This window comes from Quercus suber, unplaced genomic scaffold (assembly GCF_002906115.3).
Source record: "Quercus suber isolate HL8 unplaced genomic scaffold, Cork oak 2.0 scaffold_891, whole genome shotgun sequence".
Lineage (NCBI taxonomy): Eukaryota > Viridiplantae > Streptophyta > Magnoliopsida > Fagales > Fagaceae > Quercus > Quercus suber.
In genome coordinates this window covers 1-53,731 of record NW_027070317.1, presented here as the reverse complement: position 1 = coordinate 53,731, position 53,731 = coordinate 1, and the positions used below count along the sequence as shown (strand labels likewise).

Here is a 53,731-nt window from a genome sequence, read left to right as displayed (position 1 = left end):
GGCTCACTCACTCTCTTAGGGTAATGAAAAAGGGTTCCTCAAACTTTTATTTAATTCGTTTGTTCGCTATTGTAATTAAAAAAAATTTTGGGTTTGTGAAAAATATTATTCAATTTGTTTGAACAATTTGGCTTGGGGTGAGGAGGGTAGGGTGTTAAATAATCATTAGACATAATGAAATTTTCGCTTAATTATTATCATAAATCAGATCGGAGTATAGAGGTTTTGCCCCTTTTAGATATTTTTCAATCCAACATAAATTTCAAGCGTTAAGAAATCTCTAAAGTCTAATCTAACTAAACTCATGGTAGCTCTAAAAAACAATCCAACTTGATCAGTAAGAAACATGATGGGTTGGGTCAGGTCATTGGGTTGAAACAATTTTGCTAGGCCTAAGTAAAAAAATTCATTTTCATAATTTCATTTTACAATTTAAGACCATTTTTCAATAAAGAATTACAATTTCATCTAAACTAAGTCTCCAAATGCTAAAATAAATCAAACTAACAAATTTAACTAAGATACAAAATTCAAATAAATTAAAATAATAAATTTAAACTACATATAAACTATCAAGTAAGAGCATGGATTGGATTTACTTGGACTGAAATTTTTGCCAACTCAAAGCTGATCCAACCCAACCCTTCAACCCATAAAAAACCAACCCTATGAGTTGGTTGGGTTGTATCAGGTACACTGAGTTCGTGAATTTAATCTAAACGTCAAAGAAAAATGAAAAGAAGAACTACAAAACTCACTAGAACAATAGAAAACAATTGATAGGGATGTTAATAGTTTGCACAAGCTAAATTATATACAACACAGAGAAGAGGAGCAATTCCACCATTGAACCAATAACAATCTTCCAACAACTTGCCGCTAAGGCATCTTGGAGTTCAAACTATTAAATTTGTAACAAAGAATTTAGAAAGAAAGTCTTGAGTATTAATTTATTGAACAATAAACAGAATATCCAAACGATACTTAGAATTGAAGCTCCAAACAAAATAGGATCCTTTTGAAGCAAACAAGGCAAACTCATAATCTTCAACATGATTCTGCCACTAGTTAAACAAAAAAAACAAAGATAGGGTAAATTTTGTCAAGGTTCTACTCATAAAAATTTAAGCTATTATAAAGTGGACTGACAATGAATATATCTAGCATTCCAAACACACACACACACATATATGGTGGGCATTACCCACATACTGATACTGAACATGCCTACAAACACACATCCAAACATGCATACACACCAAAATATATATAAAACACAGTATTTTGAGATAGGACCAAAAGCTAGTTCTTTCTATTTCCAGAAACTTGATGTGTTTATGCCAAGATAGTAACTAAATCAAACTCCAAGCAATCAAGCAATAGCAAGCATTGTTGGGCATGCTTACTTATTTATCATTTCATAAACTATTAGTTGCAAAAACTTAAGCTATTACAAAGTGGATAAATAATATAAGTAGAAAATGTTACGTACATAAATTTGTTAGTGAAATAACTTGAATCAAGAAAAGTGTTTTTTTTTTTCTTTTTTTGGGGGGGTAGTCCGTCCCTCGCCTCCCTCCCTCGCCTCACTCCCTCATTTCAGCTCAGTCACGCCTCCGGCCTCATTTTAGCTCAGTCCGTCCCTCGCCTCAGTCCCTCACTCCGACGCTCCGACGCTCCCTCATTTCAGCTCAGCCACGCCTCCGGCCTCATTTCAGAGAAGTGCTTTCCTCCCTCGCTTCAGCGATTTCATATTTTTGGTTGTCCTATGCTAAAACAAAACTGCGAGAAAGACAAAGGGATAATGTGGTCAAAGATTGCCAACATCCCTTTGGTTAGAATTAATGGCGTGAAGCAGCAGAAATAATTTTGCAAAATAGAGAGATCTTCCTTCCAGGTACAACATTATTTCGTTTCATAATATTTCAGTTCAAGAATTTTTACAATTATACAATAAAATCCCCTCTGTTTGTGTATTTAAACAATATGATTTTAAAAATTCAAACCCTAACCCAAGCTAATTCTTACAGTGTTGCAGTAAAGGCTAGCTTCAAAACTTGGAGGCGGTATGTTAAATTTTGGCTCATATATGTTCAATTTTTTTTTCTTCTTTTAACAATTGAATTTCTGGCACCTCGAATTTTCGCTCATCTCTTATGCTTGTAAGTTATTTAAATTATATGAACCCTTTATTCCTAGTGGCATATAGTTGTTCGATGAAATGCCTAAAATAGATATTGTATTGTGGAATTTGAGAACCTTTAAGATAGTACTAATAATACCAAGGATCCCATTTGCACATAATGTCAGGATAATTATTATACCATGTACTGTGATGTTTCCCGGTTATATATCATGTTGAGGAACAATGATCAATGGAGATATGCACATAATGGCTTTTTATCAATATGATGCCTGAGCAGCTATTAAAGATCAAATCATTCTCACCTGTTCCTGTAGATGGCAGGTATTTCTACATTATCCAAAACTAACCTAAATGAACAAACTAGAGGACATTATGTGGCTGTTTTCAAGAGTGACTCCCACAGTATATGATATTTTTGGAATTAGTTTTTTGGGTTGAAATGGGTAGTTATTTTATTGCTTGCATTCAATATCTGCCATTGGTTTCATATTCTTATTATGTTGCTTGCTAGTTAAAGCAGTCTATATAGCAAAATGGGCACTGTAGTGGTACTAAGAAGTGTTTGCACTACTTAAAACTTGAAAATAGGTAGTGAATTTGTTGATCGAATTTTTTGTGCCCAAACACCCAAAATGGAGGAAATGATATTCTCACACTTCCGCTTGATTGGTTAATCCAAGTATTTGCGTATAATTTGATTAATCAAACTTCTCCTTTGTCCTGAAGAGTTGACATGTATAAATGCNTTTTTTTTTCTTTTTTTGGGGGGGGGGGGGGTGTTAGATGGAAGATAAAAATGAAGGCCATAACCATTCATGGAAAAAGATAAAAAGAAGAAGAAAAACAGAGAGAATTGAGAAGCTACCTTCACGAAACATTTCCAAATTACTACCAGATGTAGATCTTTAGGATGCATTGCAACACTAAATAACAAAGAGCAACTTATGAGTTATGACTAAGAGTATGATAACAAATTCAAATAGAAATTGCTAACTTAAGTAACACAAAATTTCAAGTTGCAGTTCCAATCACATAAAAGAAGATAGAAATTCAACATGTATTAGTTGGAAATTATGACTTGGATTTACTCATTTCTCTTCATGAGCTTAAGACACCCTAACAATTAGGAATGTAGTAAAACAACAGTTTAAAGCAAGAGATTTGCTACCCAAAAGAAGAATTGGAAAAGCAGAGAAAAATTGGAAATCTCATTAAGAATTTATATGTAAGTCAAGGATTTTTAGCTAGAGTCAAGAACCATAGGTTAATGGCCAAGATGCATCAATAAAGGGGAAATAATTAAATTGGGATTATAATTATCAGAAAGTAAATAATCCTTAATCACATCTCATTCATATAGGAATTGTGAACTAAAGAGCACAAGGTCTAAAGCGGAAACTGGTAACTTTTTTCTTAATTTGATACAACCACTTTTTCATGCATGATGCATGGGTATAGATATGGAGAGAGAGTGTGTCTTCTAGCTATTTGTTTGTGAATCTCTTGGGTACTATGGTTAAGAGTTGGTGCAAAAAGAACTTACGACCTAACTCCTAAGAGCAACTTCCTAGAAACAAGGCATTGGTCCCCCTCCCCTACATGATCTCTTCAAAACAATAATATCTTGGCCTAAATGAGAGGGAACACCTACATAAAGTCAAGAAAATATGATGCTTCTCAAATGGATAGCAGTATGTACATACAAGTATAGGGGCATCAATGAAAAGACTTAGGGAGCATGTGCCAAGCCAAAAAACAATTATAGAAGACATCCTATCTTAAATTATACTATAAATCTATGACCTCAATGTGGCAAACTAACAATGTGAGCAATTAAGAGTTAAAACATCCTATTATCAATGGCAAAATAATAATGATAATAATAATAATAAAATAATAAAAAGAAGAAGCTATTATTAATCAATGTATTTCATGAGGACTAGCTCTCAAATTATATAAGAAGCAAAGTATGCACTTAAAAGTTTGCAACACAAAGATTTATATATAAATAGATCACAGGCTAACGTGTGCTCACTAAAACGGACGTCCAATATGTGGTCCAAACCACAAATAAGACATCACAACCAAACCACATCTAAGAAACCTCTATGCATAGAATCAAAAATTACATGCAAGCTTAGGATAATCAACACCCATGAAAGACACATAATGAAAAATTTAGCAAAAGTCGTGGGTTACATAAGTCAACATCTTGTATCTTCTAATCACACAACATCCACAGAGGAATTTCCTCAAACATATGGTGGGCTTGACATTACCCACAAACAGAATACACCCATATACATTTATATAAACAGTATTTTGAGTCAGGCCCAGAAACTAGTTTTATCTATTGCGAGGAATTTTTTTTTTTTTTCTATGCCAAGATGGTAGATAAAACAACCTCCAAGCAATTAAGCAATAGCAAGCATGATTTTGATGTGGGTAAAAAAAAAGTAATTTTTATATCACTTGTAATGTTTCTCTCCATTTCACTATTTTCGTCATTATGTTGTGCAGATGTTTTGTCACATTATTATGCATCTAGTTAATGATTCATTCAGCTGAACTGTGTTATCACTTAATGCTCTCTTACTGGAAATTTCTATTAGACAATTATGTCTTTCTTTGCCTAATTTGTGCCACTGCCAATATATGTGGTTTGAGTCCCACCTGAGCCTTTCCTAGTCCCATTATTATGCCTAATTTGTGCTAAATGTGTTTGTTGGATATTTATAAAAATGTTTCATAAAAATTATATGTTGGATATTTATATATTTGCTAGTTACAATTTGATGAAGTTTATTCCATTTTTTAATTCATTGTTGTTGTAGGTTCTTCAACTATATCTGGAGATAGTACATTTCAATCAATTCTTGATGATGGGGAGCCAAATGAAGATGATGGGAGTTGTGCCACAATTGATGGGAGTTGTATCACAATTGATGAAGATTAAACATTTTGTAATAATTTAGTAGTTTTTTTAATTTCTTAGACTTGTTAGATTAATTTGTTGGTTTGTAATTATTCTAAACTTGTGGGATATATTTTGTAGCTTTTTAATTTTTTGGACTCGTTGGACTTTTGATACTTATTTCTTGGATTTGTAGGATTTATTTTATTTTTATGTTTAGATGGTGATTTTAGGTATGATTTTGTTGATTAATGATTAAATGGTTATCTTAGCTTGGTAATTTATTGATTTAAAATCTTAGTTACAATTTATTGAATTATGATTATGATATTAGTTATGATTTATTGATTTATAGATTTGTAATTAACAGGTGATTTATTGATTTATGATTAGTAGTTTCTGATTGATTTGGACTGATTTGGCAATTGGGCCATGTAGGCTTAATGTAGGCAATATGCAGGCAAAAATAAATTTGGACTGATTTCAGTGATTTGGCTAATAAATTATAGGCTTAATGAATTGGACTGAATGCAGGCTTAGTTTAGGCAAAAAAAATATGGGCTTAATATTTTTTTTTTAGGTGGGCCACGAATTGGGCCCAATCTTAAACGGGTATGGAAAAACCCGGCCCGAACCCGACCCGTTGCCATTCCTAGTTCCATTGAGACAGATTGCAAATACAGTTCTTGGAGATTTTCAAGGTATTCAATGCCCATGGGCACTGTCTTTAACTCCTTGCAGCTGTCAAAATATAGGTATTTCATATTGGGCATAACCCCCTTTTCTATTATTATCTCATTCAATTGAGGGAAATTAAAAATACCCAAACTTGTAAGCTTAAGAAAGCCTGTACTGAAACATAGCTGTTTTCCAACATAGGCATTATTAAGTACAAGTTGTCGCAGATAGGGTAAATCAGCGATGTGTGGGAGTAGATCTTCTCCTAGTCTCGGCCAATGCAATCGCAAATATGTGAGGCTTTGAAGTGAACAAAACCACTGTGGCACCTTCTCTAGTTTTCCGGCCAAATAAAGCTTTTGAAGTCTGAGAGGAAGAGATGAGAGTGCGTTCATTCGAAGAGATTCCTCTTCATTAGTTACCATGATTGACAAGCTCCTAAGAAGTCTCATGTTTTGAATTGAGATACATAAGTCCGTCTCGTCTACTTCTTTCACATTTGTAATACCGAATGTGGTTAGTTGGGTCAAGCTCCGACTCTGTCGTATCAAGTCATGGTTTGCTTCAATAGAAGTCACAATTTGCAAATTCTTTAACCCAGCGATTGATGGTGTTTGTAATTGCATCCCTGTTAAATATCTGAAGTCATTCCAATTTCCAGTATAGCGAAACATTCTTAAACTCTGCAAGTTTTGCAACTTTCCTATTCCACGAGGAAGGGCCTCTATTTGTGTGTCCACAATGTCCAAGGTTTGAAGATTGAGGAGCTGCCCTATGGAATTTGGGAGCTTCTTAAGTAAAGTTCCCTTTAAATTCAAATATCTTAAGTTGAATAATTTGAATACTTCCGCAGGCAATTCTTTAATGGGGGCATCCTCCAAATCTAGAGCCCTTAACAATTTACTTCCTAAAGGCAATGTTTTCAATGTCTTGTCAAAAACAAGAAAGCAACGAAGCTGTGACATAATTGTACATGATTTGAGTTCTATATTGGTTTTGTGAATTGAAATGCGGCGTGCTTTGCATTCTTTCATTTCTTCTCTTCCATCATGTACAACACCAAACTTCTCTCTCCCTGATATTGATAGAGCAAGCTCCCGCAAAAGATCATGCATTTTAAATCTCTTTGGCCTTCCAAATTCGTTACTCTCTACAACTTGAAGCATGTTTCGAAAAATGAGTTCTGATAGATAGCTCTCTGCTACTTCTTGTGGCATGGACCTTTTATCTTGTTCTACAAATCCTTCTGCCATCCATAGCTTTATGAGCCTCTTTTTTCGAATCTCATGACCTTCTGGGAAAAGTGAGCAATATAAGAAACAGTGCTTCAACTGATACGGTAAATCATTGAAACTAAACATCAAAATCCTCTCCACTGCTTCTAGCTTAGGATTTTTACATAGACTCCAATTCAAGTTGTTGTAAAATTCGCTCCATTGAGACATATTCTTGGAATACATAAGACGGCCTAAAGCCGCAATTGCAAGAGGTAGGCCTTCACATTTTCCTACAAGTTCCTGAGCAAAAGATTTAAGCTCCGGTGAACAACTTTCATTAGGATTGCTTGAGAATGCTTTCTTGCAAAAGAGTTCCCAGGCCTCTTCATTTTGCAACAATTGAATATGATGAATATGATGTTTACCTCCCAAAGGATAGCAAGCTACATCTTCTTTTCGTGTTGTAAGGATGATTCTGCTCCCTAGACAACTATCTTGAAGTGATACCTTTATTTCATCCAAGAGATTTGTGTCCCACACATCGTCCAAGACAAGTAGATACCTTTTCTCCTTTAAAAAGTCCACCAGCATTTCTACTAACTCTATGTGATTCATGGCACTCAAGTTTGCAGGATCCACTTCCTTAATTGACTTGTAAAATCTCTTGATCATGCTCTTCAATAAGTCTTCTATGTCATGTGCTTGGGAAATTGTGATCCATGCACAACAGTAGTTGAAATGTTTCTTTACATCATCATTGTTGTAGGTGTTGGCAGCTAGTGTGGTCTTGCCTGAACCCCCCATCCCAACTATCGAAATGACAGTTTGGTGTTGTTCTCCATCCATCAAATATCCCATTAACAAATTCCTTTTCTTTTCAATCCCCACAAGTTCGTCTTCTCTTAAAAAAAGAGATGATTCAGCATGACGCACCCGTTTCTGATTATCTTTAGAACTAGTTCCCTCTATATGATCTGTAACATATCTTTGCTTCCTCTCTGGAATGGCGCCCTTGATTTTCCCATTAATTTTTTGTATCTTGGTGGCTGTTTGATGCCTCACCCAGAGATTTTTTGGAAAGTAAATGGTGTGGTGAAGGATCCAGGATGATCGACCCCTGATTTGTAGGCGATTCATGTGATACATGAACTTATCAATAATGTCTTCAACATCATACGCCATGTCTCTCACTTTTGCCACCCAAGTCTTCTCTCCTTCACTCCCTAATCCCTTTCTATCAGCATCTACTAAGAATGATTGCATGCTTATCAACTCATCTTTGATATCTTCAATTGCGTCACGAGTCCCCCACAACAACGATGCTTTAGTTGAAAGAATTGAAATGATATTGTCAGTCAAGAGTTTCACTACAGCCTGATCCATTTTTAACTTCACAGTTCAAACTCCCTTCTAGCTTTGATCACCAAGTTTTATGCTCCCTTTCTTCCAATTATATTGCATCCAAAGAGAAAGAGAACGCCATGCTTTGACTTGTTGCTTGCCGGTCCTAGGAGACCTGCACAAAAAAAAAAAAAGAACAAGAATAGAGGTGAGAAACATAATGCATGAAAGTATTCTAATTCTCAAAAAGTGTACCAGTACGTCAGTTAAGTTGAAGAATGATTTTTTTTTGGGGGCGATAAGTGGTGTAGATACGGTGGTTTTTTGTATTTATTTAAACTAGTCGCGAACCCGCGCAACTGATAATTATTTTTATAGTGATTTTATTAAATTTTTTTTACAATTTCAACTAATCTAATAATGAGTAATGTATTTCGTAATTATATTTTTATTTATTATAGGAACAATCATAAATATAATATAGGAACAATCCAAAACACCCAAAAAACATAAACTAAAAAAAAATGAATAAAACTTAACAATGATTAATTTAACCAATATTAGGATAAAATTTTGTTTTTGATAATCTATTAAATAATTTCAGCCACCCAAAACATATTATCAAATAAACAATTATTAGCAAAATCTAAGAATTAAATTTCTATACATGCATTGTTATAAAATAATAATAATTAAAATAAAATTGCAAAAGTTAAAATTTGTCACCTATTCGATTATTTTCGTTTGGCTAACATTTGCTTTTCTTTAAATAAATGGCATTATAGAAGTTCTAATACAACTATTAAGAGTACTTTGTCCACCAAAAAATTTAGAGAGAGAGAGAGAGAGGGAACCTTTTTTTTTTTTTTTTTTGTTAGGGAAAACTATACATAGAATAGAAGAGATAGTGACAAATTTATAGTAAGAAGGTGTGAATAAGAAGAGATAAAAATAAAGGAAGATGAAGGGAAAGAGGAAGAATGATATTAATGTAAAGGGTAGTGGGGGGATGAAAAGGTAAGGGAGTGAGAAAGATTGAAGAAGTAGTGGGGAGATGAAATGGTAAGGGAGAGAGAAAGGTTGGAGAAGTGTAAATATTAAAAAAATAAATGTTAAAAACAATTATAGGAAAATTGAAAAAAAAAAAAAAAAAAAAAAAAAAAAAAAAAAAAAAAAACCCTAAAGCTTGAAAGGCTTCAACGTTTTTTTCTTTTTCTTTTTCTTTTTCGTTAAGCTGAAAAGGCTCACACAAAACCTTAAAACTAAACTAAAAAGGTTTTGGACTGGGCTTAATAGTGAAACTAAATAAATAAGAAGTGAATTGGATTAATTATACAAATTTATTATAGGGTGATAGTGGAAGTAAATAAATAAGTAGTGGGCTGCATTTATAGGGTTGAAAATTGTAAAAACCATTTTAAAATTGTAGGACAAATTATATTTAAAAAAAAAAAAGAAAAAAAAAAGAATAACGTGGCAGCTGATATGGAGCAACGTGAGAGCAGTAGTATTAAACTCTACACTTCAGATTTTAGTAATATATAGATTAAACAATGATTGTTGTACTTGTCTAAATTAAACAGTGAGAAATATTTCTATTTGTCGTGGCAACATTTTTTTTAAAGAAACCTGCAATAGATATTTTTTTAAACAGAACATTTCAATAATTAAAATATCATCATTTCCACATAATTTGTATTTATGACACTAGATGTTGTCTAATATGTGATTTGTTCATTAAACAGAACACAAGAAGGATGTGATTTGTGAACTTTCAAAAAAAAAAAAAAAAAAGGAGGATGATGTGTACATTAATCATTGTGGGAGAACTTTCGTCTCAGCCCTCAATCAAGTATTGTTCACTTTGGGATGGGTAAGGATCGACCTACGTCCCACTCGCTCGAATTTGCTCAATCCCACATCAAGGAGAGACACCTCCCACCCTTGCCTTATAAGCCTTTGGCCTAAGAAAGGGTGTACCGTAGTGTGTGTGATAACTTTCGTCTCAGCCCCCAATTAGGTATTGTTCGCTTTGGGATGGGCAAGGATCGACCTACATCCCACCTACACGAATTTGCTCAATCCCACATGGGAGAAAGACGCCTCCCACCCTTACCTTATAAGCCTTTGGACTGAGGAAGGTGTGTACCGTAGTGTGTGTGAATACCTGATTGGACGCCGAGATGAAAGTCCTCCCACAATCATTATATTAGATTTTTTTGGGATAATTACAATAAACACACCTGTGGTATAGCCCATTTTCACTTTGCCTACCCGTGGTTTAAAATTTTACACTTTGCCCACTTGAACTTCAATCTATTACCCACCTCACCCTCAAACGTTAGAAAACACCCTTCTATAAAAAATCAGACATAACACAGATCAAAAATACGAACCATTGAATCTTTTCCTCACGAACACAAGAACACAACATTTGTAAATATAGTTCAAAATTTTCAGTTACACATCCAAAACCAATGAAATCCTCTGAATCCAAACCAAAAATCCTTCTCATTTTTCAAACCACTAGCAAGCCAAAATCAAATAAAAGCCACAACCAAAAAGCAAAAAATAAAAAAATAAAAATTGAAACCCACGAAGCATTCCACCCACTTCACCACCACCACTATCAAAACCCACAACTCAACACCACCACCACCTCGCCAACAATTCACAACCACCACAAGCCACAACCCATAACCCCACCATAATCAGATCATTATCAAACCCACAACCCAAAAGCAAAAAAAAAAAAAAAAAAAAAAAAAAAAAGAAAACCATGAAGCAAAGATAGTGGTCAATCCAAGATCGAGCTCCATTTGGCCGAGACGGAGGCCAAGATTGAGCTCTATTCTCTCTAAACCACCATCGGCCCTCTTCCTGGATCTACTCCAAACTGCTAAGATGGAGGTTGAGACCGAGACGGATGCGAGAACAAAGGAAATCAGATGAACCCACAACCAAAACCACAAAAAAAAAAATGAAATCCATGAAGCAAGAACGAAGGAAAATGAAACCCATCGCTGTGGTGGCCAATGTCCTCCTTAACTCCACCATCGAAGAAAGAAAGAGACTAATATGGAAATTCTAGGCATATGTTTGTTTTGAACCTCGAGTAAATATTAGTTAACACTTTACCTGTGGTTAGGTTTGATTTTTCAAGGCATATTAGTTAACACTTGACTTATATCATTCACTCCCTTTGTCGTTAACTAAATATTTATTTAAACTTAACACTTTACCTGTGGTCAGGTTTGATTTTTCTGGGCATATGTTCTCGTAGAAGTTCTTAAGCAATCAAAAACCCTAACTTTTTTATTTTTGTTATGTTTGTTTTTCCCTAAAAATATGTTTTTCTAATGTCTGAGGGTGAGGTGGGTAACAAATTGAAGTTCAAGTAGGCAAAGTTTAAATTTTTGAACCACGGGTAGGCAAAGTGAAAACAGGTCATACCATAGGTAGGTTTACTGTAATTATCCCTATTTTTTTTATTGCATAATAATGGTAAGGAAAGGCGAGTACCAATAAATGTTTATAAAGATTTAGGCCTTATTTGGTTGCTGAGTGACAGTTAACTCATCACTCAAATCTCATCACTCATCACCCTATCACTCATTTCTCATAACTTAAAAATCCCCAAACACTCCCACCCTTGTTTGGCAACTAAACCCACTTCTGTTTTTTGCCTAAAAACTCACCTTTTTGTGGGACCCATTAGTTAGTACATGCTAAAATAGAGCTAACAACACCATGGTGTACAGACCATAAAGGGAACAAATTAAATTAGCATAAACAAAAGGCAAATGCATTACAATGCTTTAGCAATACAAGTCTGTCTCTTACTAAGACAAATCATCCCCTGAGTCAGCAGGACCAACTCGATACCCATGCCCAAACCTTGCATACCTATGAACTCCCCTTGCTCCGCAATAACCTTTGGAGACGACGGAACCAGTTCACAACTTGCCTCTTGCGGAAATCCTTCCCAGTATGAGAGTTGAGAGTTTGGGTGATCACATCCCACACCAGGTCATGAGGTAGACCTTGCGCAAAATTACCAAGCAAGAATTCCCCAAACACAATATCACATAGCTCATCAACACAATCATCATCCCACGTTCTTAAATCCCCAGCCATCTTACACCAATCCAAGACCATGTAAGCAACATTTCATATATGGGTTCCTATTTGAGTATGTGCAAATCATGCTTTGTACCCCCAAATTCCAGTAAGTGCAAAGGAACCATTTCAGTGGCAATATTTAGTATAATGCAACTCTCACCAACCACCACAAACAATTATCCGAAAAGCACACAACATTATCAAACACTATATAAAGAACCACAAAACTCAAAAAATGGTAAAATGCAAAAAATTTGAAGTAACTAGCATCCCACAGATCTAAGTAGTAGCAGGAAAATAATGTTCTTAAACATGTACAAATTATTTTGTTAAGCATGTGAAAAATATTTTGTTAAAAATGGATCAAATAATTTTGTTAAACAGTCTACGATCCTACGAACTATATTTTAACATTTTATACAACAAATGAGGGGGTTGTAAACCCCATTCCAACAATACCCACGGATCCGGCCAAACTTCACAGCAGAGAACATTCAAATCCCAAAACAAAATTCACAAAAGGTAAATGAAACCGAGTAGAGGGAGTTCTAAACCCCCCCCCCCCCTCCCAAAAAAAAGCAATACCCACAGATCTGGCCAAACATTCACATCTATAAGAAATAGAAACTTGCAACGGAATATAAGTAATCGATTTTTTGACATACCTCTCTTGGCCTAAACCAATGATCACACAGGAGTTTTGAGATTGTTCTACGCTGTCTAGAGCTAGCCTCCACGCAGACTAGCTATTCAAACACGTTCTAAATTCCAGTTTGTATAATCCACAAACCAAAAACGTTTCTCTGACGGTGTTGCACGCTACTAGAGTGATGCAAACATAACCCACAATCTAAGAGCCTTACAACACTCTGTAAACACTATGAGAAATGCAGAATTCATTCACTGTTCAATAGGTACCACTCTTGGTGTTTATATACACACCACTCCATTAATATTGAGTGGGATAGTGGACTTAGTGGGGTAGAGTAACGGTCCAAATCATTACTTCGTAACTCCTAGATGTTACAATCATTATGAGGAAAATAGAGAGACATGCTCACTTTGGGTGTCTGTCCATATTCTTTTCAGTTTCTAACAACATCACAGAGCATTGAAAATGGAAAACAAAATAAACAAAACATAAAGGAAACGGCGAAGAGAAGCTGAAGGGGAAGGATCATGGGTACCTCTTGACAGAAAAGGGTTGGTCTTGAGGCTCTAGAGGAGAAAGGGTCGGTCTTGAGGTCTTGGCGTGGCGAAGCTTGAAGCAGCGAAACTGATGCTATTCAGAGGTCGGCGCTGGAGCTTCAAAGGTCAAGAAGACGTCGAAGCTTGGTCTGCCATGAGGACACGCCGTGGGTTTAGGAGAGGAGAAGAGAGTATTGGTTTTTGAGAGGTAGTGCTCTGATGAGAGTGATGAGAGAGTGAAGAGGCTTGAGAGTGATGAGAGAGTAAAGGCATGTGACCGTTGGGAGAGCATGTGGGAATTCACTTCTAATGGGACAAGACTATGCCGTGGGCTCCACAGGTTACCAGGTATTTAGGGTGTGTTTGGATACTACTTATTTTGCTGAAACTGAAAAATTATTACCGAAAGTACTGTAGATAAATGTAAAATTTAATTAAAATAGTATAGTATGGCCCATAAATAGTACCAAAAAATGCAGTGGGGTCATGAATAGTAGCAAAAATAAGCTGAATAGTAAAATAATTTTCATTTATAATCTCAATCCAANAAAAGGACAAACTAATTGATTAAAAGCAGAACAAGTAAAAATTCAAACTCCCATAAAAAAAAAAAAAAAAAAAAAAATTTCAAACTAACCCAACCTTAACCTCAACCTCATGCAAGGGTGTCCATGCAAACTGGAGACCCAACAAAACCGACCAACCCGACCAGAACCGACCCGTCACGGCTAGATTTGACACCTCTGATAGTCAGTGACGGTTTTCAACCCTTAGAAACCAACTTTGGTGAGTCGAATGGCTGGTTTCATCCTCAAAAACCCAAGCCACCCAACTCGCTCGACAAAAACTCAAAGAAGGCCGAAAATTACCTAGATCCGACTACAATCTAGCACTCCTTAGCTCCGATCTGGCCACATTTGGCCTTCCTTTACTCAGATTTGCTCAAATCCGGCCAAAATCTACTCTTTTCCTCACTCAGATATGCTTAAATCCGGCGATATTTGGTTGGATCTAGCTCATATCTAGTCAAATTCAGCCAAAACTCCGGTAAGCCCGACTCTGACTCTGTCGATATTCTTAAATCTTAGCCAGATTTCCATAGATTTGAAGGAATATAAGCCAAATTTTGTTAGATCCGGCCAGATCTGATGAGATCTGGCCAGATTTTGGCCAAAATCTGGCAATATCGAAAAAATCGAAACCCACCGATTCACACCCAAAAACCGATATGACTCAACCTGGATGATCTGAAACTTCATTCGGGTTGGTAGCGGGTTGAAATCTTCCCCACTTGATAATGTCAAGTCGAGTCTGGGTTGGGCACAAACCCAACTCGGCTCGACTTGTGAACAGTCTTAACCTCATGAAGTGTGGTCTCAATAATTAATAAAGAACTAGTTGCGGACTTGTGCGTTGTGCGTGATAATATTTTTAGGATAGTCGCATTAAATTTATTTTTTGCAATTTGGACTAATTTAATAAATAGTAATGTATTTTATAATCATATTTTCATTTATTTTAGGAACAATCACAAATGTAATATATAAAAGTTTTGTCGTAACAAAATGAAAACAATACAATTTTTCTCAAGAATTCAAAAGGTAGCAAAAATATTAATTTTTTTAATAAAAATTATTTATAACTTTTTTTTTGTATCATTAGAAATATATAAAATTTGAATTTATTTATTTATTTTTAAACAAACTTTTTCAAATCCAATTGTATCTAACGTACAATCTAAAACACCAAAAAACGTATTAAAAAAAATCAATAAAAACTACAATTCAAAAAAAGAAAAGGAAAAATAAAAATTGCATCAAAGTCAAACTTCTTCTTCTGAATATGTAAAAAATTTTAAATGTGATGTGATCAAGCCTAATATCCAATGCATAATCAAATTCAAAATTTTTAATAAGGTTTTGAAGTGATGCAATAGAAATATGTCAATATTCCTAAGGAAAATGTGTTGATTATAACTTTATATATAATGATTCTAACCAAGAGTACAAAGGGGAAAAATTTAGAGATTTAAAAAAAAGAAAAGAAAAAGAAGTATTGTGTTATTATTATTATTATAATCTAATCTAACATTTAATCCAACATATGAAAAATGAATAGATAAATAAATAATTTTAAACACAAAATTAAATTTTCTTTCTTAAAAATCTCAAATAATACACAAATGAGATAAGGAAACGTGCAATACAAAATATTCATAAATGCTTAAAACAATTACTCAAGTATCTAAAAATATCATATAATAAAGACATAATAATTTGCTGCTAATTTGTTATACAAAATATTTGCAAAAAGTGAAAGGAAATTGCACAAATACCATTTTCTTCAATTGCATTAACTGTTCTTCATCGTATTGTCCAGATTATCTTGTTGTTTTCCAAATAAACTAAAACCTGACAACAACACAAAACATTGACATATTATAATATGATTTTTCTCTAAATTTGGTCAACAACATTAAGACTATTTTGTGTTGTAAATTAAATGATAAAAAAATGGGAGGACAAACTTCATAAAAAAGTCCAACAAAAAATGTGTGTGAGAGAGAGAGAGCAAGAAATAACATTTTTGTGTAGGAAAAATGTGCATAAAATGGGAGAGAGTGACAAATTTATAATAAAAGAATGAGAATAAGAAGAACCAAAATAAAGGAAGATAAAGGGGCAAAATTATATATGTGGGGTCCGTGGGCCTGATAGCCTCGGCCCATCATATAGCAGGCCCAAGGCCCATGCCGAGGATCGCAAGCTATTCCTGAAGAGAAGGGGGGGAAGCTTATTCTCCTGGATCCACGCCGAGGACACCTTGTCCTCGGCCTGACAAAGGTGATTTTGGGGAGAGGTTAACCCCCAAAGTAAGCTGTCACTATCGCATTGAATGCACTCAACCAACCCCCCTGGCCGCATTAATGGGGAGGTAACCCCTTGGCAGGATAACGTTGGTTAGAGTGAGCCACTTGAGTGCGGATAACGCCTCTGATGGGACGGACAACCAGAAGAAAAGCAAATAGACGATCAACAGATGGAAGCAGGAGATAGGAAGATGAAAGCTATAAAAGGAGAGCTAGTAAAGCCAGAAGAGGAGGGGAAAAACTGGAAGGCCTCCTCGGCCTATGGCCGAGGAGCATTCCCCTATTTGTAAGGAAACACTTAGCCTTTTTTATAAGAAAAAGTTTGAATGTGGTGATCGACGGCCAGCACCTAAGCCTGTCAACCCACTCTCTATAAATTTATTGTTAGGGCTTATTGGGCTGAAACCCAACACTCAAATCAAATTGGGTCCCTACAATATATAAAGTTAAAACTGTCTAAGAGGAATATGTATAGACAATACTTAGTTATAACATCAAAATTAAAGTTGGTGAATATAAATGTTAAAACCGCCTAAAATGAATTTGTAAAGTCAATGAAATTATATATTTAATATTGTCAAAAAAAATTAAGGTAAAAAATAAATATGGAAAACAATAATGGCGTAGTAATGACGTGCAGGATGAGGTGGCTTAACAGGAGCGTAGCAATAATAAATGCTACGTTTTAGGTTTTAGATATAATAATAATAATAATAATAATAATATATATATATATATGAATATATTAAAAAAAAAAAAAGAAAAAGAAAAAGAAAAAAGTCCACTACTTGAAATTAATACCCAAGATTTACACCATCTGATATTCAACTTGAAGATAGATGTAGGAACCTAGGAGATCCAAAAGAACAAATCATCAAATATAGAAACAAATGCTAATAGAATAAACTCACTTGAATATTTAAAATATGCAAATACAGTGGTGAAAAATGAGAAATATTTAAACAATAAACTTGCTTGAATATTTTCTTCAGAAGAATTGTATACTTCGAGAGCTTACAAGGGGAGTTTACAATTGAAGGTGATAAAGAATAACAAATAGGGAGAATTGCAAATGAGAAATAATATCAAGATGGGTTTTCTCCACCCTGTTTTTCACTGGAGAATGAGTGGCCTTTTTTTTTCTTCTCAGCAAACAGAGAATGAGTAACCTTTGACAGACCTGAAGTAGCCTTTTGTTGACCACTTTCTTCTTCTTTTGTTTTCACTCGGCTTTTTTCCTCTTGTAATTTTATTTCCCAAATAGATTTTCATGGACTGAAGAATCTTCACTTCATGATTTTTGCTTCGCTTTATGACTTTTGCTTCAACTACGTGTGTGCCTTTTGAATTATTGTTGTCACACAGCTTCTTTTATATTATTTTTACATTTATTTAGGAAAAAGATAACAGCCCACTTGCTTTACCATTTGAAAAAGAGTCTTCAATAGTCATCATATTATAATGTTGAGAAAGTTTGTCACCATGTTCACACTTTTTTTTTTTTTCAGAGAATGACCATGTTCACACTTAAACGTGGACAACTGTCCCCTATATTCTTTTTCGTACGAGACTTCTGAAATAATTGTGATTGGGTCTTTGGCTCCTTCGATGAAGTTTTGGTATTGAATTATTGATCACTTGGACTAAACAATTGACTTTGAATCTGCATTATTAGATCAGCGAATATGAGGCAATGTTTGGAATCTCCAACAAAAATAACTTTCGATGCTTTCAACTGGTATCACAACAAGTTCAGAAGTTCTTATATTCGAATGGAAATATCTTATTTTCAGTAATTTTTTTTTTTTAATATTTAGCAAAAGATATAATTTTTAGTAATTTTTATGTTAAATGTGTTACAAAAAATTAAATATTTTATTTCAAAAAATCTAAAAGTTAGAATATTTGAAAAAAAAATGAGACAAAAAGCAAAAAACAAAACTTTTCTCAACAATTTCCAAAGGCAAAACTAAGGTTATGTTTGGTAACAGTTTTTATTTTCTATTTTTAAAAACTTGTTTTTAGGAATATAAAGAAAAAAAAATTTCTTGTATTTTTGAAATCAAAAACATGTTTGGTTAGTTGAAATTAAAAAAAATAATAATAGTTTGTTGAAGAAAAAAAATAAAAAATACTAAAATATGTTGTTATTAGGATTTGAATTCTAATGCTAACTCATTAAACGAGACATATTCATTAAATTAAATGCGTGTTTTCTTTGATTTTTGAAAATTAGACACTGAAAACAGCATTTTGCATGTTTTTAGTTTTCTTCACAAATTGAGTTTTGAGAACAGTTTTTATTTTCTGTCCATTTTGAATTGCCAAACAAGTTTTTTAGTTTCAAAAATAGAAAATTATTTTTAAAAACAATAACATACCTTAATATTTCCAACATAAACTTTAAGGGTTTAAATCCTCTTTTTTTTTTTTTTAATTTTTTTTAATTTTATTTTATTATAATTGGTTAAAGAGTAAAGAAAAACATGCATGAAGCCTTCATTATTGAACTCATTTTTCAAAACTGAGCAGTTCTCAGTTGATAAATGCGTATCATAAGGATTTCTTTTTTTCTTTTTTTTGGGAGAAATAAACACACACGCATACAAGGGAGAGGAAAAGATATTCTAATACAAAGGCATACCACAACTCCACTCAAAAGTCATAGTAACTTTTAAGGGAGAGTGGAGCAAGTTATACTATACACAACACACTCTTTTAAGTAATGTGAGACAATTACCTATTCTTTTTTTTGAGAAACAAACACAAACACACACATACACACACACACACAAGGGAAAGGAAAAGAGATTCTAACACAAAGGCATACTACAACTCCACTCAAAAGCCATGATAACTTTTAAGGAATGATATGACAAGTTATACTACACACAATACACTTTTTTAAGTAATGTGTGACAATAACTCATTATTATTATTATTATTTTTTAGAAACAAACACACACGCACCACAATACCATATCTTTGGTTTCTCTCTGGTATGGTGCCCTTGATTTTCCCATTAATTTTTTGTATCTTGGTGGTGGTTTGACACCTCACCCAAATATTTTTTGGAATACATCAGCGTAGATTTCGTTCATCAGCGTTGACTTTACTTAATTAGCAAATGTCATAATTATTAGAATTCCATAAATACAATGATCTTTGTATTTATCTAAATTAAACAATGATTTTTTTTCTTTTTTTTTTCTCAAAAAAATAGTTTTTTTTTTTTTTTGAGGAAAAAAATAATTAAACAATGAGAAATATTATTGTTTCTATTTGTTGCTGACGACATTTCCAATAATTAAAATATCATCTTCTCCATATAGTTTGTATTTATGGGTTATGACACCAACTCGCGCGTTGTCTAATTTGTCTGGTCAACACTGGATGGATGGGTGCATGTCTTTTACATTAGGCTTCTTCTTTTTATTTTTTTTTTATTATTGCATAATAATGGTAAGGGAAGGCAAGGGTTCCAATAAATGTTTATAAAGATTTAAGGAAAAAAATGAATTAACCGATATTTAATAAAAAGAATTGTTAAAAATTATATAGTTTATGATCCAAAATTTTGACATTTTTTATTAATTTGACATGTTTAAGTCTTTAAGAGATTCTTTACAATTTACATTTTAATTTTCCATGAGGTTTACATCTAATTTTTTCTATATTAAAAAAACCATAGTCATGTTTCCCGTGAGAGACCAATTTGTTTCGAGTGTTCCACAATATTCCTCTGTATCATTAATTGATCAAAGAGTTTGGCCTTTTTTCTTTTCAAACAATATGTTTCTTTGATAATAAAACTATAAAAGCATTGCAATTTTTAATTACAACCAATACAGTCATATAGGTGACCAACAGATAGAATATAAAATGGTAATACATAAAATCAAGTGATTCCCCCCAGTGAAAAAAAATAGAAAACCGTTATTTATTCCTCATGAAATACTCACACACTTATAAAATCAAAATAATTGATAAAATTTCAGTGTGTTCACAATAATTAATAGAGAATAAACATATGATATAGATAAGTAGAATTGAGCAACAATTTACATTCTTCAAATTAATGAAATAAAAAAAAAAAAAAAAAAATCAAATCCAACTTCCAGCCTCCACTGCTTGAAATTGATACCCAAGACTTTTCTTTCTTCTCAGCAAAACAGAAAATGAGTAGACTCGAAGTAGCCCTTGTCGAACACTCTCTTCTTCTTTTGTTTTCACTTGGCTTTTTCCTCTCGCTTTCCTCTTATTCTTTTAAATTTTAATTTCCCAAATGGATTGTCTGCCTTTTGATTTATAGTTGTCACGCAGCTTCTTTTATATTAAATTTTAGATTAGTGCTTCACATTTTACTTTTACATTTATTTTGGAAAAAGATAATAGGTCCACTTGCCTTTTACCATTTGAGATAGTCTTCAATAGTCATCATATTATAATTTTGAGAAACATGTCACCATGTTCTCACTAAGTAGACAATTATCTCCTATATTACTTTGGGTCCGGTATTAAACCATCCACTTTTGGAAACATTTTCTCGAGAATTAAAAAAGCTGTCAATACTTTTTCAATTTCCGAAAATTTTTTTTCCAAAAATGAAAATTATTGTGTGCCCTTAGGACACACATTAGTAAAATCCTATTACTTTTCGTACGAGACTTTTAAAATAATTGTGATTGGATCTTGGCTTTTTTGACGAAGGTTTGGTATTGATTACTTGGACTGAACAATTGATTTTGAATCTGCATTATCAGATCAGCCAACAAGAGGCAATGTTTGGTATTTCAAACAAAAAAAACTTTTACAGCTTCCAACTTGTATCCCAACAAGTTTAGAAGTTTTGATGTCCATCTTAGAATAGCTTATTTTCGTAATTTATTTGTGTTGTTTAATAAAAAATATAATTTTTGATAACTTTTATCAATTTATGTTAAATGTGTTAAAAAAAAAGCTAAAAATAGTTTATTTCGAAAAAAAGCTAAGTTAGAATATTTGCAAAAAAAAAAAGAATACAAAAAGCAAAAAACAAAACTTTTCTCAACAATTTCCAAAGGCAAAACTCACATTTCCAACAGAAACTTTTAAGGGTTCAAATCCTCCTCTTTTTTTATTTTTGATAATTTTAGAAAGTGAAGAAAAAATGCATGAAGCCTTCATTATTGAACTAATTTTTCAAAATAGAGCAATTCTTAGTTGATACGTTAGGTTAATCAAGCTTTTGTTTTTTATTTTTGCTCAGTCTCTTCGGGGCTTCAATTCTCACGGATTGAGCCCAGCCTCTAATTTCCACATATTGAAGATAAATAAAATAAAATAAATACACTCTTAACTTACGTTGAAAAGGCTGAATCCGTATCATAAGGATATCATACGCGGAATCCATCTTTATTTCTATGGAATTGATCGTATTCACTACGTACATGTTTTAAAACATGGCAAATGTTCATCATATCATAAACAACACAACGGATAAGAGTTGGACATCTAAGCCTGAAAGTAAGCATCCGTTTAAGATGTTGAACAAGCAATTATTGGCAAGATTTACCATTTCCAAAACAGTAAACCATATGATAAATAACTTAAGAATAAGATTCATCTATATATGCTGCCCTTGAAGAGGATGGAATAATCAATAGTTGGGAAATTTTGCAACTTTTAAAGCAGTAGACCATGTCTTAATTTACTAATTCTAAGAATTTGGGACCGAGATATCCTTTTCATCAAATAATCATTTAATTACTGAATAAAACAAATTTCAGCTACAAAACAGAATAAGAATTAAATAAATGTCTTTGTTCAAGGTTTAGGATTTATGTTTTCAGAGACACAAACATTTAACAACGACAACCCAATAGTATCAGGGCTCTTGAGCTGATCCAAATGCTTCTTACCACAGCGAAGAAAGTATATAGAGGAAAATTTTCCAATCTACCTGCTTAGAATTACTGCAGAACTCAGCTGACACAATGGAAGCAATCTTATGTCGATCTTCAGCAGATTTGGAATAAACTACTCACAAAAGCCCTCTATATAGAAGTGCTTGCTTCTGCATTCCGGAAAGCCTTGGACCCTTAGAGGTTCTCATGGAATCTTCTCATTAAGTTCGCAATTGAAGATGCTTTCTGAGCAGCAAGTAAAGAAATCTATGAACTTTCTTCTCTCACACTGCAGAGCAACATTAAATAGTACTTATTTGTAAAACTTGAACAAAAATAACCGTAACTACATTTTGAGGAAAACAAAAATGCAAGCATGTTCGTAAGCAACAAAAAAAGATTTCTTGCTACTTACTTTCAAAATGATAAAAAGATAAAAAGAGATGCATATGATAAAGGAGAAAAACTACATAAAGTGCTATTGTATAAGTATATGGACATGCAATAGTGAATAACAAAAGAGTAACTTATGAGTCATGACTATATGAGTACAATCCCAAATTCAAATAGATATTGCTAACTTAAGTAACACAAATTATCAAGTTGCGTTCCCAATAACATAAAAGAAGACAGACACAAAATTGTTCAACAGGTTGTACTTGGATATTATGACTTTGAGCACTAATTTCTCTTCATGAGCTTGAGACAACCAAACATGAGGAATGCAGTGAAAATACAGTTTAAAGCAAGAACTTTCTACCCAAAAGAATAATTGGAAAAAACAGAGGGGGAAAAAAGGACTAATGGAAATCTTATTTAGAATTTATATGTAAGTCAAAGATTTTTAAGTTAGACTCAAGAACCATATGTTAATGGCCAAAGATGCATTAATAAAGTCAAAATAATAAGACTCTGATTATACTTATCCAAAAATAAATAAACCATAATCACATCTCATTTATATATGAATTGAGAACTAAAGAGCATAATGTGTAATACAGAAACTGGGAACCTTTTTTCCTAACTTGACACAAACACTTTTCATGTGCTAATACAGAAATGGAGGGGGAAAGCATCTTTTGGCTAATCGTTTGTGTGCCTACTGGGTACTAAGGTTAAGAGGATGCAAAAAGAAGGTTCAACCTCAGAACATCTCCCCAGAAACAAGGCACTAGTGAATATGATCCTCAAAACAACCACGCCTCAGCTTAAATATGAGTATAAATCAAGAAATTTATTTCTGATCTTATATAATGCATCTCAAAAGGATAGAAGTACGTACAGGGGTCTCAATGATAAAACACAAGCAGCGCGTACCAAGCTGATATGCAAGTACAGAAGACAGTCTAATATTCTGTCTAAAATTAGACCATAAATCTATAAACAGTGTGTAACACAAACAATGTGACCGCTAAGCAATTGAACATCCTATTATCAATGTAAAGGAAAAAAGCTATTAGAACAGATAGTCAAATCTGTTAACAAGGATGCCAAACCTAGAGTTGAAAGCAAAGGCTCCAACTGTGATTCTATCCAATATCGAGTATTATGATGTAACTGGGACATGAAGGAATCTGTCCAGCTCAAGAATGTTCAAAGATAGTTGGTTGAAGTTGATGATTGCCTCAGGTGCTGCTCTGTGTTGAAAGCAGTTGGTGTTAATTAGGCCCTAAGATGTTTCCAATCTGGTGGAACTGTCATTGGCAGATCCTAGAAACTATCCCTGTTTATAGCCTGGCTTTAATAGTTTTGGTGTCAAATTGTTAGTCTTGTTGATTTGTAGGCTAGCAATCTCAATTAGGTGGTCTATGAAGGACTTTTTGTGCGTATCAGAGTGGTTGTACTCTGCTAGCTGTGAGCTTTTCCTCTTTACTTGTAATGTGTTTATTCATCAATAAATTTTCTGAAAAAAAAAAAAAAAAAAAACTGAAATGAAATACCCTTAACCTTTTTAGAAACAAATTTCAAATTTCAAACACTACTTTATATAGGAAATTCAAATAAGGACATAAATGTAAAAATACACATACATCCTTTCCCTTCCTTTATAAACCAAAAAAATTTATATAAGAAATTCTTTCCTTTCTTTCCTATATCCAAACACATCTAAGGAAACTTCCCTTCCCTTTCTTTTTCTTTCCCTTCCCCGCTCTTTTCCTTTCTCTTCCTTTCCCTAATTACAACAAAACAAACTGTAAAAGTTATAGTGTGTAGGTGTCTAGAAGTAAGGTGTTAGGTGTGTGCAAGTGTATTTGTGAGTGAGTGTAATAAATAAAAAGCTAACGTGTGAATTGTAAGAAACTATGCCATGTGTGCATTGGTGTAATAGTAGTGCTTGTAAAGTGTTGTAATTCAAAGAGTCCAGTTTCAATAAAGTTCTTTGTTCAGTAAATATTGTGCCAATAAACTTAGCAAATATAAAAACAAGTGAAAATGCACTAAGTGCTCCAAAATTAAAGAATTAAATTGCAACAATAATTAATGAATTAGATTTTGGATTAAAATTTATAGTTTTGAATAATTGTGTTTTAAATTTTAAACTTTAGTTGAGAAAAAATAATTTGGAATTAGATAATACGGTACTGTTTAAACTTAAAACTTAAATATATGGTTATGTTTAAACATAAACATATGGTTATGTTTGTCACCAACTTTTCCAAAAATCACGAGAATCAAGAAGGCTGATCCTGAATTGATACATGCTGTTACTCCTCCACTCACAGCTCTATATCTTGTTATGCAGTACTCTATGCTCAAAATCCAGGGAACTGTCCCATATTTTTTTGGACAACCTGTATCGTAATATGCGTGGCTTCTTCTCTAATAGAAGTTACTTGCAATTTTAGAATTGGATATGTAAAGGCTCGAAGTACAATACTGACAAACAATAATAAAGAAGGAGTTTACAAATAAATTTATTTAGTATAGAAGAACAAAATAATAAAGTAGACAAAAATGAAACTTACATAATGTATTTTAAAAGGGCATAATCCATAACTCTTGTTCATGTAAGTTGCGCAAGAAGATAGACAGTTGCCAATATGTATTGGCAAGTAAATACTAGTACGTATTTGTATGAATTTGGATCTATTATGGGCTTAGATTTTTGGGCACAAAAGGAATCCATAAAGTACCATTGCACTCATAATGGAGACAAATGAAAATAGTAACAACCTTTTCTTTCCAAGTCTTAGTATCGCAAGAACACCAAATATTTTGCAATAAACTTAGTAAATATAACAAGTGAAAATACACTGAGCACTCCAAAATTAAAGAATAAAATTGCAGTAATAATAATGAATTAGATTCTGGATTAGAATTTTACAGTTTTGAATAAATTTGTTTATATATATATAAAAAAAATTTAAGTGTTAGAGTTGAGGAAAAAGATTTTCGAGTTAGATGATTCCATGATGGTTAAACATAAACATAAACATATGGTTATGGTACTTGAGTTTTATAAATTCAAGTAACACATTACAAGGAACTCGAGTTTCACGTGGCATTTTTTAATTAAAATTATCTAAGTTAGCAAGGGCCACTGTGACAATATTTTGGCCAAGGATTGTACTTGGCTGTTTTGGCTTGCACATTTGTAAATTGTAAGAGCACTAGCATTATTAGACATAGCAAAACGGGTCAGAATTTTCTGACCCAACCCGAATTCAATTTTTTTTACCCGAAAAAAAAACGGGTTGACCCGTGACCCGACCCGGATAACCCATGACCCAACTCGTTTAAAAAATTTGCTAAAAAAAATTTTAAATTACATCCTGATACTTAGTACATAAAACACAAAGCACCAGAACGGCAGAACCAAACCAATAGGCAATAGTCATAAATTATTAAAATTATTAACAAGAACACAAAACAATAGCCTTTTACATGCAATTTGCCTATTTGATTTTGAGAGCTTCACAAATCACAAAACCAATAAAACTTTAGCTCTGCCTCCACAAACCACAGAGACATGACATGAGAAGACTTAGACAACACAACAATAATAAAAAGAAAAAAAAATCTAATTCAATTGAATAACTTAGCTAGAGTCCAAAGCCAAAATTGTGATTCACAAACATGAAAGAGTAAAACAAAAACGTGACAACACAAACAACAACCATCCACGGACCACAAGGGTTAAGGGCCAAAGCGGTAAAGCCTCCTCTTGCCCTTTTTTGTTTTCACACTTCCACACTTTTTTAGTTTCAAGCTTGTGCCTCTCTACCTCTACACTTTCAGCTCTCTCCGCCTGCTCTCTTACTCTTTTCTCTCTGTGACTATATCTCTACTCTTTTTCTTTTCTTTTTTTAATCTTCTCTTCTTAGTTTCTTTCAATCCTTAAATCTTCAAACCAATCTTCCTCCAGATGCTCCACACTCCACTACTCTACTTTCTCACTTCTCTGTCTCTCGCCACCCACAAGCCACACAGCACAACCTAGATCTTGCCACCTACTGACACATTTAAGAGGAACACAACCACAAATCATCAACTACGTAAGGTAAGTTAAATCATTTTCATCATTCTCTTAAATCCTAAATGTTTTTAGTTTTTGGATTGATTTTTTTATGAGTATCATTGATTTAGCAATAGTAATATAATATACTGCCTGGCTGCTAAACATTATATTTAATTGTTTGTGTGTTTGATTGTTGAAAAAATTGAAAATGTCATTGACATTTTGGATGAATGTCTTATGTAGTTATGTTCACAGTTTCTTTACATGTTTTAAGTAGATTAGAATTTTAATTATATATTTTTGCTTTGAAAATTGGAGTACAGCGGCTTCTCCAACTGTAAATTTGGAAAGTGATAATGATGCTGTAATTATGGATACTTCTACTGGTCCTTCACCATCTTTAAGAGTTAATTCAAAATCAAAGTTTAAAACACCAAAAAGAGTTTCAAGGAAAAAAAAAAAAAAAAAAGGAAAAAACAAACACATTTCTTTAGTTTGGATTGAATTTGTGAAATTGCCTATTTATGAAAAAGGGTTAAGTAAGGCTACTTGTCAATAGTGTGGGAAATATTTTTTGGCAGATAGTCATCATTAAACATTCAAACTTTGCTTCGCCATCTTCACAAATGCTTAAAATGAAATGAAGTAAAAGAAAATGGTGAAGAAGAGGGTAGGGTGTTACAAAACAAGATTAACTCAAGAAGAGTTTCGTGAGATGTTAGCGGAAGGCTATTATCAAACATAATTTACCATTTTAGCTTTGTTGAGTATGAGGGTATTAGAAAAGTTTCCAACTATCTAAATTTAGACGTTAAAACATATTTCTAGGAATACTTCAAAAGTTGATGTTCTAAACTTTACAAGAAAGAAGGATAACCTTAAAAATAAGTTGAAATCCAAAAAAAAAGTCTTGGGACATAAGTCACCCATCTTGTATCTTCCAATCAGACAACCTCCACAGAGGACTTTTCTGAATATAGGTGGGCTTGACATACCCACATAAGAACACCTCACAAACACACTGCAATCATGCATGCACACCTAAATACATATATAAACACAGCATTATGGGTCAGACCCAAAAACTAATTTGATCTATTTAAGGAAATTGAAGTGCTTATGCCAAGATGGTAGCTAAAACAAACTACAATAAATCTAGCGGTAGAAAGCATTAGTGGGCCTGATTCTACCACGGGTAAAACCAAAAAACAAAGATTCAGTAAAGTCAAATTAATCATTAGAAAATATACTAATTCATCATGTCAGAAAGCATTAGTTTCAAAACCATAAACCATTTCAAAGTGAACCAATAATAAAATATAAATCAAGCATNCGTACTATTAATCAAAGTTTCTCACTTATGACTAGTTCTCAGATACAAGAAGCTAAAAGCACTTAGAAACACGAATATATATAATATATATAAACAAATCAGGGTAACACGTGGCTTATTAAAACAAACACATGTTCCACAGACCACAAATAGATATCATAACCCAACCAAATCTAAGAAACCGTGGTTCATACAATTGAATGTTGCAAGTAAAAATAATCGACACGCATGAAAGACATAATGAAAAATCCAAAAAACTAAAGTCTTGGGACATAAGTCAAATAATCATTAGAAAATATTAAAAATTCATCATGTTAGAAAAATTAAATCCAAAACAAAAAAAAAAACTTAATCAAATAGAATCAATAATAAAATAAAAAAGAGTTACGTGCACTTATATAATTTATTGGACTAATAATAAAATATAAGTCAAGCATGTTACGCACTTGTATAAATTTATGGGTGAAATAGCTTAAATGATGCAATTTTATTTATTTATTTATTTTAAGGATAAAATATAAAATGAATGCAATGACCATTCATTTAAAGATAAAAGGATATGAAGAACAGATAGAATTTAGAAGCTACCTTCATTAAACATTTCAAATTACTACCGGATGTGCTGCACCTTTGGGAAATCTATGCTACCTGCTCAAAAAGGGTTTACATTATTTATCGAGAGAAACGCATGAAGCTATTCACCTTCTCAAAAAGGGTGAAAAATGGGTTACATTATTTATCATGTAAAGGGGTTACGTTACTCTTTTTAACCTTTCTTAAAAAGAGTGCACACAATTGTTGTTATTGTAGCTGAATTTTTGTTTGATTGCATGGGCTCTGCGCATATTTAGCATGTGAGGATTGGATGATCCTCCCGTACTTGGTCATGGTGTGTCTCTTTTTCTATATGTTTCGCAAATGTTTTTCAATGTGGGTTTCCCATGGCTTGAAAGTTGAGACTACAACTATAATGTTGTTTAATTTTTTTATGAGAGTTCTTGCTTCTTATACATGTATGGGTCAAATTTAGCCTAATTCTTTTAATTGTATATGATTTTTAGGAAAGTAAGTCAAGTACATATCCTTTACGGTGAAAGAATTTGCGTTGCAGGGCCGGCTGAATGGGTGAGCAAAAGATGCGGTCGCCTAAGACCCCAAGAAAAAAAAAGCCTCCCAAATTCTAACTAATATGATTATTTATAATCAATAAATAAAATAATATTTTTTTTAGATAAAAAATAATAATAAAAAAGAGAGAAAAATGCAACGTCGATAATATTTTTCACAACACTTTTACAACTAATGCTAACTAGTAAATTGTTACAACTTATTATTGATGGCAAAAAAATAATTATAGTGAAATTTTCAAATAGAAAACAAAAGATAACTTAAAACCTAAAATTTGTTGTAAAAAAATATTGTGAATGTTCACTTCTAAAAAAATAAGAATAATAATAAGAGTTAAGTTAGCAGACTTTTACTAATTCTCATCTAAATCTACTACTAACACCACTCTTTTACTTATCACTACAATCTGCCACATCAATAAGTATGAAAAATTTTGTTAAATTTTTTCTATCTATAAAATTTCTAACAAAAAAGAAAAAAATTCTACATAGTTCATATTAATTAGTAATAATTTTGCATCTAAAACAAGATAATTAATTTTTACCTTAGGCTCCCTAATGCATCAAGCTGCCCCTATTACGTTGCATACAAACATGCTTTGGAAGCAAGTCAAAAACTTGCACATCACTCTAAGAAAAACAATTCATAATAGAGTCTAAATACAAGCTACATATTAGGTATCAAACGAAATGGTTGACATTTGATTAGTTTTTGTCAAATAAATAAGGAATTATAAAAATAAAAATTATGAGCAAAATAAATATAGAATTAAAAAATAAAAATTATGTGAAAAATTGTGAGTCTACCAAAACTTATGTGACATTATATGAAAGAGTCCAAAAACTAATATATGATGCGAAGTCAAGACATAAAATTTATATATGATTAACAAGTAATTGAAATTTAATTTTATATTATAGAAAGTGTAAAAACCCAAATATAATGGCATTTTATTTGCACTTTAATTTTAATTTCAAGTGATCATAAAATTTCATAGCTCCTCACATTAGCCTGTTTAAAAAAGGCTGCTAAATAACAATTTATTAATATTAATCTATGATTTAAGACAGTTTTTCAATTATTTAATTTATTATTGAAAACTACCACTTTTATTTTTATTTGCTCCCTAATGCATCAAGCTGCCCCTATTGCGTTGCATACAAACATGCTTTGGAAGCAAGTCAAAAACTTGCACATCACTCTAAGAAAAACAATTCATAATAGAGTCTAAATACAAGCTACATATTAGGTATCAAACGAAATGGTTGACATTTGATTAGTTTTTGTCAAATAAATAAGGAATTATAAAAATAAAAATTATGAGCAAAATAAATATAGAATTAAAAAATAAAAATTATGTGAAAAATTGTGAGTCTACCAAAACTTATGTGACATAATATGAAAGAGTCCAAAAACTAATATATGATGCGAAGTCAAGACATAAAATTTATATATGATTAACAAGTAATTGAAATTTAATTTTATATTATAGAAAGTGTAAAAACCCAAATATAATGGCATTTTATTTGCACTTTAATTTTAATTTCAAGTGATCATAAAATTTCATAGCTCCTCACATTAGCCTGTTTAAAAAAGGCTGCTAAATAACAATTTATTAATATTAATCTATGATTTAAGACAGTTTTTCAATTATTTAATTTATTATTGAAAACTACCACTTTTATTTTTATTTTTTTAAAAAAAGTATTTTGTCCTTTTAGAAAGAAACTGTCACTTTAATCAGCGGCCTCAAAAGCTGAGATATATCTAAAACCGCTAAAAGTACCGTGAAACCCTTTTAAGTTCACAAGTCCGTGTGCGCGTGTTGCCGAGAAACAAAAAACGTGAAACCGCTATGATGACCTCCGCTTAAATTGATCAACGGATACACGTGAAAACACGCCGCGTTTCTCTCGATAAATAATGTAACCCCTTTTTCTCTCTCTCTCTCTCTCCCAGATTTTTCCATAGCAATCTGAAGAAATAGAAATTACAGACATCACAGCTCCATAAAGATTCTCATAAGGTAATGTTCTACAAAACCAGATCTATATATGTCTCTCAATTCTTGAATTTGTTTAAGTTAGTTTGTCTGAATATATAAAAAAATCTATGTTTTTTTGCACTTTCCCTTTTGTTGAAGCTTGTTGATTGAATTCAAATGGGCTCTACTTTAAAAAGCTTTAAATAAATTCAAATGGGTCTTTTTTTATTTTTTATGTAAGGACCTGATTACTAAGTTTTTAGGTGAATTAGATATTGCCTTATAAGTGCTTTAAGCTTCTAAAATAGCAGTGTTGATTACAGGGACACTTTAGAGGATGCAATTCATTATGTTCAAGCATTAACTGGTTTAAGAAACCAGACAACCATTTTAAGAGTTTATTACATTGGATTCAGCTAAGGTGTTCAAGTAATCATAACATGTTGTATCCTGATAATTACTTTAAAGCTTATACACTGTCATTGAACAGTGTGAGGTAACTGAAGACTTGGATTTTGTGGGATCATCAAAAAATAAAACTTTATTTTTTTTATAAATAAGTTGGGTTGGTGCATCATGGGTATGCAGATCTTTCTTTCATTTCTACTATATATATATATATATATATATATTCTTTTGCTGGGTTCTTTTGTTACTACTATAAGTGTCACATATAAGCAGCACAGAATAATGTCAGGGATGGCATTTGTCAATACTTGGCACATCTTAATTGGTGATTTATGTCTTTTTTATCCTTTTTTGAATTAGTGTTTTATCAACATCAGCATGTGGTTGACATCTTGCTAAACATATCATACTGATTTTCAGCTACCATTGCTGCTAAATCATGATGTGACAGTCAGCTCAATGCAGAAATACATACTACTTCCTGCGCTTTCTTACGTAATTTGTGCCTAATATTTGCATTTTTTCCCCCGTAAATCCTAATGCAGATACTATTTTAGTCATAGGTCATGTTATGATTTGAAACTTTTATATTTGCGTTAGTCTTTCTGTGGTTGATTTTATATTATACGTAGCTCTTAATTCAGTCCTTTTCGTGTTTGGAATTATTGTTGCTGGTCTTTGACCTTAAATCAGAAATTCATCTCAAGATTCACCATATCTTCCTTTTTTGATATATTTTTAAAACTTGTAATTGTTCATCTCCTAGATTATTACATTTCTTTTTTCCTTTATTTTAGCTTCCTTTTACCCTTTCATTTCTTTATTTCTTTCTTCTTTGGTTTTTTCTTTGATCTTATATAAATGTAACCATTTTGCCATGATTTGTGAACTTTATGTAGTCATAGTTAACAAGGGAAGGTTTTATTTATTTCTTTTCTTTTCTTTTCTAATGATGCTTCATTTATTTGTCTGTCATACATATTTGAGATTTGTTTTGTTAGTAAATTTATTATAGTTATCTTACTCCACGAGTATTGTTCCTTAACAACTAGTGGATTTTTTTGCTGGGAGTATTGGAGTTCTCTGCTGGTAATGGCCGTTACCTTGCGAGGTTTGAGAATGCAGGAAACAATACTTGTATGTGGATACATTTGGCATTTTCTTGTTTTAAGGATTAAAAGAAGGAAGAGCATATGCGTCACTTCTATCATGAAGCACTAAAATCATGTTTGTTTTGTGTGTGTGTGTGTGTTTTTTTCCATAGCAATCTGAAGAAATAGAAATTACAGACATCACAGCTCCATAAAGATTCTCATAAGGTAATGTTCTACAAAACCAGATCTATATATGTCTCTCAATTCTTGAATTTGTTTAAGTTAGTTTGTCTGAATATATAAAAAAATCTATGTTTTTTTGCACTTTCCCTTTTGTTGAAGCTTGTTGATTGAATTCAAATGGGCTCTACTTTAAAAAGCTTTAAATAAATTCAAATGGGTCTTTTTTTTATTTTTTATGTAAGGACCTGATTACTAAGTTTTTAGGTGAATTAGATATTGCCTTATAAGTGCTTTAAGCTTCTAAAATAGCAGTGTTGATTACAGGGACACTTCAGAGGATGCAATTCATTATGTTCAAGCATTAACTGGTTTAAGAAACCAGACAACCATTTTAAGAGTTTATTACATTGGATTCAGCTAAGGTGTTCAAGAAATCATAACATGTTGTATCCTGATAATTACTTTAAAGCTTATACACTGTCATTGAACAGTGTGAGGTAACTGAAGACTTGGATTTTGTGGGATCATCAAAAAATAAAACTTTATTTTTTTTTTAAATAAGTTGGGTTGGTGCATCATGGGTATGCAGATCTTTCTTTCATTTCTACTATATATATATATATATATTCTTTTGCTGGGTTCTTTTGTTACTACTATAAGTGTCACATATAAGCAGCACAGAATAATGTCAGGGATGGCATTTGTCAATACTTGGCACATCTTAATTGGTGATTTATGTCTTTTTTATCCTTTTTTGAATTAGTGTTTTATCAACATCAGCATGTGGTTGACATCTTGCTAAACATATCATACTGATTTTCAGCTACCGTTGCTGCTAAATCATGATGTGACAGTCAGCTCAATGCAGAAATACATACTACTTCCTGCGCTTTCTTACGTAATTTGTGCCTAATATTTGCATTTTTTCCCCCGTAAATCCTAATACAGATACTATTTTAGTCATAGGTCATGTTATGATTTGAAACTTTTATATTTGCGTTAGTCTTTCTGTGCTTGATTTTATATTATACGTAGCTCTTAATTCAGTCCTTTTCGTGTTTGGAATTATTGTTGCTGGTCTTTGACCTTAAATCAGAAATTCATCTCAAGATTCACCATGTCTTCCTTTTTTGATATATTTTTAAAACTTGTAATTGTTCATCTCCTAGATTATTACATTTCTTTTTTCCTTTATTTTAGCTTCCTTTTACCCTTTCATTTCTTTATTTCTTTCTTCTTTGGTTTTTCCTTTGATCTTATATAAATGTAACCATTTTGCCATGATTTGTGAACTTTATGTAGTCATAGTTAACAAGGGAAGGTTTTATTTATTTATTTTCTTTTCTTTTCTAATGATGCTTCATTTATTTGTCTGTCATACATATTTGAGATTTGTTTTGTTAGTAAATTTATTATAGTTATCTTACTCCACGAGTATTGTTCCTTAACAACTAGTGGATTTTTTTGCTGGGAGTATTGGAGTTCTCTGCTGGTAATGGCCGTTACCTTGCGAGGTTTGAGAATGCAGGCAACAATACTTGTATGTGGATACATTTGGCATTTTCTTGTTTTAAGGATTAAAAGAAGGAAGAGCATATTCGTCACTTCTATCATGAAGCACTAAAATCATGTTTGTTTTGTGTGTGTGTGTGTGTATTAAATAATGAGAAATGTAAATAGCTCATGGAAGCTTGAGTTGTATACTATATTTAATCCAATTAGCAAATAAATGACTTATTAACTTCAGTTATTTTGGTTTTTATGTGTCACAAGTTTGATACAGAGTATAATGGTCTCATGAACTCTGCAAAACCTTTCATGCTTTTTTATTTTTTATTTATTATTTTGCAGTCTTTTCTTTTAAGCACAGGATATGTAAGTACCTGATTGCTAAGAAGCTGTATAATTGCTAGATATATCAGAACTGATACACACAGAATGATTCAAATAGGTGTCACACTACTGAAGGATCAGCCAGATTACTAAGTTTTTAGGTGAATTAAGCTTCTAAAATAACATTATTGATTAGAGGGATAGTTTGGAGGATGTAATTCTCTATGTTGAACCATCAACTGTTCTAAGAAACTAGACAACTATTTTAAGAGTTATTACATTGGATTCAGCTAAGGTGTTCAAGAAATCATAATATGTGGTGGTTTAGTATTTTCAAAAATTTCCTATTCTCATTTTGGATGAATAGTTCTTGATTCATATTATAAAAATCCAGATGATAATTGTAATTTTCCGTCACTAAATTAGTGACTTGTAGGTAGATGGCCAGACAGGGTGTTACACTAATGTGTTATTGGAACGGGAGGATTACAAGTGGACCACGTGGAATTTCTTATGAAGGTGCTACACCAAAACCGATTAGAGTCAGCTATGGGATTACATATAATGAGTTGCTGGATACAGTTTATGGGGTTAGCGGCTTTGACAAACACCAGGTTAAACTGAAGATCACTTGCAGGTATCCAGCATGTAGGGAATACATTCCTGTGCCAATAGATGATGACGAGTCTATTGATATCATGTTTGATGTGGCACGACAACCTGGAACAAACTGCATGGAGTTGTATTTGGAAAGAGTACCAGTGCCCATTGAAAATCAAGTAAATGTCACTGTGCCAGCCCACACCAATAAGCAAGTAAGTTTCAAGAATATTCTTTTGTTTTAAGTTCATACACTATGCTTGGCTCTCCCTTGGTGGTCTATTGTCTTGCTTGTCATCTGAATTTGTCTATAGAGTTTATATTTTCTGTTTTGTAGACACCAGTAGAAAAAGTCACTCGTGATGCCCAAGTTGACAGCTTTCTGGATCCAGGACCAGTTGACAATACAGTGCTTGTCCTGCAAAACCAACATAGATCTGCAGCCATATGGGAAGGAGAGGTTAGTTTTACTTATTAGTCTGTTTATTGCTTGTGAAGAAAAACTGCATTTTGTGTCACAATATAAAAAGCTGTAACTGATGTACTTCCCTGCAGGATCCTGGTGTCCTGACATGTAGACAGAGGTTGGCTACAATGATGCGGGAATGGCAATTGGATTCACGTATTCGTCGGTTTGTCATCCAGTCTGGCTTTTATGGGGCATACAGGATTGGATTTATACAGATTGATTGGCCCCTAATCACTGCATTGGTTGAGAGATGGCGACAGGAAACTCACACTTTCCATTTTACTGTGGGTGAGAGTACTGTCACTCTGCAGGATGTAGCATTGCTTCTAGGTCTTCAAATAAATGGTCATGGTGGTGACTGGTAATGGTGATCTCCAATGGGATGATCTCTGCGAGGAGCTCTTAGGGGTCAGACCAGATCGTAGTGTTCTTCATGGTTCAGCACTTAAGCTTAGTTGGTTACGATCTCGTTTCCATAAGCCTCCACCAGATGCTGATGATCTAACGTTGCAGCGTTATGCTAGGGCATATATCTTAGGTTTGATAGGTGGTTTTCTCTTCACAGATAAATCTGGAGCAGATGTCCAGTTGATATTCTTGCCCCTGTTGAGGGATTTTTCATATATTGAACAATTGAGTTGGGGCAGTGCTGTACTGGCATACTTATATCGTGAGCTTTGTCGAGCTAGTAAAGCAGGGGCTAATGAGATTGCTGGCCCTCTTATATTATTGCAGGTATTCATACTAGTATATATTCCTTTGTATGCTTCCTTTTATGGTTGTGTGTTTGTAATTTTATATGCTCTTACCTCTACAAATTACTTCACTACAGTTATGGGCATGGGAGCGATTACATATTGGTCGTCCTGAGAGACTTGGTGGCCGAGTGCGGGATCCAGTTGTACCAGATAGTGAGGATGTAGGGAACATTGCACTAGTTGTAGGGGATGCAGCAATACATGAAGAGCAAGTGCCTACGGATCCATTAGGATGCAGGTATGTGTTAAGCTATTGAATTAATGTACATGTTTGTTACTATACCTTTGATTGGGCTTAAATTTATTCCTCTTACCTTAGGTGGAGGGCTCCTGTAATTCGTAGAGACAATCCTCTTAGAGCATTAATATTTTACAGGGACCAACTTGATCAACAGACAGATGATCAGGTTAGTTTTATTAAGTTTTTAATTTATGATATAATACGCACTTTATCATGCGATGGGTGCAAGTTTATGTGTGCCTGCTTGTGTCTGAAACATTGATTTAGCTTATTTTCAATCTTAGATGATATGGCAGCCATACACTACTGAGCGACTTGCTTTACTACCAGATGTATGTGTAAAAGACCAGCATGTGTGGCAAACAATTGCTCCACTAATCTGCTTTGATGTTGTCGAGTGGCATCGTCCTGATCGAGTTCTGCGACAATTTGGTCTCCATCAAGGAATTCCTAAACCTTGTGATACAGAGGTGAAACTCCATTCAATCGACAGACGAGGGAGACATCACTATGATTGGCGATCATATCATGGACGATATATACAGTTATGGGAGGCTTGTGAAGAGAGTATTGCAGTGGGTGAGTCAGAGGAGCACCCAATGTATTATCATGATCCATATATGGAGTGGTATCGTAAAATTACACGTCGTTTGATTACTCCTCTCACTCAAAGACCACATATGCGATTTCAGCCTTCGAGTGGGACAACACATCTGCTAGTAAGAATTTGTCAAAACTATTATGTGATTAGTTTTTATTTTGATGTGCACTGAAAATACCTGAGTCAAAATTGTTAAGGTATCTGTATTTGGCATGACAGGTCCAGAGCTTGACTGCAATCCATAACCAATGCGCTACAATACTTGGTGCTTTCACTAGTGACTGTGCAATGCGAGCAATGAAAGATATCCAAACCATGTGCATCCGTGTCTTACAGATGATTGGAGAGACCCGGCACCTTGAAACAAGACCAGCATCTTGTCTTCCATATACAAATAATATGGAGGGCTCATTACGCCTCACCCATGAGGAGGTGTCACCTCTACCAGCAACAACACAAACCACAACTAAGGCCCCATCAGCAAGAGGACGAAGCAGAGGCAAAAGTAAAGGTAGAGGACGAGGCAGACCACACACAAACACAGCTGCAGTTGCAGCAGCTTTGTCAGAGTCATTTTTACCACCAGTAGCAGCACCAGAAGCTGTTTCATCACATGATGATGATTCGGAAGGACCATCATACCTGAATCAAAAGGAGGCAGCACCACCAGAAAAGTCAATTTATGTGTTGGAGGGTGAGAAAGTGGTAGAGAAAGCAGCGGCAGTACTATCAGAAGCAATGCACCTGCTGGAGTGTGAGAAAGAGGTAGAAACAGCATCACCGCCACCATCAGAACCAACATACCTTCTAGAGAGTGAGAAAGAGGTAGAAATAGTAGCACCACCATCCTCAGAACCAATGCACCTATTAGAGTATGAGAAATGGGTGGATACAGCCACAACTCAACCACAAGATGGCCCTATGGAGAAGTTGGCAGAACTTACTGAGGAGTCTAGAGATTTGAACAGACCACAAAAGAAGTCCAAGCACGTCTAATTTTATGTTTATGGAGGGAGGGGTATTGGTACATTTTGGAATATATTATTAGTGTAGCATAATTACTGAGTAGTAATGTACATATAACTCCTTTAGTCTTGTTTATCTTAAATTCCATCCACGTTTGACTCCTTTCGTCATGTCCATTTAAATTCCAGGTCCATCTTCCTTGTATACTCCATGACTTCTTGCTAATCTTTGTCTTCATTGGATTGTCAATTTTTAGCTTTTGTGAGAGAAGGAAATTATGTGATATATATATATATATATATATGTTGACTCGTAATTTTAGGTTGTGAATACGGAAGTATCACAACGGGTTTTGTTTGTGAAGCAATGAGTATGCATCAGAAGCACTTCTGCAACATATGCAGAAGACAATAGTTAGGAAACCTGTGGCCCTCCCGGATCTCCTCAAAAGAAAATGGAATTCAGTTTTGGTGACTTTTATAGTGAAGCCTTACTGATGAAATATAATTCTATATTTTGAAGAAGGGAGGTTTAGGGCGGCAGGACACTTATTTTTCACTTGGCTTAGTTAGGAACTTTGCAAACAATCCATATCTTGCAGCATCATTTTCTATGTTCCAGGCTTGGTTAAAAGAGTGAATGCAGTGGTGGGGTTGTTCTAGTGATTCCTAAAATCTGTTTAGATCCATGATGTCCTAATTCAAAACAGCAACATCTTGGGGCCACTCCTTACCTAGAGTTAATGAGATGGGACAACTATGTACTTAAGGGAATAGCCAAATACTCAAAGAGATTTAGACACCTTCGTTAACACCCCCACCTCCCAAAAAACTTGGTTAAAACTTAAAGGAGTGTATATTAAGTTTCAAAGTTTACCTCCCAAAAAATAACTTTGGTTCAAACTTAAAAGAGTGTATATTAAGTTCAAAGTTTACCTTTGTCTACGTTCAATCGCTACTTCACCTCTTCTTGGATGAGACAAATAGAAAACTAGTGGCCTAAAGTCAAAAGAACACTTCGGTTTTAAAAATTCACAAGTGCAATATCATTCTCTTAAATTTATCGGTAGGACGATAAACGTGAAAGCGGGTTAGTTTGTTTGATTAGTAGTCCTGTTTGATAAATAATATAGTCAAGAGCTAATGTAATACCCGCATTACCTAGCCTTAATTTTATTAATTTCTAGAGTTAGAACGATGGACTATTTAACTTGTTTCAAAAGTTACATTATTTTATCTTATGATCATTACAAAGAAAATAAATAAAACAAATAGTTTAATACTTGAGATAATCGAGTGAAAGTTATGGTCTAGTTATGAGGCCTTTTCTCATGAGGTTTTGTTTTACTTTCATATGACATGAGGATGAACAAAACCATGCAGCTTGTTGGGCCAAAGTAGACAATATCATGACATGAGAATATGGGTCGTTACAATTAAATTCGATATCTATTAAGAATCTATCAACCTAAGCTCAAATATATGAAAGTTTAACTAATAATCTTGTTTAAAATCTCCAACCAACGTCTTACCTAAATGATTCATTCATGTAATTACCTGGTGTGTGTTTGACTTTGTCTATACACACCAAGATAAAAGTCAAATGCATTGAAAAAAAGTAATATAATTATAATCAAAACTTGAATGATTAACCTGAAGTTTAAAAGTATACAATATCTTTATTGTTAATCCAATTTCCAACCTAAAAAAAAATCAATTTATTAAGAGATCTGGGGTGCAAATAATTAAATCATCATTCTTCCAATTATCGAATTATTAAAAAAAAGCACTTTTTTCACTATAAAAAATAAAAAATAAAAAAAATCAATATTGTAATTTTTCATATTATAGATTTAAATAAAATTAAAGAGAAAGTCTATGTATGCTTCTTTATGTCAAAATGGCCAAATACCATCTTTGGTTGAAATATTTAGCAATTTACCACTATTTGCAAAATATTTAAATTGCTAAATATTTAGCAGTATACCACGGTGGCAAAAGTTGATCGGGCATTTCATAAATTCAAAGTCCACGTAAAACTCAAGTTTTAAAAGTTCGAATTCCCTATAATATGGAACTCGTGCCCTTGAAGCTCAAGTTCCTTTGAAAATTTGAACAAGTGCGGTCATTACCTATGCCTCTGTACCTCTCCTTTTCTTTTCCCGTTTCATTGTCTTTACCCGAGCCTCAGTTGAAATCAATCAAACCACACCATCCCTCAGGAGCAAGTATGGTCATTGGAGTAGACAAGTTAAAGACTCATTTAAAGAGCTTGTCTCACAAGTTTTACTTCATGTCTGGCCTTATGCTCGTGAGACACGTTGAAGTGAAGAAGAAAAGTTGAAGGAAAAGAAGAAAAGAAATAGACTAAAGAAAAGGAAACTATTCGGACACTTTGGTAAGGAGAAGTTTTATGATAAATTTACGACGTTGCCATGTTAAAAATCAAGCACTGTCTCTTTCTAGAAATTTTTAGTGTTTTTCTCTTAATCTCTCTCTCTCGTAGAATTCTCTAGAGCTACCCTACATAATTTATTCTCAACCACAAATTTACAAGATGTCTAAAAGGTAGGTAAAAGACATTATTTTACTACCAATAAAAGATGAAGCTCAAGTCGGTTTCTTAACTGACACACATCTAGTATATATAGATAGGATGAGGCTCATGCTGTGTGACTTGTGAAGTGAAGTGCAGTGTTTTAAAAGCACCAATTCTGACACTTTGTTTGGAAATGATTAATGTAAATTGAGTGATTGATTTTCTTTGGGGCCCTCATTTTTGTGTCCTTCCAAAAATGCCGGAATGCCGGATGAGGAGGGATAGCTGAAATGATTGTGGATTGATTTTAAAATAAAGCGATTGAATTTACTGAAATACCCTTAACCTTTTTAGAAACAAATTTCAAATTTCAAACACTACTTTATATAGGAAATTCAAATAAGGACATAAATGTAAAAATACACATACATCCTTTCCCTTTCCTTTATAAACCAAACAAATTTTATATAAGAAATTCTTTCCTTTCTTTTCTATATCCAAACACATCTAAGGAAACTTCCCTTCCCTTTCTTTTTCTTTCCCTTCCCCCGCTCTTTTCCTTTCTCTTCCTTTCCCCTAATTACAACCAAACAAACTGTAAAAGTTATAGTGTGTAGGTGTCTAGAAGTAAGGTGTTAGGTGTGTGCAAGTGTATTTGGTGAGTGAGTGTAATAAATAAAAAGCTAGCGTGTGAATTGTAAGAAACTATGCCATGTGTGCATTGGTGTAATAGTGGTGCTTGTAAAGTGTTGTAATTCAAAGAGTCCAGTTTCAATAAAAGTTCTTTGTTCAGTAAATATTGTGCCAATAAACTTAGCAAATATAAAAACAAGTGAAAATGCACTAAGTGCTCCAAAATTAAAGGATTAAATTGCAACAATAATTAATGAATTAGATTTTGGATTAAAATTTATAGTTTTGAATAATTGTGTTTTAAAATTTTAAACTTTAGAGTTGAGAAAAAATAATTTGGAGTTAGATAATACGGTACTGTTTAAACTTAAAACTTAAATATATGGTTATGTTTAAACATAAACATATGGTTATGTTTGTCACCAACTTTTCCAAAAATCACGAGAATCAAGAAGGTTGATCCTGAATTGATACATGTTGTTACTCCTCCACTCACAGCTCTATATCTTGTTATGCAGTACTCTATGCTCAAAATCCAGGGAACTGTCCCATATTTTTTTGGACAACCTGTATCGTAATATGCGTGGCCTCTTTTCTAATAGAAGTTACTTGCAATTTTAGAATTGGATATGTAGAGGGTCGAAGTATGATACTGACAAACAATAATAAAGAAGGAGTTTACAAATAAATTTATTTAGTATAGAAGAACAAAATAATAAAGTAGACAAAAATGAAACTTACATAATGTATTTTAAAAGGGCATAATCCATAACTCTTGTTCATGTAAGTTGCGCAAGAGATTAGACCAGTTGCCAATATGTATTGGCAAGTAAAATACTATTTCGTATTTGTATGAATTTTGGATCTATTTTGTGCTTAGATTTTTGGGCACAAAAAGGAATCCATAAAGTACCATTGCACTCATAATGGAGACAAATGAAAATAGTAACAACCTTTTCTTTCCAAGTCTTAGTATCGCAAGAACACCAAATATTTTGCCAATAAAGTTAGTAAATATAAAAACAAGTGAAAATACACTGAGCACTCCAAAATTAAAGAATTAAATTGCAGCAGTAATTAATGAATTAGATTCTGGATTAGAATTTTACAGTTTTGAATAAATTTGTTTTATATTATATTAAAAAAATTTAAGTGTTAGAGTTGAGGAAAAAGATTTTCGAGTTAGATGATTCCATGTTGGTTAAACATAAACATAAACATATGGTTATGGTACTTGAGTTTTATAAATTCAAGTAACACATTACAAGGAACTCGAGTTTCACGTGGCATTTTTTAGTTAAAATTATCTAAGTTAGCAAGGGCCACTGTGACAATATTTTGGCCAAGGATTGTACTTGGCTGTTTTGGCTTGCACATTTGTAAATTGTGAGAGCACTAGCATTAATTAGACATGGCAAAACGGGTCAGAATTTTCTGACCCAACCTGACTTCGATTTTTTTTACCCGAAAAATAAACGGGTTGACCCGTGACTTCGATTTTTTTTTTTTTTACCCGAAACAAAAACGGGTTGACCCGTGACCCAACCCGGATAACCCATGACCCGACTCGTTTAAAAAAATTTGCTGAAAATTTTTTTTAAACTATGTCCTAATACTTAGTGCATAAAGCACAAAGCACCAGAACGGCAGAGCCAAACCAATAGGCAATAGTCAATAAATTATTAAATTACAAGAAGACAAAACAATAGCTTTTTACATGCAATTTGCCTATTTGATTTTGAGGGCTTCACAAATCACAAAACCAATAAAGCTTTAGCTCTGCCTCCACAGACCACAGAGACATGACATGAGAAGACTTAGACAACACAACCATTAATAAAAAGAAAAAAATCTAATTCAATTGACTAGCTTAGCTGGAGTCCAAAGCCAAAATTGTGATTCACAAACATGAAAGAGTGAAACAAAAACGTGACAACTGACAACACAACACAACCACATCCACGGACCACAAGGGTTAAGGGCCAAAGCGGTAAAGCCTCCTCTGCCCTTTTTTCTTTTCACACTTCCACACTTGCGCCTCTCTACCTCTACACTTTTAGCTTTTCTCCGCCTCTGCTCTCTACTCTTTTCTCTCTGTGACTATGCCTCTACTCTTTTTTTTTTTTTCTTAATCTTCTCTTCTTAGTTCTTTCAATCCTTAAATCTTCAGATCAATCTTCCTCCAGATGCTCCACACTCCACTGCTCTGCTTTCTCACTTCTCTATCTCTTGCCACCCACAAGCCACACAGCACAACCTAGATCTTGCCACCTACTGACACATTTAAGAGAAGCACAACCACAAATCATCAACTATGGTGAAGGTAAGTTAAATCATTTTCATCATTCTCTTAAATCCCTAAATGTTTTTAGTATTTGGATTGATTTTTTAATATCATGATTTTGCAATAGTAATATAATATACTGCTTTGTTAACATTATATTTAATTGTTTGTGTGTTTGACATTTGGATGAATGTCTTATGTAGTTATGTTCACAGTTTCTTTAGATGTTTTAAGTAGACTAGAATTTTAATTATATATTTTGCTTTGAAAATTAGAGTACAGCGGCTTCTCCAACTGTAAATTTGGAAAGTGATAATGATGCTGTAATTATGGATACTTCTACTGGTCCTTCACCATCTTTAAGAGTTAATTCAAGATCAAAGTTTAAGACACCAAAAAGAGTTTCAAGGAAAAAAAAAAAAAAGGAAAAACAACACATTTCTTTAGTTTGGATTGAATTTGTGAAATTTCCTATTTATGAAAAAGGGTTAAGTAAGGCTACCTGTCAATGGTGTGGGAAATATTTTTTGGCAAATAGTCATCATGGAACATCAAACTTGCTTCGCCATCTTCACAAATGCTTAAATTGAAACGAAGTAAAAGAAAATGGTGAAGAAGAGGGTAGAGTGTTACAAAACAAGATAACTCAAGAAGAGTTTCGTGAGATGTTAGCGGAGGCTATTATCAAACATAATTTACCATTTAGCTTTGTTGAGTATGAGGGTATTAGAAAAGTTTCCAACTATCTAAATTTAGATGTTAAAACATATTTCTAGGAATACTTCAAAAGTTGATGTTCTAAAACTTTACAAGAAAGAGAAGGATGACCTTAAAAATAAGTTGAAATCAATTCCTAGTAGAATATATTTGACTTCGAATTTATGGACCTCTGTTTCAAGTGAGAGATATATTTGTCTTACGGCGCATTATGTGGATGAGAATTAGGAATTGAAAAACATTATCTTAAATTTTTGTCATATGCCACCTCCACACACGGGAACTCTTTTATTGGAGAAAATTTTAAGTTTCTTGGAAGAATGGGGTATTGAGAAGAAAATATTTTTCATTACTTTAGATAATGCATCTAATTATGATCATTGCCAAGATTTCATAAAGAAAAAACTTAATGAGGGGGGTTTATTGTTATGTGATGGTATTTTTTTTCCATGTGCGTTGTGGTGCTCATATATTGAATCTTATTGTTCAAGAAGGATTGAAAGTAATAGATGACTCGGTGATTAAGATCCGAGAAACTATGAAATATTTTAAAGGATCAGAGAGTAGAATGTGCAGATTTGATGAATGTGCCAAGATAGTTGATATGAAGAGAACAAATGGTTTACGTTTAGATGTGTGTATAAGATGGAATGCAACATATGACATGATTGATAATGCTATGAGATATTGTTCTGTGTTGAACCGTTTAGCAGAGGAAGATGCTAATTTCAAGCATTGTCCATCAAGGGATGAATGGAATAGAGTTGAAAGGATAACTCGGTTTTTGAAACCTTTCAATGACATTACAACTCTATTTTCTAGAACTGATTACCCTACAGCAAATCTATATTTTCAAGGAGTGTCTCGAATTGAATTGCTCTTACTTGAAGAAATGGAGAGCCAAGATTCATTTATTAGTAATATGGCAGAACAAATGAAAGTTAAATTTGACAAATATTGGGATTGTTATAGTGTGGTGCTAACTTGTGCCATTGTTCTTGATCCAAGGTATAAGTTTGATTATGTGGACTATATTTTCAAGAAAATAGAGCCAATTGAGCACATTGCTAAAATGAAGGTAGAGAGCACTGAGACTACATTGTATAAGCTTTTTTCAGAATATGAATGCCCCAAGCCTATGGCCACTACAAATGTTTCATCTTGTCTTGGAAGTTCTAGTCATACTAGTGATGCTGTAGATGATCCTGATGATGATGAAGATAAGGAAGATGATGTAAGTAAATTGCATTTTATTTGGTATATGTTGTGCTATGTTTTTTTAATAATAAAGATTGTAATGTTGTGTGGTATTATTTTTCTTTGCAATTTTTTTTAATGATTAGGAATTTGATCATTATGAAAGTGGTCGTGGTACCAAAACAAAAAAAAAAAATCTTAGTTGGACTTGTATTTAGAAGAGCCTAGACTTGACAAAAAGCAAAATTCAAAGTTGGAAGTTCTCTCTTGGTGGAAAGAGCATTACAATCGGTTTTCAGAGCTCTCTTTAATGGCACGAGATCTCATGAGCATTCCGATAATCACTGTTGCTTCTGAATCAAGTTTTAGCACTGGGAAAAAAATTCTTACTCCGTATCGATCACGTCTTTTACTTGAGAATGTGGAAGCTATGTTATGTACTAAAAATTAGCTATATGGATTTGAAAGTAATTTAATTTTTTTATAGTCATAATTATACAATTTTAATTCTTTATTGATTTGCTTTCATGGTACATTAAGTTATATTAAAATATTGTATTGTAGATGAAGATGCTGATGAAATTGGCCAACTTGAGCTACAATTTGCAAGTATGAATATTTGCAATGCTAACTCTGCTACCAACGTTGAGTAGATTGAGATTGAGGTATAATTCTAATAAAATATTTACTTATTCTTCTTTACTTAATATGTTATGTTTATTTTTAAATCTTTTTTTGTTTAATTTATCTTTCTAAGTAATCTAACTTTACTATCATTTTAAATGCAACAGGAACATGTGCACTTAAGAAGACTGATAACTTGCTACTTTGCTAGCTTACTTGTTTTGTTTGTTTTAAGATCTATCTCCTTTTGAAGTTGTAAACTTGTAATTATATACATTTTGACAGTGAACTATTAACATTGAAGACCGATAACTTGCTACTTTGCTGACTTACTTGTTTTGTTTGTTTTAAGATCTATCTCTTTTTGAAGTTGTAAACTTATAATTATATGCATTTTGACAGTAAACCATTAACATTGAAAACTTTTTTCATCATGAATTTATGACTATAAATAATTTTTGTCATGCTCAAAAGTCAAAACTGTCAAAATTGGAAGGATATTAACAAGTGGCATTAAATGCAATTCATTTGCTTAACTGATTTTATTTATTCTCTCTAAACACATTGTCATTGATTTGTTTTTGTAATTGAAAAAAAAAAATTGTTTGAAAAATACGGGTCAACCCAACTCGATCCACAACCTGATTGACCCGCAACCCGATTGACCCGTTTAAAAATGACTCGTTTTGACCCGTGACCAGTTTGACCCGCAAACCCGATTGACCTGACCCGACCATTTTGCCACGTTTATCATTAGTGAAGCTAAATAATTATATGCTATTATAGCTTCACCAAAAAACAAAAAGTGCACTACAATAGTGAAGGTATATCTAAATATTTTACCTTCAGAACCATAGTAGGCAACTACTTTTGGCTGCATACGAGCATTCACAGTAAGAAAGTTATAAAATAGAGCTTTTAGCAACTTAAGAAAAAGTTTTATCTATTTTAATAACTTACTTTACAAAACATCCAACATCAAAGACTCTATTTTAACATTCATCTCATTAAAATAATATAAACATCTTATTAAAATTAAATAAAACTTCCCCCACAAAAATTCACAGCAACCAACCACCACCACCGTGACAGCCATAACCCACCTCAAAACCAAAAACCCAAAACAAAACCACTGCCACAACGACAATGACAACATCATGATCAACAACCCACCACCAAAAAAAAAAAAAAAAAACCATTAAAACTGGCACTACCGATACAAACACCAAAATCTAATAAAAACACCGATGCAAACACCAAATAAGACCACTAAAACCCACCAAAATCCACCATTAAAACCAGCACCACCGATACAAACACCAATACAAACACCAAACACGAACACCAAATCAAACCACCAAAATCCACCATTAAAACCGGCACCACCGATACAAACACAACAAAAACCCACTAGCACTGAGACCCACCAAATCAGATCCACATCACTACAAAATCAAACCCACAATCAAGCCCAATTGGGCCATTAGAGCAAAGCCAATCCAAACCCACAAATCTGAGCATGGCAACAGCTCACACCTTAACACAGCAAATCAAATATGATTCGTCGATGGAGTTGGGCGAAACGGAGGAGCTAGGCGAAGGGAGAAGGGGCTAGGCAGATGAAGGGCTAGGCAAAGGAGAAAGATTGCTAGGCAGAGGGAGGTCTGGGCGATGATGGCATCGGCTTGGCTGCGTAAGGGAGAGGCAGTGAGATAAGAGGCAGAAATAGAGAGAGGTTGGGCATGTGGGAGTTGAGTTGTTTCTACCGTTCTGCGTGAGAGAGAATGAGATGAGATTGGATAGAAAATTTAAGTCTTCGTTCACGCGTGTGGGAGAGGTTGGGCGTGTAGGTTAATAAAATATTATTTGTTGTAAATAACTCCTACCAAAATCCACCATTAAAACCAGCACCACTGTTACAAACACCAAACATCAAGACAAATACCGATACAAACACTGATGCAAACATCAATACAAACACCAATACAAACACCAAATTTGAATACCAAATCAAACCAATAAAACCCACCAAAATCCTCCATTAAAACCGACACCACTGATACAAACACAACCAAAACCCACTAGCACTGAGACCCACCAAATTAGACCCACATTACTGCAAAATCAAACCCACAACCGAGCCTTTGGAGCACGGCCAATCCAAACCCACGAATCTGAGTATAGCAACACCTCACACCTTAACACAGCAAATCAAATATGATTCATAGATGGTGTTAGGCGAAACGGAGGAGCTAGGCAAAAGGAGAGGGGGAATATTATTTGTTGTAAATAACTCCCACCAAAATCCACCATTAAAACCAGCACCACCGTTACAAACACCAAACATCGAGACAAACACCGATACAAACACTGATGCAAACATCAATACAAACACCAATACAAACACCAAATTTGAACACCAAATCAAACCAATAAAACCCACAAAAATCCTCCATTAAAACCGACACCACCGATGCAAACACAACTAAAACCCACTAGCACTGAGACCCACCAAATTAGACCCACATTACTGCAAAATCAAACCCACAACCGAGCCTTCGGAGCACGGCCAATCCAAACCCACGAATCTGAGCATAGCAATACCTCACATAACACAACAAATCATATATGATTCATAAATGGTGTTAGGCGAAACAGAGGAGCTAGGCAAAAAGAGAGGGGGCTAGGCGGAGGTAGGCCTGAGCGATGGTGGCATTGGCTTGGCTACGTGAGGGAGAGGCAATGAGATAAGAGGCAAAAACAAAGAGAGGTTAGGCGTGTGGAAGCTACGTTATTTCCGCTGTTCTGCATGAGAGAGAATGAGATGAGACAAGGTAGAAAGTTTGGGTCTTCGTTCACGCGTGTGTAAGAGGTTGGGGGTGTGGGTTAATAAAATATTATTTGTTGTAAATAACTCCCACCAAAATCCACCATTAAAACCATCACCACCAATACAAACACCAATACAAACACCAAATACGAACACCAAATCAAACCATTAAAACCCACCAAAATCTATCATTAAAATCAACACCACCGATACAAACACAACCAAAACCCACTAGCACTGAGAGCTACCAAATCAGACCCATATCACTGCAAAATCAAACCCACAATCGAGCCTAATCGAGCCATCGGAGCACGACCAATCCAAACCCATGAATCTGAGCATACCAACACCTCACACCTTAACACAGTAAATCAAAGATGATTCGTCGATGGTGTTTGGCGAAACGGAGGAACTAGGCGAAGGGAGAAGGGGCTAGGCAGAGGGAGGGTTAGGCGAAGGAGAGAGATTGCTAGGCGAATGAAGGTCTGGGCAATGGTGGCATCGGCCTAGCTGCGTGAGGGAGAGGTAGTTAGATAGAAGGTAAAAATAGGGAGAGGTTGGGCATGTGGGAGCTACGTTGTTTCTGCCGTTCTGTGTGAAAGAGAATGAGATAAGATAAGGTAGAAATTTTGGGTCTTCGTTCACGCGTATGGGAGAGGTTAGGCATGTTGGTTAATAAAATATAATTTGTTGTAAATAACTCCCGCCAAAATCCACCATTAAAACCATCACCACTGATACAAACACCAATACAAACACCAAATACGAACACCAAATCAAACCATTAAAACCCACCAAAATCTATCATTAAAATCAACACCACCGATACAAACACAACCAAAACCCACTAGCACTGAGAGCTACCAAATCAGACCCATATCACTGCAAAATCAAACCCACAATCGAGCCTAATCGAGCCATCGGAGCACGACCAATCCAAACCCATGAATCTGAGCATACCAACACCTCACACCTTAACACAGTAAATCAAAGATGATTCGTCGATGGTGTTTGGCGAAACGGAGGAACTAGGCGAAGGGAGAAGGGGCTAGGCAGAGGGAGGGTTAGGCGAAGGAGAGAGATTGCTAGGCGAATGAAGGTCTGGGCAATGGTGGCATCGGCCTAGCTGCGTGAGGGAGAGGTAGTTAGATAGAAGGTAAAAATAGGGAGAGGTTGGGCATGTGGGAGCTACGTTGTTTCTGCCGTTCTGTGTGAAAGAGAATGAGATAAGATAAGGTAGAAATTTTGGGTCTTCGTTCACGCGTATGGGAGAGGTTAGGCATGTTGGTTAATAAAATATAATTTGTTGTAAATAACTCCCGCCAAAATCCACCATTAAAACCATCACCACTGATACAAACACCAATACAAACACCAAATACGAACACCAAATCAAACCATTAAAACCCACCAAAATCTATCATTAAAATCAACACCACCGATACAAACACAACCAAAACCCACTAGCACTGAGACCCACCAAATCAGACCCACATCACTGCAAAATCAAACCCATAATTGAGCCTTCGAAGCACGGCCAATCCAAACCCACAAATCTGGGCATGGCAACATCTCACACCTTAACACAACAAATCAAATATGATTCGTCAATGGTGTTAGGCAAAACGGAGGAGCTGGGTGAAGGGAGAGGGGACTAGGCAGAGGGAGGGCTAGGCGAAGGAGAGCAATTACTAGAAGAAGGGATGTCTGGGCGATGGTGGCATCAGCTTGGCCGCGTGAGGGAGAGGCATTGAGATAAGAGGCAAAAACAGAGAGAGGTTGGGCGTGTGGGAGCTGCGTTGTTTCTGCCATTCTACGTGAAAGAGAATGAGATGAGATAGGGTAGAAAGTTTGGGTCTTCGTTCACGTGTGTGGGAGAGGTTAGGCGTGTGGGTTAATAAAATATTATTTGTTGTAAATAACTCCCACTAAAATCCACCATTACAACCATTACCTTCGATACAAACACCAAATCAAACCATTAAAACTCACCAAAATCCACCATTAAAACCGGCACCACCGATACAAAATAACCAAAACCCACTAGCACTGAAACCCATTGAATCAGACCTATATCACCGTAAAATCAAACCCATAATCGAGCCTAATCGAGCCATCAGAGCACAGCCAATCCAAACCCATGAATCTGAGCATGGCAACACCTCACACCTTAACACAGCAAATCAAATATGATTCGTCAATGGTGTTAGGCGAAACAGAGGAGCTGGGCGAAGGGAGAAGGGGCTATGCAGAGGGAGGGTTGGGCGAAGGAGAGAGATTGGTAGGCGAATGAAGGTCTGGACGATGGTGGCATTGGCCTAGCTGCGTGAGGGAGAGGCAGGGAGATAAGAAGCAGAAACAATGAGAGGTTGGGCATGTGGGAGCTGCGTTATTTCTACCTTTCTGTGTGAGAGAGAATGAGATGTGACAGGGTAGAAAGTTTGGGTCTTCGTTCACGCGTGTGGAGAGGTTAGGCGTGTGGGTTAATAAAATCTTATTTGTTGTAAATAACTCCCACCAAAATCCACCGTTAAAACCAACACCACCGATGCAAACACCAAATACCGATACGAACACCAATACAACACCAATACAAACACCAAATACGAACATCAAATCAAACCATTAAAACCCACCAAAATCCACCATTAAACCGGCATCACTGATACAAACACAACCAAAACCCACTAGCACTGAGACCCACCAAATCAGACCCACGTCACCGCAAAAATCAAACCCATAATCGAGCCTAATTGAGCCATTGAAGCGCGGCCAATCCAAACCCACGAATCCGAGCATGGCACAACCTCACACCTTAACATAGCAAATCAAATATGATTCGTCGATGGTGTTGAGCAAAACGGAGGAGCTGGGCAAAGGGAGAAGGGGTTAGGCAGAGGGACGGTTGGGCGAAGGAGAGAGATTGCTGGGCGGAGGGAGGTCTGGGTGATGGTGGCATCGACTTGGCTGCATGAGGGAGAGGCAATGAGATAAAAGGCGGAAACAGAGAGAGGTTGGGCATGTGGGAGCTGCGTTGTTTCTTCCGTTCTGTGTGAAAGAGAATGAGATGAGATAGAGTAGAAAGTTTGGGTCTTCGTTCACGCATGTGCGAGAGGTTGGGCGTGTGGGTTAGTAAAATATTATTTGTTGTAAATAACTCCCACCAAAATCCACCATTAAAACAAGCACTACTAATAGTCTAATACATTGTAAGCTTAACGCTATGACTTTTTTACTAACTACGCACCGACCTTGGGACCGGTCCTTCACTCCTTAAGGCTTAAGGCGAAGTGTTTGTATTAAAAAATAAATCATTTGCATTCCTTAAGGCTTAAGGGCGAAGAGTTTCTATCTTTTTTAATCAAAATTTCATTTTCACTTCTTTTTTGATCAACATTTTCACTTCTTAATGCTCAAGAAGGTCGAAGAGTTTGTATTAAAAAAAAAAAGCATTTTCATGCCTCAAGGCTTAAGGGCGAAGAGCTTGGATATATGTGTATCAGAACTAACCAAGTTCCGAGCCCAAACCTTTCTCTCTTTCTATAACCTGTGTATTTTCTCATGAATCCTGTCTCTATGAAAGCGCCTTCTGATCAGCCCTTGCTAAAAAGAGTTAAGCATAATCTAGTGCTGAATATCACTATGGCTAGTCCCAACGCACGTTCTGTTAATAGTAATACCCTAACCCAGGTCAGGTGAGCTGGGGTCGGAGGTTCTGGTTGTTTATTGGTTTGGTAAGCTCTCTGTGTGCTTTAAGCATATTTACCGAAAGTCAATTCTATGCTTACACAATTGGAATTCATGGCACTTATGCTCACCTCATCTACTATTTTTTTGGGGTGACCCTCTCCGCAGCCATACAAGTTTTGCTCATACACCCTGGCTGGTGCACTGCTTTTCTTGAAAATTATAAAGGGTGTTTCATTCTCAAATCGTGTGGGGGCTATTTAGTTATGTTTACAATCTGCTTTCTCAGTTCTGGAACAGGGCTTCAATATTTAGGCCTTTCTTCTGATGGAACAGCACCGAACCCGGCTGTGGCTGTGGCCCCATATAGATCACAAGCCTTTTCTGAAATTGCAGGGTTACTAGCCTCTGCACTTCTTACAGTCAATGCACTCTCTATAATCATCTTGCTTAGGCCTGCCAAATACAACACAATCTTTGAAGTTGCCGCAACATTGACTTTGGAATCAGCCATGGCGTTGCTGTACATGTACCCCTATGTTACAGTTGCTGCAGCAGTATTTATCATGGCAGTGACTATCTTGAAAAATTTCCTCTGCTGTAATCACCAGAAGTAACCTATGCATGAGAAGTGTGTTTTTTTTTTTAAGTAAATTTTATGGTAATTGTGTATACTCTTTTAAATTTATCTATTTCTTTGAAATTTGGCAAATACCGATGCCTTAGCCAAGAGAGATCGATCTTTCTTGTAAGATCTCAACTTATTTATCAAAGAATGTTGGTTTTTTTTTTTTTTTTTTTTTA

General features: G+C 34.3%; 2 protein-coding genes and 3 long non-coding RNA genes across 14 annotated transcripts; 2 read left to right on the top strand and 3 right to left on the bottom strand.

The window, feature by feature from the left end:
- Positions 1–735: 735 nt before the first annotated feature.
- On the bottom strand, positions 736–3,071 carry LOC136065230 (uncharacterized). The gene is made up of 2 exons (XR_010626862.1): positions 3,012–3,071; positions 736–1,064 (listed from the first exon to the last, which is right to left on the bottom strand). It is a non-coding gene; the product is annotated as an uncharacterized LOC136065230 (long non-coding RNA).
- Positions 3,072–5,596: 2,525 nt separating this feature from the next.
- LOC112022409 (disease resistance protein RPM1-like) lies at positions 5,597–8,470 on the bottom strand. The gene has a single exon (XM_065768141.1). It carries the CDS (start codon positions 8,336–8,338, stop codon positions 5,597–5,599), a length of 2,742 nt encoding a protein of 913 aa, XP_065624213.1. The 5' UTR covers positions 8,339–8,470.
- A 13,767-nt stretch (positions 8,471–22,237) lies between these two features.
- On the bottom strand, positions 22,238–29,120 carry LOC136065229 (uncharacterized). The gene is made up of 2 exons (XR_010626861.1): positions 28,741–29,120; positions 22,238–22,649 (listed from the first exon to the last, which is right to left on the bottom strand). It is a non-coding gene; the product is annotated as an uncharacterized LOC136065229 (long non-coding RNA).
- Positions 29,121–31,042: 1,922 nt separating this feature from the next.
- LOC112023849 (serine/threonine-protein phosphatase 7 long form homolog) lies at positions 31,043–38,621 on the top strand. Of its 9 annotated transcripts, XM_065768134.1 has the most exons (10): positions 32,923–32,991; positions 33,274–33,395; positions 34,424–34,489; positions 35,209–35,597; positions 35,720–35,842; positions 35,938–36,586; positions 36,684–36,847; positions 36,929–37,016; positions 37,135–37,569; positions 37,671–38,621. In XM_065768134.1, exons 6-10 carry the CDS (start codon positions 36,194–36,196, stop codon positions 38,445–38,447), a joined length of 1,857 nt encoding a protein of 618 aa, XP_065624206.1. In that variant the 5' UTR covers positions 32,923–32,991; positions 33,274–33,395; positions 34,424–34,489; positions 35,209–35,597; positions 35,720–35,842; positions 35,938–36,193; the 3' UTR covers positions 38,448–38,621. The 9 variants fall into 9 exon arrangements, with proteins under 9 accessions (XP_023912566.2, XP_023913174.2, XP_065624207.1 ...); XM_065768139.1 differs by lacking the exons at positions 33,274–33,395; positions 34,424–34,489 and having other exon boundaries at positions 35,219–35,301; positions 35,420–35,597; XM_065768138.1 differs by lacking the exons at positions 33,274–33,395; positions 34,424–34,489 and having other exon boundaries at positions 32,925–32,991; positions 35,209–35,301; positions 35,420–35,597.
- Positions 38,622–43,511: 4,890 nt separating this feature from the next.
- On the top strand, positions 43,512–46,738 carry LOC112025964 (uncharacterized). 2 transcript variants are annotated; one of them, XR_010626860.1, is made up of 5 exons: positions 43,512–43,911; positions 45,598–45,823; positions 45,933–46,253; positions 46,351–46,451; positions 46,578–46,738. It is a non-coding gene; the product is annotated as an uncharacterized LOC112025964 (long non-coding RNA). The 2 variants fall into 2 exon arrangements; XR_010626859.1 differs by lacking the exon at positions 45,933–46,253 and having other exon boundaries at positions 43,513–43,911.
- Positions 46,739–53,731: the final 6,993 nt, after the last annotated feature.

Coding starts and splice junctions, on each gene's coding strand:
- LOC112022409 (XM_065768141.1), bottom strand. CDS start 8,338: ATGGATCAGGCTGTAGTGAAACTCTTGACTGACAATATCATTTCAATT.
- LOC112023849 (XM_024056798.2), top strand. CDS start 36,194: ATGGTCATGGTGGTGACTGGTAATGGTGATCTCCAATGGGATGATCTC. Junction 36,848..36,928: donor ACGGATCCATTAGGATGCAG/GTATGTGTTAAG, acceptor CTCTTACCTTAG/GTGGAGGGCTCCTGTAATTC. Junction 37,017..37,134: donor ATCAACAGACAGATGATCAG/GTTAGTTTTATT, acceptor TTTCAATCTTAG/ATGATATGGCAGCCATACAC.